Here is a 71,928-nt window from a genome sequence, read left to right on the forward strand (position 1 = left end):
CCTATGTGTACAGGTAAGAGGGGCTTCTTGTTTTCAAGTGGGTTTTGAGAACAGCAGCCATGAGACACACACAGTGCATTACAGTGTTTGGAATTGCAAAAATAGGGCACAAGAAAATTTAATCTAAAGGAGCAGACTGTCACCAGTAGCAGCAGTTTTATAGACAAGCCTTCTCCAGATAAGAGAGGCTCTCCAAAGGTTCCTTCCAGGCCAGTAATCTCAGTGTCTTCTTTTGGGACAGGATTGTTTCAGCTCTTGGGTTCTGTCCCCACAAAGCCACTTGAGAAGGTGTATATTGTTCCCAATAAAGAAGCCAGTATTAAAATCAAGAACCTACCCCACCCGTAGTGTGGCCATCCACAGGGGCTGGGGTTGCTGTAGGGACACCCAGTGGTTACTGCCATCTGGTTCTAGAGGCCTAGGTGGAAGGGTGCTCCAGGTGCTCCAGGTGCATGATGCAGAGGTGCTGCTCCAGCTGATGCCCAAAGGCCTCTGCTTTGCTCCCAACCAGCAGCAGGCTTGGGCTGGGCTCCCAGGTGACAGGTTACCTTCTAATGCAGATTCTGCAGGCTCTGCAGGTTGGGGGTAGAGCCTGAGTTGCCTGCATGTTGCCTACGGACCCAGAGACCTCGTGGGGGAGATTACTCTGCCGCGAGACTGTCCTGGGTGAGTCCCAAGCAATCCAGTGCACCTCGGCCGCACTGTAGCGCTCTTGGGGCCTGAGCATTAGCACCGACACAGTGCTCATTCTGCATCGAAGAAAGAAAAGAAAAAAGAATACTTAAAAATGGATTTAAGGACATGGATGTGTTTTTAAGAATAAAATAAGCTATTTTGAAGGAAGTTCTACTTCCAAAGCATCTTTAGAGGAGACCCATTCAAAAACTTAAAAAAATAAAAGCAAAAGCAAATCCCATCCAGAATCTTCTTTGTTATTCTTCTGGGGAGAAACAACTGGAAGACAAGAATCTTTGCCCCCTTTTCAAGTTCTCCTGTGGGGCCTCCGTCACACTGGACTCTGTGTGTGCATCTGGTACTTGGCTGACTTCAGACCTGCGTGCTCCCCTGGAGGAGGACTGCCTGCCTGCTAAGCCTGGTGGTCGTACCTTCTCTGAAACACTCCTTTGTTGATTAATTATTTTGAGAACATCAGATGTAATTCATATATATGTATATAAGTATGAATAATATACAAGGAAGATCCCACCCAATTATTAAAATAGATTAGTTAATTATAATTGAACTCCACCCTGGTTTTATTTTCAATTTGCTGTATTTTATTAGAGCAGTTTTAAGTTCACAGCAAAATTGAGTGGAAAGCACAGAGAGTTCCCGTATACCCGCTGCCCCCGTGGACCCACAGCCTTCCCCACCCCACATGCTGGACAGGGTGTTGCGTTTGTTACAATCCACAAACCTGTTATGTGGACACAACATTTTCCCCAAGAGTCCATAGTGTGCATTGGGGTTCACTCTTAGTGTTGCATGTTCTGTAAGTTTGGACAAACTTATGTACCCACCATTACAGTGTCCCTCAGAATAGTTTTACTGCTGTAAAAATCCTCTGTGCTCTGCCTGTTCATCCCTCCCTCCCTCCCGACTCCTGGTAACCAATGATCCTTTTCCTGTCTCCATGGTGTTGCCTTTTCCAGGATGTCGTATAGCCAGAATCAACTCCCTGCTACTTTGCAAACTAATTTTCCTTCCTAATGTAAGTCAGGGATTAAAAGGAAATAGGCAGATCCAAGCTGGTGTGACATTCTCCTCTTGCTTCGGTTTCCTCATCCATAAGCGTGGACAGCTGCACCCCAGCTGCCCTGGCATTCAGGTGGCACACGTCGGTTTGGCTCTGCAAGCCCCTTGAAGGCAGGGCCCGTGACAGTCTTCTGCACTGTACACCTAGCTGCTAAAACAGTGTTTGAAACATAGTGGGTGCTCAGGAGTTGAGTGTTGAATACATTTTATCTACAGTTTTGGTTTAATGGTTGAATTTATCTAAACACTAAAGAAATTGATATTAAAACATGATAATCCCTTCCAGAGCCAAACTGTAAATGTCATCATAACCCTTTTTATTCTCTTAATTTAGACTCAGTGCTAATTTCTCTTGTCTACCAAAAAGTACAAAAATTATCAAAAAAGGTACAAGTGCGTCACAAGAATAATTCATGTGATTAGATGTCAGAAAGAGCTATAAATTTTGTTTAGGGACTACTGAACTGTTACCATTTTACAAATAAAAAAACTGGATAAAACTCACCTAGCTCATCCCTTGGACTACAGACATAATTACATAAACAATTCCCACTGCATTAATGCTTCACAAAATAAAGATTCACTAAGGAAGTAATTTCTACAATCTTCATAATTTATTTTTATAAGTTTCTAATAGGCTGGGTGGGCAAAGTTCCTCCTTAGCCCTGCCCTGAAGTTCTCTATGTCCTCAACCATAAAATGGATTTGTCATAGATGAGTCACACACTTCAGGTTTGGGCATTTATTTGCATTGCCCTCAGAAACGGTTCTTACTTGGTCAGTGTTTCATCAACACAATGATCAACACAGAAGAGGACTTCTGTGACTCCACATGTGGGGGATTCTCCCCAGACACCAAGCAGTGGACACCAGCTGGGTGTCCTCCAATTCAATTCAATTCTGGTGATACCCACCTGGTAATAGCCTTAGATCCCGCAGGTTGAGGGCTCAGTCCCCAAGACTGTTCCCCCACTTCAGATACCAGTTGCAAGTCCAGGCCTCTGGAACTTCCAACCAACTAGCTTCAAGTTGGGGTCCCCATGAACCCCTCTTTGGGTTTGATTAATTTGCTAAAGCAGTTCACAGGACTCAGGGAAACACATTTACCAGTTTATTATAAAGGACATTACAAAGCATACAGATGAAGGGATGTGTAGGGAGAGGTATAGGGGAAGGGGTACAGAGCTTCCTTACATGTTCGGCTATCCAGAAACTCTCTGAACTCTGTCCTTTTGGGTTTTATGAAGGCTTCATTATATAGGCATGATTGACAACTGTATAGAAATGTGATTGGACAGAAAGTGCGTGATCTAAACCCAGCAAGGCCTGGGTGTCCAGACTTTTCTTGGCCTCTCTGTGTAGCATTCCTTCCTGTAGGGTATGGGGCAGGACCCTCCCTGGAGTGAGGGTGTTCGGATCCACAATCAGATTAGAGTGGGCAGGTGAAAGGGAGACAGGAGAAGTTCAGAGACGGAGATTCTGTTTCCTGAGGCCTGCCTGAAGTTCCCAACATTATAACAAAAGACAGTAATAAGGGCCATGGGAGTTATGAACCAGGAACTTGGCTGAAAACCAATACATATAATCCTAATATCACAGTCAGTTATTGGAACTGGGTTGCTGAGATAGACCATCACAGCCTTTGTCTGCATGGTTACAATTTTTACTCCTTTTTGCCAGCCCTTATGTGCATTTTGTATTTCGTCACTTAACATGAAGACATAATGCTCCTATGTTATATATAGTATTCATGTTTAGAACAAAAGGCTTCCTCACTGCCCTCCACTGAGCCAGCCACGCATGGTACCTGCTGCTCTCTGTGGCCTCTTCGGAGAGTCTTTTCTGATGTCCCCAGGCAGGGGCAGCCAAGGACCGGAGGCCGTGCTCTGGTGTACACCTGCACACATCTGCTCTCATCTGTCGGGCTGTCTTCAGACCAAAAATCTGTTGTGTTTGTCCCCAAATCTGTTCTTACCAATCATACTAGATATTATAATTACACAATTTAATTAAATATCACATAAAATGTGAGTGCAGAAAGATCCATAAGAACTAAGTTGCAAATCTCAATAAAAATGAGTCACTAAAAATAAAGGCTACTGAAATAGATGTAGCGAGATAAGCCTGGGGGGAGGGGAGTCTAGATGATTCTGCATTCATATGGCTTCCCAAGTGTCCTGCATTTCTCACGCCACAGTGGCGTGTAGATGTGATTATGCTCAAGACGGCGTGGAGGTCGAGGTGGCAGACTCACACTCATAGGCTTGGGTGCTACACAAAACATAGGCAATTGAATGTAGTAACTGTGTATTCTTTAAATAAAAGAAAGTATTTAAAATAAGTGTTTTTTATCACTAGTTTCAGTGAAGTTGCATAAGAGGGATTCTATTATATTATTTTTAAAAGCAGATTAACATTCCCATGTGTTGATGTATCATAATTTAGTAAACCTATAATTAATTTTTGCTCCATTAGATTGTTTGTAAGTCTTTTAAAAATAATACTACAATCAACACTTTTCATGCATATGGTTTGTTTTGCTTGTGGAATAATTTTTTAGGATAATATTAGAGAAGTTTGATTTCTGTTTCAAAGAGTATAAATAGTTTTCTAGATTTTGGTAAGTACTACCTTTTAATTTTTCAAAAGTGTGGCATTTCCATCTCCTTAGTAGTAGTCTAGTCATGCAGGGGTGGCCTCGGGGACACATGTGGCCCTCCAGATCCCCGAGTGTGGCCCCTTGACTGAATCCAAACTTCAAAATTTGGATTCAGTCAAAAGGCTTCACTCAAGGATTCAGAAGGCCACGTGTGGCCCCAAAGTTACGTTTTGGTTACTATTACTACATAACCAACCACCCCATAACTTTGTGGCTTAAAGCAACCACCAGGTCATTAATTCTCATGGTTCCAAGGGTTGATCAGGGCTCAACTCTGAGTGTGGATTCTTATGCTTATTCTTGTGCTGGGCTCACGGGGATTGCTCATTCGGATGCAGCCAGAGAGCACCTGGGCTTGTCCTGAGACCTTGGTATTAAATCTCTAGTCTCTTACGCTGCCTAGGAAGAACTGGGAGGGAGGCAGGGAACTCAGGAGAATGAAAGATTGCCTTTCAGACCAAACATTTCAACCGACATCTCCCCTCCCACATCCCTGCCACTCCCACCCCAGCTCCGTGTGAAGGACGAAGGATAAAAGCATCACAGTGTGAAAGTCAGAATATGGACCTGAAAACCCAAGATATGGATGGTTTACAAAGGCATGAAAGTCCTTATTTATTTCAAGAACCTTGCTTTAGCTAGACACGGAGAGGATTCCAGATTCCTCCTGAAGCCGTGGGAGTTGAATGTTTATCTGAAAGCTTTTGTTCTGCACTCATTCCCATCCCCTCATCTGGGTGTGCAGTGGATAATTACTACTTTCTTTTTTAAACACTACTTCAGCAAAGCTGGAGTGTCACCAGGATAGGAGGCAACAGTGAAACGAAGACCAAAATGTATAAATAGACCCTTTAAAATCACAACAAAGGCTGGGCTGTGACCCCACAGAGGAATCAATATTTCAAATGAGCCTCGGTGCTTCCTGGAACATGATTCTATCTAACCGCCCAGCCCCATCTCCACCCTCCTCCTCACCGCTTCCTCCCTCTTCCCACCTCCACACACAAGGGCCATGCAGGAAAGCTCAAATGGTGAATAAGGTCTCCAGCAGCAGTGCCCGGCCCTGGCTCTCAGCTGAGGTCTTCTGGAAGGAATTAGAGCCTTAGCAGAGGACTGTGGCATCAGTCCTACATTAAGAAAGTCACCAATGACTCAAGAATGCCATCGGAAGAGTTCCAAAGTGATCAACCCATTGAAAAACCATCTCCCCCCATACTGACCTGAAATTCTCCCCAAGTGTAGAGTGAAGGGAAGGTGGAAACAAGTTATGGGTGGGAAGACAGAACTAAGATGTGGGAGAGGAAGGATAGCCCTTTGTGGGGAGGCAATTTCAGGGACCATCAGACACAAACTTCACCCACTTCTCAGCCTGGTCCATTCTGGCCTCAGCTGTGGTCCTGCTGAAGGCTTTCCCACTGGTCAGATACAACGTTAGTGGTTCTTTTATAGCAGTTCCAACATCACCAGTTTAGAGAAACCCTGAAGCTGCCCACCCTACAGCACTTCATGTAATATCTTACCATAAAGCAATAACAATAACATTGTTGTATTTAATATTTGTGAGACATTCCAGCTATATATTAAAATCACTATCCTTGTTTTGCAAACCAATAGGAAAAGATAGAGAAGTTTGATAACCTGCCCAAGGTCACAGCTCTGCCCCACGTCACCAGGTGGCCTCTGTTTGGGGAACATGCCGACAGGAGCCCATCCAGGAGAACCCCCAGACCCGGAAGAACTGCTCACCATGCCCACTCCTCTAAAAATGCCACAAGCACACCTTCTTGTTGGCATTTGTATGTTTTCCCAGGTGAGAGCAGCACTGGCAGCAGCCACTTTGCAGTGCAAGTAGGTGTCACCTAGGGCATACTTCCAAACTGAGCTTTCTTGAAGCAGTGTTCCAAGAGGAATGTTGTGTATGTCATTTTCCCCATTCTGAGCCCCCGATTCTGGATAGCAATGATCAGAGTTGAAGATCAATTTCAGTTATCGATTTTTACCAATACTCAGCAGGCTCCTTAATCCTCAACCTTGTTAGGATAACAAAAGGGTTGGTGGAACATGATTGAACCTGCACTATAGATTGACAACTTTATACCATTTACTATTCATTCTGCCTAAATATAATTTTATACATCAAACAACAGTGATGAGAGTTGTGATATTCACTGGCATTTCCGTCCTCAGGAAGGCTGGGTGGAACCCTTTGCTTCCTGGACTGAGAGAACAAGCCCTCTTTTGGCTTGTCCTCAGCATCCCAGGTCTGGTGCCCCTCCCTGGGCCTGTGCTCACCTTGACCCTGCCTGTCTGCTGCACTGGGTTTCTTTGGTGTGTTACCACCCTGGTAGAGCAGTGGTCACCGTTTCCAATGCAGGAACTTGAAGCTGCGCCTTTCTGTCTGCTAAGGGCAAGGAGGAGGTCTCGTTCACTGTATCTAACCCAGTGCCTTAGGTGTGAAATAAATATTTACTGAGTTTAATTAACACTTGCAGATCATTTCAATAGCCACATTTGGAAGTCTCTTCCACCCAAAAAACAAAATCATCCTGTTTGCACCTTGTCTTAATCCATTTTGTGTTGCTGTCAAGGAATATCTGAGGCTGGGTAATTTATAAAGGAAAGAGGTTTATTTGGCTGATGGTTCTGCTCCTGCTGAGGGCATCAGGAGGGGAACAGGTGCGTCACATGGTGAGAGAAGAAGCAGAAGAGAGAGAGAGGAAGGGGTGCCAGGCTCTTTCAAACAACCAGGTCTCACGTGAACTAACAGAGTGAGAACTCACTCATTACCTCGAGGAGGGCACCAAGCCATTCATCAGCGCCTCTGCCCCAGAGCTTGTCTTGGAGTCGGGAAAAGCCCAGAGGCTCCTGTGGGGGCAGGTCTGGGGCAGCCCACACTCGGGTCAGGCGAGGCCGGGCAGTTGTCGCCGACTGAGCACCGCGGTTTGCTGCCCCTCACTTCCCTTCCCGACACGGACACATCCCTGGGTCATGGAAGGTCTGTGGCTGAGTTACAGTATCATTTCCAAGAAGGCACTGAGGCTGAAAATTAGACAGCTGGCGAGAGTGGCACAGAGTGCCCAGTGCCACCACCGAGAGCATTTGCTGGTCTGAGCCGCATGTGGCTCTAACAGGAGGCTGCTGGGCTGAGACAGTCGCTTCCCTGGGTGTATGTAACCCCTGTGTCCTCTGTCCTGGGGCCTTTTCCTGTTGCTACCGGCTGACGAGTCCTTTCTGCTGGCAGCTCCTCTCCTGCACAGATTTCTCCTTTGTAGCTTTCCTACTGCTGTGTGTGCTGCCCCCCTCAGGAATCTCACGGGTCATTTGTCAGGGAATTAGGGACAAAATTTACCAAAGCATTTAGCTCTTTCCTCAGAAGCCAGATTCCCATTCAGTACAATATCTTCTGGGCCATACAAGAATTATTCAAGAGCAGCACTGCCATGGAAACCCTTAAACTAGCAAGGCAAGACTTTCACTGGAGAGTCGAATGAAAGAACAGAAATTCTAGTGGAATCTATAGGACTAATTTCCATACCCAGCTTCTTCAGAGCACTCTAGACACCCACACACTTTGCTCAGGGGTAATTTGACTACAAAGAACCAGCTCTAGTTCAGCCCCTCTCATGGGAATATTTTTAGACAAACAAGAAGTCTGTATTCTTATTCAATATTAAGCATAGGTTAATTTATGAAATGAATTCCATTTGCACATAGGCTGAATTTATAAAATCTCTCTTACGGAAACTTATTCGTATGTGACCTAGTGCAGAATTTAGCTGTGCTTTAATTTTCATTTACCATAATATTCTATCAACAGTAACCAAAATACATTAAAGTGTTGACACCTTGTAAACACAAATGTCATGAAAGTTCTGCTATAACTGACTTTTAAATTGCAAAGGCCACAGTATAAAATCTGAGCCCCCTCAGTCCATAGGATATGGACTCATGGGGGAGGGGGGGACACAGCAGCCAAACCAGCTGCAGTCTGCTCCCCTGCGCATGCTAGCGAGCACCCCGCAGCCTGCCGGGTGGCTCTGCAGACCTCTCTGCATACTTAGAATTCTCCATTGTCCTGTGTTTTCTTTTCTCGTTCATATTCTGCATTCCTTCTACATTGTCCTGTGTTTTCTTTTCTTGTTCATATTCTGCATTCCTTCTACATTGTCCTGTGTTTTCTTGTTTGAGTTTGTTACATAACAGTATTAATGTGTTTCCCAGCTCAGTTTTGTCCTTTCAGCCACACCATTGCGTTTGCCTGGGAAAGCAGTTCTCATCTTCCGGGGCAGCCACACACACGCATGACCCAGCTCACGTGTGGGCTCTCAGGGTGTCCAGGAAGCAGCCAAAGGCCTTGCCCACCAGGTTTTGGGTAAGACGCAGCTCCTATGATGCCGCCTGTCACTCAGCAGTTCTCTCACCCATTCAAGAAGCAAGTGGGAGAGAGGCCAGCTATAAACAGAGTAACTTCAAATCCATTTGAATTTGTAAAAAACAAAATCAAATACATCAAATCGGTGGCAACTTCTATGACTTAAAATATTATTAACACAAATGACTTCTGCACGCCAGTGTGCCATGACATGATGGTTGAGCGTGAAAGGGGGTACAACGAATTGTCAGTGGCTACCGATTATAGCCTTTAAATGATGCATCCTAATGTGAGGCCACATGCCTTTTTTTTCATTAGCCCACATTAATCAGTGGCATGCTCACCCAGTAATAATTTAAAGTTGCAGTTATAATTACACATGGATCCATTTTATGATGTCTGGTTTTGACTGTGAATGTTAATACCAAAACATTTATCCGCATCAGTCATAAAATCCATCAATTATGTACAGAAAATGAAAGAAGTGGTTAGACTGGATTTTGTACTGCATTGTGAACCGGATCTGATCTTTCTGACGTGAGTGTAGCAAGGTCAATCCAATGTTACACATATGTGATCATTTAGGAGCCCTTTTGGCAATTATGATGATGATTATATTGAATGGAGGTTGCAGATCAGAGAGTCCATAATGCAGTAATTAGCGCAAAGAAATCTGAAGAACTTTTTGTTTGTACTTTACGAGACACAGACTTTCTCTCTGACTTTTTCAAAAATTGTTTAGACTTTCTGTGCTTCTAATTCCGTTATTGTACATTACTACAGTCATAAGTATGATACTTAGCATAGGAGTTTGTTTCAACAAAGAATCTCTATCTCAGCAGAGCTCCTCATGGTGGTTTAGAAAGTTTCCTTCCAAAACTGTAGCAAAATACCTAGTGGTTTCTTGTTAAGTACCATCAACTCAAAGCCAGAAAAGGAAGAGGAAGCATCTAGAAGACACAAAGGCTTGCACCAAATCTTGTACATTTTACTCAGCAGAGAACATGCTCTCTTTTATTTCAGAGATCATTCAAAAAGGCTTTGTTGTGCATTTTACAGCCCACAACTGTTCAATAAATAATTAATGTACACTAAGCTTATCAGACCAGTAGGCTGACTGCTATAGACAACTTGGTCACATAGCCACACTTTTCTGTAAGGGAGGCTGAACATACTGTCTTTATTCTGGGCAGCCATGTGCCCCCTAGAACCTGGAAAGAGGAGGACAGATATCCCATTAGTATCTCTGCCACAAGCACCCTTCCACACCTACTCAAACTCTTTGACAACCCTAATCCCCCAATGCAAAATTCGCAAGTTGTCACAGGCTGTGGACTGGTTTCCTGTAGGTCAGGCTTCTACTCTGGTCCTATCAGCTATGAACAGGAAGAGGGAGCAAGGACAATGCATTTGGGCACAAGGTGCCCCTTTCAGAGGCTGTGTGAAGGAGCAGAGACTTTGGGAAACGGGGCCTGGGCAGAGCAGGCAAGTTGACTGACTCACTCACTACAACAGGCTAGAGATATGTTGCAGATGGCCCTCAATGCTACAGTAGAAAATCACAATCCAGTTCAGCAGGCAGCCTGTGGAACCCCACCAAAGTATTTTTTGCAAGGAAATGGTGTGAGTGAAGCTTTATCAAGACAAGGTTATACTGGCAGCAGTGTGGGGACTGATTTGGAACAAGGTGAGATGGAGAGGTAGAAGCCCTCATAGGCAACAGCTGCATCATGCCAGGTTGAAGCTGAATTTGACTTTTTTCCCCAAAATATTAAGGGGGTACAAATGCTTTAGGTTACATGGATCACTTTTGTAATGCTTGAGTTCTAGCTATACGTGTGCCTATTGCCCAAATAGTGTTCATTGTACCCAAGCTACAGATGGGACAAAATATTCACAAGCTACACATCCAGTAAAGGGCTAATACCAGAATTTACAAAGAACTCAAGCAAATCAGCAAGAAAAAACCAAACAACCCTATTAAAAAGTGGGCAAAAGACAAGAACAGAAGTTTCTCAAAAGAAGAAAGACAAATGGCCAATAAACATATGAAAAAATGCTCAACATCACTAATGATCAGAGAAATGCAAATTAAAACCACGATGAGACATCACCTTGATCCAGTTAGAATGGCTTTTATTAAAAAGTCCCAAAACAATAGATGCTGGTGTGAATGCAGAGAGAAAGGAATACTTATACACTATTGGTGGGACTGCAAATTAGTATAACCCTTGTGGAAAACAGTATGGAGATTCCTCAAAGAACTAAAAGTAGACTTACCATTCAATCCAGCAATCTCACTATTGGTTACCTACCCAAAGGAAAAGAAGACTTTTCATCAAAAAGGCACCTGAATTTGACTTTGAACAGAACTGTAGAAGGCAGGAGAACTATTAAAACTAGGTAGGCAATTATAGTAATAAGAATAGGCAGCTGACATTATAATGGCAAGGGAAGAGTAGGAAAATCTATAAAAAGCAGAATTTCAAATTAAAAAACCACAGCAGCATGGGCCGTATAGTTGAGTGGCACTTAATACAAGTGTGATTGTATTATTTATATATGCCAGCTCAGCATAATGTACAGTCATGACGATACCCCAGTTCTTTAAAAAAATCATTATACCATACTTCAGAAAGCAAGAACATTTGTAATACATTGTATAAAATACTTTTATTACTAACGGTAAGAATAAAGTTTTGTGTTCATTTGAGAGGTAAGCTGAAGTATCTATAAGATACATCTTATTTCCCAAATAATAATTAAACGAGTCCTCACTATGCCTGGAACAAACATGTTTTCAAATGCACATTATAGTTCTGCATTTGGACGTGCAGATTACGTTTACCTTGCTGACCACCAAGTAGAAAGCATGGCCCTGGAAACCCAAGTTCAGCATTCAAAAACCTCAGCTAAATGAATGGATCAAACTCATTCAGAGAAGCCAAGCCTCTTGTTTATCAGAGAAATGCAGCTACGTAACACATGAGTTATGACACAGGACACTCACCATGAGACCTAGGTAAGCATACATGTCCAATTGAAGGGCTAGAGCTTACATGACTCTCCCTTGAAACACCAATTTCCATAACAGTTCAGTCCTTGAACAGAATAGGTAGAGTCACAGAATTATAAGAGACAGCATAAAGAAATAAATACAGAAATCGATGGCCATGTTTTTTGCTTACACAGAAATACAATAAACAGTTAGTTCTGTCCAGTATTATTCTCTAAATTTAAAGAAACACACCCATGTAAACTTAAAGAGAAGGACTCTAGTAATTTTGAATAACAACTGCGAAAACTATACTAGGATGGCTGAGAGAAAAATACAAAGAATCTTCTAGAAGTTTGAGCCTCTGCATCTGACTGCTGAAGCGTTCCTCCATTTCAAATGGGGATATTTTTTTTTAACATATCCTTCACAGATTATTTTTGACTTAGCCAAGCAGGGAGTCTATTTTAAAGCTCCCAATTTGAAAATCATGGAAGCTTTATAAAGTCCTCCACCTGCATCTCTTTTTAGGAACACAGTTCTTTATTCTCTAAAGGATGAAAACCTCTAGCATATAAAAACTTTGTTAAGCTGTCACTATCAATAGGGTAAAAAAAAAAAAAATAACAGTGGACAAAGAAGAAACAAATTGCATCTTCAAATAAGTTTTCTTGAAGCTCTTGTTAAAAGCTATAACCTCTGATGTTAACTAAATTTAACCCACTCTGACCCTCGTGGCGGCCCTTAACCTCTTCTTTCTTCTGTTTCCTGTGGCTGCTGGAGAAAACTGGCCCAGTCATTGGAAAAGCGTTCTCTGTAGCACACAAAGGCCCAGCCTTCCTGCTACCCCGTCAGGAGGCCCCGAGTCGACCGAGGGGTCAGCACCTGTGCTGAGAAGCAGGTGACAGTGGACGCCTGCATCCTTCTAGAGCAAGTTGTGAGAGTGTCTACCCTTCAAATATCACACTGCAGTTTCAGGCATTCAAGCCACTGAAGTTCAGGTTTTCTTTGTGAATGCAGCCTTTACACAAATTAATCTATTGCTGTTCAACTGACTGTAAAATTAGTAGATTTACTGTTGCAAAAAAAAAAAAGAAAGAAAGAAAGAAAGAAAAACTAAGAGCTTTCACTTCCACTTTGGTAAGGTCATGGATGCGTCCTAGGCTGCCAACAAAACAGCCTTTAAAATCTTTGCAGCAGAACCTAGCAACTTGTAGGGGGGAAAAAGCAGCAAAACAATGACTCCAATGTACAGTGGAAAGTCTTCCCTATACAGTAAACATGTAAAACTCTACATTTGAGGAACTTTCCAAAATAATAGGAATAAGGAATAATTTGCCTTTAAGATTTGCTTCATCACTAACATTCTATGTGCTGTCAGTCCCGCCTTCCTTAAATAGCCTTGTAACTAGAAGGTCTCATGTGGCTGTTTAAAATTATTATGGTAGTATAAGGTTGTATTTTAAATGTAAAATGCAAACTACTAACTTGGTCCCATTTTGCTTTGATTTACATAGTAGTAAACACTGTATGTTTTTTAAGGTTTCATGTACTTGCTCCTTGTTGTTCTGCATGATGTCCTATGATGGTAATATAAATTCTTTTCATTAAGTATTTCAAAATGACCAAAGTTAACTGAATCACCCCAAAACTCAATACCTTTGAAATGGAAACACATGGCTCTGTTGTTTTTCCAAAGGAGACTTTTGAACCTATTTTCTGCTTCATTCAGTTGCACAACAGACTTTTCACAGAAGATAAATTAACCTTCTGTATACAAATACTTTTATTTAGCAGACATGAAAGCTTTTTAAAAAAATTCATTACAATATGTCACTCAGTTTAGACACATTTATGTTGTTCATTCATAACCACCACCATGTTTTAATAATTGATGCCATCATTTTTGGACAAGAGAAATTATTAATTTGGAGTCCAATGTTAGGGGAAATCTTACACGTGGTAAAGAAATTTATTCTGTATCTAATAATAGTTCAAGAGCACATGAAGGGTTATGTAACACAGACGTGGTCACCAGATGTTCTCTAGCTCTACTGCAGAACCAGTCTAAGTAGCAACATGATGGATTTAGGTTATGTAAAGGAAAAGATTCCCGAGTCTTATAAAACATTGAAATGAGGAGCTAAATCTCCTTGCCTAGAGTTTTTTGTTTCATTTTGTTTTTTAAAATATAGGGATATTTACATGTTTGGAATGGATTAATCATAGTCCTGCCAGAGGGTAATGGTAAAGATTCCATAAGAAGGCTTTCAGCTTTAATAGTTTATGGTAATAGACACATAGCTTCGGGCTGAGAGTACAAGTTACCTACACTCAACCAAAGCCTCTTACATGCCCGGCTTTCCATGACCCTTTTGACAAGTCTGTAAACATAAATTAAGGGAAACATGGATCCTCTCAGTTATTTGACAGCCATTGTAATGACAGAGTTTCAGCCATTTAAGACAATTGCTTTCAGCTAGATTTACTTGTTGGTACTACGTAGGATCTCAAGTGTTACAGATTTCAATTTCCCTATTTTAGCAAAACCGCCTTGACAGGAGCTTATAATCTTATTGGGGGGGGATAATATAAACTAACTGTAATCCATGAACAACTATTTGTTGAAGAATATGCTGAATATGTGAACCCACACAGGCTTTGCAGTATCTACATAACTTCAAAATAAACCCAGGATTTTGATTAATATAAGATTAGCTTTTAAAATTAATTGTTACAGTCATTGTGGCATTATGTCTTCATGTTAACAACTTCTTAAAAAAATCACCCATAGAATAATTCTTTTGTGGATCAGATATATTGTACCTCAATGACCTTGGGCTAAGCAACTGCATCTCATACACCTCCCTGTTTTAGAAGGTTCCCTCTGCATCTGGGAAAATTGAGAGGACTTTGAAAGCTCACAGGCATGGAGAGGGACAGAATATATGCATTAATCCTTCACCAGAGCATTCAATACACATATGCATTGAATGAGAAACTTCACAGGCCTGCCATGGAAATTACAAAGTAGTGGAAAGTGTAGAAGTTTTAGAGTCACTAGGATTTGACTTTTTTATTTTGGTAAACTATATGTATAATAGAAATGATAAGAATTGGGAAAGCTCTATACATGTCTGAGAGTCCTCTTCTATGCACATAACAGATCAGACAGTTTACAGATCTATGGCATAGTAATATTACCTTATCAAACCACAAAGTCTTTATTCAAGGGTCTTCAAAATCTGCCACCAACAAGATGAGCCCAAGACTCTCAATGACTCTTTAAAAGCTGCCAACACCCATTTTGGCTGGAGGTAAAAGTAGAGTTCAAGGGAAAAGATGTATGGAGACATCTGACAATGGCAGTCTAGAAAGCTTCTCAAACCACCTACTCTGAACACATCTGCCTTCAAAAAGGGCTGGAAATGGATGATAGCAGGTAGCTTTGATTACCAGTGACTACTTGGTGTGAATTTATTCATATCATAATCTCACCAACTTTAAGTCCTTAGTTTGGGTACTAAATGCTTTGATCACTTTTACACATTTCACATCATTTAATGTTTTTGAAGACTTGTAACTTCACTGCTTCACTCACTACTTTAGCAGTGTAAGGAACAGTTAGGATTAAGAGCACCTACTCTGGCAGCAGGCTACCTAGGGTTCTTATTTTTTAATCTTGATTCGACTACTAGTTGTGTGACCTCAGACAAATTCAATTCTTCAGGCTCCAGTTCCTTCATCTGTAAAATGGGTAATAATAGCAATTAGCTCTTAAGGTTGTCCTAAAGATTAACAACTTGATTTATGTTAAGTACTTAGAACAGTGTCAGGCATATAAGTAAAAGCAATAACAGATGTAGGCAATTATAATTACTGAGCACCTAACATTTCCGAAAGTATTGTGCTACTCACTCTACCCTGGTATCTATATCAAACAAAACGTGTATCTTGGTACTGAGAAATAATTTGGTAGAATAAAATGCATCTTTAATCCGTCGTTTAACTTGGAAATGGCCAACAAGCAGATCTGAACTTTGGGTCACACACAGAGTTGTTTCAGGGTTTACCACCCTACTATTTTAACAGTGATGAGGAAACCGAGACTTGGTCTTTGCTCTCAAGGAGATATTTAAGGCTGAACTGGTTTCATCATCTGTAATAAAAGCGGTAATAACTGATTCAAGGAGTTATTTAATGAGAACTAAATAAGACAACGTGTTAAGAGTTTCTCTTCATACAAGGAATCAAACTATTCCCCGATTAGGTGGCTTCACCAAGCCAGGATTGCAGATTCTCACTCTGCATTGAGGAATTTCCTATTTAAGAAAAGGAGGGACAGGTGGTTAACCCCAATCCAAAAGAAACAGCGGCCAGCAGCCCGCTGGCCCAGGAGTAGGCCCCAACAGCCGGTAGGCGAGAAGCCAAAGGCACCGGACTGCACCGAGGTTTAGAAGTGGCTCTACTGGGACTCTGGGGAAGCCTGCTGATCATTCCGGGTCCGTTTTCCCTTTGGTCAAATTGATGACCTGTTAGAACCTCTCCCAATTGCAAGGTGCCCTGAACCTGACCGGGAACCGAGTGCTTGCAGGTCGGAAGTCCAGCCCGCTGCGAGCCACCTGGAAACCGAGGGAAGCCTTTTACACCTGAGTTTGTCTGCTCACCCGTAAATCGGGCACAGAGCTCTTTAATTCACAATGATTATAAAAGACATTTATGAAATATTTGGTTAAATATAAAATATTTTATTAAATAAAAAACACGTTTATGAAAACTCTGTATAAGCCCTTGTGGTAGACGTAGCCATGCCGAGACTGGCGTTATTGTAATTGGAGGAAGGGATACTCTAATTGCTGCACAAAGTCGACATCTTCATCTCACCTCTGCAGAGGCGGGAGCCAGGTGAGCAGCGATTTCCCTACAGGAACCTCCCCCATGCGCTCCACATTTTTTGTCGGAGGAATTTAATCTCACCAGCCGAAAAGCAATGCTCCCCATGTCACCTTTCCTTTAAAGGACGCGGGACCCGCCCACTACGGAAAGCGAAGGGGCATCGCCAGGGAGCATTTATTGGCTCCTTCTGCCTGACCTTATAAATGGCCGACCCCAGGACGCGTAATGCTGAAGGTGAGGGGCGCCGAGCGATGAGGGGCTCTGCGGCGGGAGGACACGGTCTTAGGGGACGTGCCTGCGGAGGAGGTGGCACTGCGCTCAGCCGCGTCCGTGTAAGGTCATGGCTACTCCGTCCCGCACGGGCGCGGGGCGGGGAGTTCCCGCATTCCGTGCGGCGGCGTCGGGGGTTTGGCCGGGCCCTGGGGCCTTCTTCGGGCCCAGGCCGCTGCCTGAGCCTCCCAGGGTCGCTGTCCTGCGATATCGCACGTTCCGCCCACCATTGCGGCCCACCTGCGCGCGTGCCTTCTCTGGCCAAGGCCTGTCGCGGGTCGCGTTCCCCGGGTGGGCGTGGCCGCCGCTGCCACACGTGACCGGGTCAGCTCCGCCCGGAAGTGCCCCAGCCCCTCCGTGCGTGGGCCCCGCTCGGGCCGGGCGAGCTGGGCGAGGGCACCTGCGCTAGAGTGTGCGCAGGAAAGGCCGGACAAACGCTTCCCTTGCTGCTTGCTGCCACCGGAGGAGGCCTTATTGGGGAAGGTCGCGAAGTGATTTGGAATTTCTTTTCCTGGTTATCATTTAGTAGGCTCCATGGGCTAAGATTCCTGAAGGAAGTAAAATAAGTTTTCGTACTAAGAAGCTTCAGTTCCAAGTACATGTTATGAAAGGTGTTAATCTAAGAGAAGAACACAAGGTAGAGGGGAGAATCTGGAAAATCAACTACTGTTTATTGTGCCGGGCACAAGGGAGTAAGGAATAAATGGGTCTTGTTTCCTACAATTTGCCGTCTAGTGAGGAAGAGTTTGTAGTAATGAGATAGTTACAAAATTAAAATTGTGATAATTGCTTTAAGGGAAAGATAAATGGGGCTATGAAGCATTTAAAGCTCAACAAAGTGAAGAGAGGGGTAGGAGATCTGGCTTAGTTTGGGAGGTAGAAGAATGCCTGAGAAAGATAGCACTTGGCGTTGTTCTGGCGTTTCCCAAACCAAGGGAGAATACTGAATTTCAAGAAACAGTAGCTTAGGCAGAAAGGAGAGGCTGGAGAAGTGGAGGGGCTTTTTGGCCTGGTGAAGGTGGAAATCTTTAATATTGGGGCAGTTTTAAGGTGGGGAGGGCCCTGGGTGTGGGGACAGCAGTGCAATGGGGAGAACCAGTTGCAGGGCTCAAGCGGTTTGTAAAAGCTGAGTTGGGAGACTGGCAGGAATCCCAGCAAGAGGTGGTCTGTGTCTTAAAAGAGAGTGGTGACTGTGGATATAGACAGAACTGGATGGATTTGAGTGCGGTTTAGGAAGTAAAGTTAATGAGACTTGGCTGTGAAGTGAGGGAGAGGAATTGTCAAAGGTGACTCAAGGCTGGATGGACAGTGATGTGGAAGAGGACATGACCACGACCATTTAGAAAATTAACATACAGAAATAAGTTCAACTTTGTTTTTTTTTTTTTTTTGAGAGACAGGGTCTTGGTCTTTTTGCTGGGACTAGAGTGCAGTGATGTTTTCAGAGCTCACTGCAACGTCGAACTCCTGGGCTCAAGCGCTCCTTCCGCCCCTTGAGTTGCTGGGACTACAGGCACACACCCCCACACCGGCGTATTTTTCTATTTTTAGTAGAGACGGGTCTTGCTGTTGCTCAGGCTAGTCTGGAACTCCTGGCTTCAAGCAGTCGTCCTGCCCTGGCCTCCCAGAGTGCCGGGTTTGTAGGCATGAGCCACTGCCCCTGGCCAAGTTCAACTTTTAATACTGAGTCTTTAGCTCTGGGTTTAAAAGCTTTTTAAAATTGTTCTGGATAGTCATTAAGTTGTTTGAATTTAACAGCTAAAGAAATGTGGTTAAGTAATTGGCCAAAGATATATGTTGGTTTTTTCCCCATTGTTCTAAATCGGAGTTCTAGTACATAAATGGCTCAGTCTCATAGTAGAAAATACTTTGTGCTTCATTTGGAAGAGTAAAACCAGCAACAAGGGAGGGTAGCATGGGGGTTCAGTAACCGTAGTGCAGTCCTCTGGGTTTAAGGCTGCTCAACCCAGGCTAGAATGGAGGAAGGTGGGGCAGTTTGCAGGCAGAAGCAAGGATTTTGTTAAACTCCTTTGGAAGGTGTGAAAGAGAATTCTTAGAATCATAGGAATTGGCAAAATTAATTTCACAAATATCTAATCCACTAGAATCTATTTAACTTTGATCCAACCTCCCTGGAAAGAATAGATATCAATATGAATTTGTGACTCTCAGCCATATGAGAAAGAAGATCAGTGAGTGAACAATAGAAGTTATATTCATCTCTTCAGTCCATATGGGTTTATTAATAAAATGCATGCAAGCAATTTAATTTCTTATAGGACAAGACTCCCCCCCCACCCCCAGCCCTGGTGATTCTATCTGCTAAACCACATATTTAAATCATGTTCCAGGAAGTTTCCTTATAAGTATGTAAATAGTAGCTTCTGGGAGAATGCAAAACAATGTATCATACGGGGAATGCAACTGACCTTTGAAACAGTAATCATTGCTGCTTTTTTTTGGTACAAGAATGTTCACAGCAACTATTCATAATAGCCAAAAACTGGGAACAGCCTAGGTGTTCATTAACAGAAAACTAGATTTAAAAACTAGTATATTCATGTACTGGGAGGACACTTCTCAGAAGTAAAAAGGAACAAACTAATGATACAATACATACAACAACATGGATGAGTCTTGAAAACATTATGCTGGGATGCCTTACAACAAAGAATACATACTGTTCGATTCCATTTCTATGAAGTCTTAGAACAGACTATGATGGAAAAAAATTAGAACAATGGTTGCTTCTGGGTGGGGCTGGGAATTGACTTGGAGGAGACATGAGGGAACTTTCTGGGATGATAGTCATGTTCTACATGTTGATAGGGGTTTTGGTTACAAAGGTGTATGTACTTGTCAAAACTAATCAAATGTTTAAAATTTGTGCATTTCATTATGTATAAATTTTGCATCAAGAGAAAATTTAAATATTGAACTCTAGTTAATGATATGCATGCAGAAGTATTTGAGGATGAAGTGCAGTAGTGTCTACAATTTAGTTTAAAATGTATCAAAATGTAAATAAAATGAATGGAAAGAGGAATAAATAGATGGATAGACGAAGCAAAAGTAAAAGCACTAAGTGTAGAATCTAGGTAATAGATATTGGGATATTCACTGTAAAGTCTCAACTTTTCTGTGTGTTTAAACATTTTCATAACAAAATGTTGGGGAATATAGTCCTTTAGAGAATATTGTTTATTTTAGACAACGGAAGACAATAGGAAAATAAATGAACACAACTCTAGGCTCACCTGGAATACATAGTGTATGGAGATAGCCAGATATTTATTTCATAATTTCCCACTTCATGGCTTATTATTTAAATCATTTCAGTTTCTTATGGAGTAGGTGGATCAAACATTAAAATAACTATTGCGTACATTTGGAGTGATGCAATTGACATTTTTTCTCACTTACATCATCCTAGGAAAGTCAGTGATGATGCCAAAGAGGCATCCTCATTTCTCTTGGAGTTTTTCAGTGATCCAGTCTCAAGTAAATAAGGAATAAATAAAAAGAAATTATGTGTTTCTTTCTACAATGTGGAGTCAGCTACTGAATTTAAAGCTACAGATAGATGTAGATTCATGCAGTGCAGCCTGATTTTGATAAGATCTGAGTAATCATCAAATCAGAAATGGGTATCTCATGCCATAAAATTATGTATTTTAAGTAAACTGACATTAAGATAATTGGCTTTTAGGATATTATGGATGTCTCAGAGTATAGTCGTGGGAGTAAGAGTACAGCAAATGCACCGATATTGTCATAAGAACATAAGCATTTTTGTTTTGATTTAGACTACTGGTTTGTCTATTCAGCCTAATATTACTTATCTGACAGAAGTATCTTTTCAGAGAACATGGCTTCCTATTTTACGTCAACCTTGAAAGGTTAAGGTTAATCTCAGACATCCTGCCTTAAATTACCTTTGAACTACTTACATTATAATGTTTTATTACTCATTTTCTTAAATTTCTCTCTTTTTTTCTTTGTCCTAACCCAGTGGTTTTTAACAGGAGAGGGGAGAGGAAATACCTGTGCTTTGAGAAGCATCGTCAGATGCTGCTGACAGGCCTCCAGTTCTGAGAAACACTGCCCTGATACAGTCATGTTAACTTTTAACTATTTATTAGCAAAAAATGGTACAAGTTCAATCTCAAACTGAAACCATCAGCATTTATGTTGATGAGACACTTTTAGACTCGGATGTGATAAAAACTAGATGGAAAACTAATGGTAATATGCGTCACAAAACAATTCAGAATTTTAAGTTTTTAAAGTTCCTATTTATAGGTCACTTAGACATAGGCTTGAAACTAAAAAAGGGATTTTTTTTTTGTAAAGCTGTGCAAAGCCAGAATGCCAATGTATTAAGTTACAATGAAATTTAGAACTTATGCAGACTAAGTAGTCCTATAGATCTGACTAATAAAGTGAACTTTTTCCTCCCTCTAGACCAGCAGTGCCCCATCCTTTTTGGCACCAGGGTCTGGTTTCGTGGAAGACAATTTTTCCACAGACCCAGCGGGGTTGGGGGATAGGAGGGTGTGTGGGGAGAATGGTTTCGGGATGATTCAAGCACATTACATTTATTGCATTTGCAGCTGCTCCCCGGCACTGATCTGACAGGAGGCAGAACTCAGGCGGTGATGCCAGCAATGGGGAGCAGCTGTAAATACAGATTAAGCTTCACTTTCTAGCCCACCACTCACCTTCTGCTGTGCGGCCTGGTTTCTAACAGGCCACGGACTGGGACTGGTACTGGGACTGGTCTGTGGCCCGGGGGTTGGGAACTGAAGCTCTAGCCTAATAATTTATTTTTTATTTTTATTTTAGAGACAGGGTCTAGCTCTGTCACCTGGAGTGTAGTGGCAAGATCATATGGCGGGATCATAGCACTCCTGGGCTCAAGTGATCCTCCCACCCAGGCCTCCCAAAGTGCTGAGATTACAGGGTGAGCCATGGTGCCTGGCCTGATTGTTTTTTAAAAACTTTTTAATTATGAAAACATTTAAACATTCAAAAATGTTGAAAGACTAGTAATTACATATGTATACAACCATAATCTAGGTTCAGTGGATGTTGCCATAATTGCATTGTCTAACTTTATATTTCCTGCTGAACCATTTCAAAGTAATCGACAGATGTCATGGCACTACCCTAATACTTCAGCATTCTTTCCCTCAGAATTCCATCTTCGCACCTAAGAAAATTAGCAATACTTCTCTAATAGTGTCTAATACTAGTGCCTTTGCAGGTCCTCCCCTCTGCCCCCGCCCGCGTCCCCAACATACCCTTTCAGCATTTTATAACTATGTTTCCTTGATCATTTTATTCAGGAGTAGCCTCCCACTTGTTTTTTCTTTCCCAATTACATTGACTTTTTTAGATATCAAGCCAGTTTTCCCACAATCTTGATCTGTCAGATTATTCCCTTGCAGTATCCTCTAATTTGTTTCTCTCAGAGTCTGGCCCTTGTACCCTCTGAAAACTGGAAGCCAGGTCCTGACGCTGCATCGGGTTCAGGGAAGCCTTTTGGCAAGGCTGCCTCAGAGAAGGTCTGGTGTACTGTGGGTGGCTTCACAGCAGGTGTACGCTGGGATGGCAGGTTGTCCCATGGTTGAATATGCTGAGTGTGATCTTTGATTAAGATGGTGACAGACAGCTGTCTCCTTGGCAGAGTATGTTCTTTTCTTTTTTCAGTCTGTAAGTAATCTGTGGGTGACCGTTTGGCATCAGCTTTCTACGTAATGATTTTTTGCATCTATCCTTGCCTGAGTCAGTGATTTCATTGGGGATGGCAAAATGGTAATTTTCTAATTGCATTTACTTTTCTTTTCCATTTATTAGCTGTCATTCTCGTCTAAAGAAGAGCTTTTCCTCATCAAGTGGGGATGATTATAGTTCTTCCTAAAAAGGTAGGATAAATGCTCAGTTCTTTTTTGTTTAATTACCAATTCACCAATTTGCAAAGTAAGGAATTGGGGTAATAGTCACATACAGTTGTGGCAAATTATCATTTTCATAGATTTTTGCATATTCAGTGTGTTGAAATGAATTACAGTCATTAGTCCTTAATGTTTAAATTATACCAAATTTGACCAGTGGGAGTCTCTTCATGCTGCCAAACTGTAAATGAAATGTAAACAAACAAAATTGTAATACTCTCAGGGAAATCTGAAAACTAGATATTTGATGATATAAAGGAACGATTATTAATTGGGGTAATGCTGTGATTATTAAAAAGATAAAAGAGTGCCTCTTAGAGATACATGATGAAGTATTTACTGATAGAATAGGATTGATTTTGAAATAGTTCCTGGATGGTTAGGGGGGAGTGTTAAGGGGGTAGAGATGAAACAGGTTTGGCGTGTGCTGTTTATTATGCTATTCTTCCTGTACCAGTTTGAAAAATTTCCTAATAAAAAGGTTTATAATTATGAATTTATGTTGACATTTGCAATTCCAATTTAATATTACAGTTTTTTTAATCTATAAGGGTGTATTTTGAAGAAACATGTATATTTTCAACTTTGCTGATGTAAAGCCAAAATTTAGCTAGTATTAAAGTTTAATTGCTTTGAACTACTTTGCCTACTGTATAAATCATGAAAATTTGAAGTTTTTTTAAATTTAAAATTAAATTTGAATAATGGTAAAGGACTTTGAATTAAAAAACATAGTTTCGGTGTTTTTCTACTCTCTTTTCTTTTTTTCTCTTCTTGGAAATTGTTTTTAAAGCTTAAAAACAATCCTGCAACATTTTTCTGAAATAGTGTTTATTTTGTAAATAAATAGGATTTATTTACAAGTATAAAAATAATACTCATAAAAAAATTGAGAAATAATGATTAGGAAAGATAAGGGGAAAATCACTTTTGTCTTAAACCTCAAATAACCAGGGTTTTTATAAATTTCTCTTGACCTTTTTCTTGTGGGTAGTATTTTTGTTTATTTGCTTACTTGTTTGGAAAAAAAACCCACATTTTGAGCCAGCTGTGGGGGCAAGTGCCTGTATTCCCAGCTACTCGGAAGATTGAGACGGGAAGATGGCTTGAGCCCAGGAGTTCGAGGCTGTGATGAGCTATGATGATGCCACTGCGGTCTAACCTGTGACAGGGAAGACTCAGGGAGGAGCACTGGGAAGATTAAAAAGTGAATTTTGGACTGGTTAACTCTGGGATGACTATTACATATCTATGTGGAGTTGCTGGGTATGCAGTTAACACTATAAGTGTGGAACTCGGGAGAGATTGGAGCTAGAGTTGTCAATTTGGGTGTTGAGTATTATCAAGCTAGGTAAGGATGGAAATGAGACTGTGCATTTCCATCACTTTCTATTTAATTTACCATATGCTTTTTCATATCACTCTTCAACATGAGGGGTGAGGAGTCAGTGGGTCATACAGCCTGGTGGGGTCAAAGCCAGGGACCAGAGGAAATTTCCGGTTTTAGACACCCAGGTGATGCTCATGCAGGTGGCACAGGGACCATTCTTTGAAAAGCACTACTGAAGACACCTCCTTTTTTCCTCTTTCATCTTTGGCAAGTCACACCTTTGTGAGTTCTTGATTCTCTAATGTTTCTTAGCATACCCTAGATGCGATTAGATGAGATGACAGGTCCTCTTATCACTCCTTCAGCCTGCGCCTCTAAGATTTACTAAACACGTGAATGGAAGGAGAGAGATGCAATTAAAAAATCAAAGTACAATTTATAAGTGCTTCAAATTCAGTCTTCTAGCCATGAAGTAAAGCTGCTATCATCATATATGCTGCAGTTACCATTTGGTAGTAATGCCTGAAAGATCTTTATAGTTTACGTGGTTGGTGCTTGGACTTATGTCCGGGTATTTCCTTTTTGACAGTCTCGGTTCTTCCAGTGGGTCAGCTTCCTTCCTAGAGAGTCCCCGTTCCCATGATAGTATTCTTATCTTTTGTATATCATCAGATATGTTGATAAATTGTTAACAGTTAATTATACTAAAATTTTATGAATTGGTATTTATGAGTCACCAATCATTTTATGTACTACATTCTCATAAATAAATCCTCAAGATGATATTTGCTTTTCTAGTTAGTGCTACAAGATCCATGGGAAATAGAGTCAGATGAGATCATGTATACAGAAGAAAAAAATGGAAAACCAAAGCACGGTGCCAATCTGACTTATTCTAATAAACCACTTGTGCTGGGGACAGTGCCATCATGAGTTAGCCTGGCCAAGGTGACCCGGTAGTCCACCTTGTTGGTGTAGCTTTCCTATGCATGGATCTGGTAGTCCAGGGAACAGCATCTCCTTAACACGTAAGAGAGAACGTGGTCTCTGCAGCCTCTCATATGCCCTGCCACATGCCACAGTATCAGACCACGGGATAAGTGATTGAATTTTAATGAACTTTTCTTACTACTTTTTTAGGATGGCTGCTCTTTTTCTAAATAGGTTAACTCTACAAACCATAAAGACTGAAAGTAATTGCATTAGAAGATGTTTTGGTAAACACATTGTGCAAAAGACAGCACCAGCACAGTTGATCCCTGCTGCTTCTGCCCCAAGACTGTCCTTCCTAAATCATACAAAGGCTTTTAGCACCATCCAAGACATCCAGGATGAGAGAAAAAAGAAAAAAAAGGATGGAACCACTTTCAGTAACACTGGAAGAAAAATTAGTGAGCGAATTATTCACGTGCTTGATGAGAAGGGCAATGATTTGGGAAACATGCACCGAGCAGACGTGATTAGACTCATGGATGAGCGAGACCTGAGACTGGTGCAAAGGAATCCCAGCGCGGAGCCCCCGGAGTACCAGCTCATGACAGGAGTGCAGATTCACGAAGAGCGACTGCGGCTGAGAGAGAGGGAGAAGGCTAGACCGAAAACTGGTAGGTATTTTGCCATTTGCTCCCTGAATCCTTTAGGACTTCAAATTAGCAGTTTAAATTCTGGTATTTACCAAGGTGCCTGCGACAATGGGGAAATGAGAAACTGGCGAGTTCATAATTCTACCATCATCCCCGGTGGCTCTTTGTCTTCCATCCCTTGTTTCTATTCCTTTTTTCCTTGATACCGTGTCCATTGTCTCTTCCTTTAAACCTGTGTAAAAGGAGGGAGAAACAAGGTGAACAAACTGAAATGATGGAAACTCTTTTCCGTGTCTGGCCTGTAGCCTTGTCCCTGAAGCAGAGTAGCTAATGGGTGGAACGGAATGAGATTTCAAGGGATGGATTCGAGTTCCTTGCCCTTTCCTGGGCCACTCATTTAACCTCTGTCCTTTGGGGTTTTTTTTTTCCCCTCATCTCCAAAGTGGAGATGTTTGGTTAATTATCTGGAAGCACCTTTTAAACTCTGAAGTGATTCATAGAGTATCTCTTATGCCGAAATATTTTGTTACAGTATCAGTAGTAAAACTCGTTTCTGTATTTGGCCAATCAGCTCATGAGGCACTTGTTATTGAAGCCTCACAGAAGCCATGAATTGTATATTAAGTGAAGATGTTTGTTTTTCATGGTTCCAAAAAAGTTCTGATCGTTATGAAAGATTGTTCAATGGGCAGCACACCGGGACAGGAGTCAGTAAATGGTCCCAGTGCTGCCGTCATGAGGTTGTGCACCTTGAGAAAACCACACGTTATCTGTGACTTAGTTTGTAAAGCCACATTTAACAACAGGGAGGTTGACTGGAAAACAAAAAAATATTCAGAAGAGACCAACTGTGGGGAAATAAAAAAACTTTTTAAAAAATGATGTTTTTTTTGGAAATGTAAAAAGCATACAGGAAAAGATAATGATGGGTAACATTTATCACCCATCATCCAAAATGAGTAAGTGTTAACATTGTCACACTTTCAATTTTTTAAACAAAACCTTCCAGAAAAGTTGAGTCTTCTGTACTCCCTTCTCCTGTTCTGTCCTCCCTCTCAGAGGTGCCCCTGCCCACTCATGCTTTCAGCGTGTTAAACTCCAGCCCATGTTGTTAAACTCCAGTTACACACAGTTGTATTTGTAGACAGTATATATTATTTTGTGTGTGTAAAAAAAAAATGGTGTACTATTGTTTTTAAGATCTATCCTTGTTTATGTAATAGGTGTAGCTAATGTATTATATTAATACCTGTGACATTTCATCTTAAGAATATATCATAAATTTAATGCATTTCCATGAACACTGGGCTTGTTCTCAGGTTTATTATGAACACTGGTGCATACTCTAGGGTCTCTGAACCTAAGTGGGTCAAACTGCTGTCCTCAGCAGTGTATGACATTTCTTTCTCTACATCCTCACCCACACCTGGTACTCTAGTTTTTGTCATGCTAATGAAGGAGAAACCATATTTTATTGTTTTAATTTGTATTTCCTTTTACCATCTGAATTTTTCTTCTGAGTTGCCTATTCATATTCCTTTATTTTTCTTAGATGGTTTATTTTTCTTCCTGATTTATATATAGGGTTCTCTACTGTGTGTGATACAACAACCTATCCCAGTTATATTTTGACTTTGCCTTTTATTACACAGTCCCATTTTTGAGATGGGAAAATTGCCAGTCTTTTTCTTAATGAACTCCTTCCCTTATCCTGAAGTCATAAACTATTCTTTTCTTCTGTTTGTTTTAAAGTTGCATTTTTCACCTGTAGATCATGAGATAGGGAGATCTAACTTTTTCCCATCAGAATACTCTCAATTGTCCCAACACCTTTATGGGGTAGTCTGATCCTTCCCTGTAAAATAATTTTCTAGTGGGTAGGACTTCCAGAGAGACAGTGCATGGACACAGGGCACAGGGAGCTTGCCCAGCTGACACAGTCTGGCTGAGCCCTTCATAGCAGGGAGAGTGTCAGAAAAGGAGTGGATGAGAAGCGTACTCCCCAGACACTGACCCCCATCAGAAAGAAAAGTAAGAGAAATTAAGTTTATCATAAAGCTAAACTTTATTCTTTTAAACAACCATTCTTTTGGTGTTCTTTCATCCAATGACGATTAACAATAAATGGAAGCATTTTAGATTTTTAAATACCCTTATCTCTCCCATTTAAAAAAGTGTTTACTGGTCTGTGAAACTGAAAGTCATACGAGAGGACCGTTAGGTGGTAACCAGCTGTGCTGTGGAGTGCATGTGAGAACGTTCGGGTTTCGTAGCAGACTAGTCAGTAGCCCTGGCACCAAATCGTCCTGTTTCAAACTAGGACCAACCCTGACGAAGGAGCTAACTTTTTCTTCAAACATTGGACAACATGATTTGGACACAAAGAGTAAACATATTCGGCAGTGGATTGAGAAAAAATACAAAGTTCAAATTACTATAAAGAAAGGGAAAAATGCAGATGAGCCAGAAAATAAAATGGTAAGTAAAAGCAGGTATGAGTGACTGCTTGTTTTGTTTTTTGATCTAAAAATATAGTTGTAGAAAATCTGAAAACTTTAAAGGCGAAGAAAAGTGACTGGTAAATCTGCCCTGTGATATCAGCCTTTCAGTTTGTATTTCAAAACATAAGCATGCTGTATATACGTTTTCTAACATAGCGTATTTTGCCATATGAAAACAATGTATTTTATAATGTAAAAGCTATATACTATTCTTTTTTACAAAGTGTGGACTAACCTTTAAATAGGAAAGCTAGAAACTTTATAGATTCATCTTTTGTTTCCTCTTTGTACTTATGAGAAGCATTGTATAGTCAAACTGTCTTCTAGAAAGTATGTATCAGTTTACAATCCCAGGATAAGTTTATGGAATTTCTGTTTCACTTTTAAAGTTAGGTAACTTTATTACCTGCTAACGGCAGCATTAGTCCAGTGGTTTTGAACCTTAGCTCCACGGTAGAATCACTCAGGCCTGTGGTCCCCAACCCCTGGGCTGTGGACTGGTACCAGTCCGTGGCCTGTTAGGAACCAGGCCACACAGCAGGAGGTGAGCGGTGGATGAGCAAGCGAAGCTTCATCTGTATTTACAGCTGCTCCCCATCATTTTGCATCACTGCCTGAGCTCCATCTCCTCTCAGATCAGCGGTGGCATTAGATTCTCATAGGAACTCGAACCCTACTGTAAACTGCGCGTGCGAGGGATCTAGGTTGCCTGCTCCTTATGAGAATCTAATGCCTGATGATCTGAGTTGGAGCCAAGCAGTGATGCTAGCACTGGGGAGCGGCTACAAATACAGATTACCATTAGCAGAGAGGTTTGACTGCACAAAAACCATAATAATTGCTTGCAGACTTATATCAAAACCTTATCAGGGCCGGGCGTGGTGGCTCACGCCTGTAATCCTAGCACTCTGGGAGGCCGAGGTGGGCGGATCGTTTGAGCTCAGGAGTTCGAAACCAGCCTGAGCAAGAGCGAGACCCCATCTCTACTAAAAATAGAAAGAAATTATATAGACAGCTAAAAATATACATAGAAAAAATTAGCCGGGCATGGTGGCACATGCCTATAGTCCCAGCTACTCGGGAGGCTGAGACAGGAGGATCCCTTGAGCTCAGGAGTTTGAGGTTGCTGTGAGCTAGGCTGACGCCACGGCACTCACTCTAGCCTGGGCAACAGAGTGAGACTCTGTCTCAAAAAAAAAAAAAAAAAAACCTTATCAGTAAGTGGCAAGTGACAATTAAGCTGCATCTGGTGGTAGGCTATATAGTGGCAAGTGAGCATCCAGTTGTAAAGCTGCATCTGGTGGCAAGCTGTAAGTTAAAGTCTGACACTTATTTCAGTCTTCGTGTGGCCCGCCCATTATTTTATTTGCCGCTTCTGTCCATGCATCTTTCCTACACTGTGGACTTGTCTCAGTCACAGTTTTGGAAAACCCACAAGCTGACCCTAGCAAAAATGAATAAAAAGCAAACATCACAGGAGAGCTTCTTTGAAAAAGGGGAAAGACCCAATGATGAGACAACAGAAGACTCCAAGACTGGCAACAAAACGAAAGCTACATTTAATAGAAAATACGAAGAGTCCTACTTAAATTACAGCTACATTGCAACAGGTGATTCGCTTTCTTCATGCCCGCTTTGTATAGTATGTGGCGACCGGCTATTCAAAGAAGCCATGAAACCTTCAAAACTCATTTGCCACATGGAGACCAAACACCCTGTGTTAAAAGACAAGCCTTGGGAGTTTTTCAAAAGAAAATAAGGTGAACACAAATAACAGAAGCAATGATTGAAGGCCACTCCATCATCAAATGTGTCTGCACTGAGAGCATCATGCTTAGCGGCTAACCGCATTGCCAAAGCTAAGGAGCCCTTTACTATTGGTGAAGAGTTGATCCTGCCTGCTGCTAAGGACGTTTGCCGTGAACTTTTAGGAGAGGCTGCAGTTCAAAAGGTGGCATGTGTTCCTCTTTCGGATAGCACCATAACTAGATGAATTGATGAAATAGCAGAGGATATTGAGGCACAATTGTTAGGATTAATGAGTTACATGGTATGTAATCCAGGTTGATGAGTCTATTGATGTTGACAAGGCAACAATTCTTGTTTCCGTGCGATATATTTTTTAGGAGGATGTGCATGAGGATATGTTATGTGCACTTTTGTTGCCAACCAACACCACAGCTGCACAACTATTCAAGTCTTTGAATGATTCCATATCAGAAAAACTGAATTGGTCATTTTGTGTCAGTATATGCACAGACGGAGTGGCTGCCATGACTGGACGGCTTTCTGATGTCACTACTGGGGTCAAGGAGGTCACTGCTGAATGTGAGTCTATGCACTGTGTCATCTATAGAGAAATGCTGGCTAGCCAAAAATGTCATGTAAACAGTGTTTTGCAGGATGTGATTAAAATTATCAACCACATTAAAGAACACGCCCTTAACTCACGTCTGTTTGCACAGCTCTGTGAGGAGATGGATGCAGAGCACACACGTCGTCTTTTATACACAGAAGTGACATGGCTTTCTAAAGGTAGGTCACCAGCCAGAGTTTTTGAGTTAACAAGAGCCACTCCAGAGATTTCTTTTAGAAAAACAGTCACCACTGGCAGCACATTTCAGAGACACAGAATGAGTCGCAAAATTTGTTTACTTGTGTGACATATTCAACCTGCTCAACTAACTCAATCTGTCACTTCAGGGGAGAATGACAACTCTGTTCAAGTTGGCAGATAAAGTGCCTGCCTTCAAAGCCAAACTAGAATTATGGGGGTGACAAGTGAACATGGGGATTTTTATGTTTTAAACATTAGCGGAGATTTTGAAAGAGACTCACCCAGGGCCTTCCTTCTCCCAGCTGGCGCATGATCACCTATCTCAGCTTTCAGAGGAGTTCGAGCATTACTTCCCAACCACTAAAGACCCCTGAACTGGGAAGGGATGGATCCGTGACCCATTTATGAATACGCCAGGTGAATTGACTTTGTCTATGCTAGAAGAGGATCAATTGCTTGAGATCACAAATGACAGTGGCTTTAAAAGTATGTTTGAGATGACTTCAAATCTCCATACGTTCTGGATTAAAATCAAGGTGGAATATCCTGAGATTGCCACAAAAGCACTGAAAAGCCTCCTTCCATTTCCATCATCTTATTTGTGAAGCCGGGTTTTCTGCAGTGACAGCCACCAAAACAAGATTGTAGAGTAGATGGACATAAGCAACACACTTCGGGTGTCACTGTCTCCCATCACCCCCAGATGGGACTGTCTAGTTGCAGGAAAACAAGTTTAGGGCTCCCACCACTATTGCATTATGATGAGTTGTATAATTATTTTATTATATATGACAGTATAATAAAGTGCACAGTAAATATAATGTGCTTTAATAATCGCGAAACCATTCCCCCCTCCCACCGCCCCCGGTCATGGAAAAAATTCTTATGAAACCAGTCCCTGGTGCCAAAAAGGTTGGGGACCACTGACTTAGTCCCAGCCAATCCAGAATTTCTTGAGCCCAGGTCTCTTTTTTTCTTAATCATTTCAAGTGATTCTGTGTTAGTAGTAGAGTATTGGGAACTGTACTTGGCCAACAATTTTTGGGATAAGGAGTATTTTTGCTGATGCCTAAACCTAGTGCTTTGTACTTGTTTTGGGAAGAGGGTAGTCTGGGGCCAAATGTAGTCCCTTTGTGCCATGACAGTGGACATTTAAAACTATTAAGCCTTCAGTGCATCAGTACAGATTTCAATCAACAACTTAACCAGATATGTATGAACTGATTTGCTAATCACTGAAACAGCAATTCAAGAATGCTGGGGTTTTTATGAGTATTAGAGCATTAGTACTAGAAAGCATCAAAGACACTGATTTTAAATTAATCTTTGGCTGTTTTCCTTTTTTAGGAGGAGATATTTAATCAAATACTCCAGGCTATGCCTGGAATGGCTACCTTCTCATCCAAGCCACAACTGATCAGAGGAGGAAAAGCGTTAATGTGTGTTCTTCGTCCTTTAACCACAAAGGAAGAGAACGAATATACAGAAACTCAAGAAACCCAGAAAAAAGACACTTTGAACAAAGGAAATGGAAATGATAAAGAATCAAATGTTCTACAACTGTGATTTTAATAAAGAAAAATATGCTTCTGAGAGAAAATAGCTGAGCTCATTGGTCTGTGGTCCTCCAAAGAACGCAGCTGGTATCTAGTTGCGGGTAAGTATTGCAACTGTCGAGAGCACCTGGTCTTTCACACAGTTCAGTAACTCTCCGTTTTTAGAAAAAGATAAGCCTTGTTCTTCTTGTTTCCTTTTAGGAGGGATATATCCACTGAGATGAGAGGCCAAACTTCGTTTTTCACGAGGTTTTTTTACCTTTGGGAATAAGGAAGATAGACAATTAGAAATAAAAATCAAAATTATCTGAATTAATTTTGCAATAGTTGTATGTACCACCAGGTATAGGTATACAACAGTCCTTTATAAGACGGACAAGTCTTCAGTAGTAGTTGAAAATATTCCCAACAGACTCCGTCTGGCTTTATTTAATTATTTTTTTGAGACAAGAGTCTCGTTCTGTCACCCAAGCTAGAGAGTAGAGGTATCATCACAGCTCACTGTAACCTCCAACTCCTGGGTCCAAGCGATCCTCTTGCCTCAGCCTCCTAAGCAGCTGGGACTACAGATGCGCATCACCATGCCCAGCTATTTTTCCTATTTTTTGTAGCGAGGGGGTCTCACTTTTGCTCTGGCTGGTCTCCAGCTCCTGCGCTCAAGAGATCCTCCCACCTCAGCCTCCTTGAGTGCTAGGATTACAGGTGTGAGCCACCACAGCCAGGCCCTAAATAATTTCTGTTTTAAAGAAATAGCTTGCCTAAGAAGTTCCAACTTACCTTAAACTTCATTTTCTTCTTGTCGGGATCATGTACAATGGCATGCCTAGTGAGACTTTGCTACAATGAAAGAAAAAGTGACGTTTTAAAAACATTGACATTTGGTGTCTATTAATATGAAAACTCCGTAAGTTATTTAAAATGTCAATCTTCTTTCTGTTATGCTCTGTTTAGGGATATGACCACCTAATGCCCACCAGTGCTAAGGAAGGATTTCTCCTCAAATCCTGGACTTAAATCATTACCTTTTCTAAGGATCCAGGTTAGGAATTTATATAATCCCAACCACCAGTGGCATCTTAGTTCTTTTATAAGGGGAGGGGGAACCTGTTGTAAGTGAACTATTCCAAGCCGAAGGAGGTTCTTTATAACTGTGTCTGTTTAAGCAGTGTTCATAAACACCAGCAGGAAATCTGACCAACGTCTTGTCTTTGATGATAAAGCTGACCACCATCAGCTCCCCATTGTCTTCTAATGATTTGGACCTCTGCTGAGTGAGTCTTCTCTTTCTCCAGTCTTCATTAAGATTCACGGTAAGAACCTCCCAGAGCGAGTCTGCAGAACTGCACAGGCCCCTCCACTGCGTGCCATGTCCTTACCCGGCTGGCTGCCGAAACCTGAAGCAGATCCCACAGTTCTGTGTTCCCTGGTCTCCCTGCCACCCGTTCTCATTCTCAGTCCCTAGATAGTGGGGGTCTAAAAGGACACCTGAAGCATCAGCATGCTCTTATGAATAGTCAGTGTACGATACCAAGGCCACTGGTTCTCATCTTTAGAACGCATAAGAATCCCCTAAACGGGTTGTTAAAACAGATTCTGGTCACAACCTGAGTTTCTGACTCAGCAGGTCTAGGGTGGGCCATGAGCCTGCATTTCCAAGTTCCCAACTGACGCTCCTGGTGTAGGGCCATACTTTGAGAACCACTGGCCTTGGCAAAGCTGGTTGTTCTGTAGCCTTTAGTTAAAAACCACCCAGCTGAAGCAAGAGTGGAAGGTGTGTCTGGAGCCCACCCTGGGATCCAGGGCTCCCAGTGTGACGGCCACAGACTACGGACTGTGTATGAGAGTGAGCACTTACTTTCATTGCAAATGTTTTGCCACAGCCAGCATGTTCACACACGAAAGGACGCTTTTCCTCATGAAAAGAGAGGATATGGCTTTGGAGATTAAACACAGTCGTGTAGGTTCTTCCACAGCCTTCTCTTGGACATCGACATACAGCCCTTTCTGGGGCATGAGTTTTCATATGTTGCTTGAGATACTCTTTGCGTTTAAATGTTTTCTGGCATACTTCACATGTTATTTTCTCTGTTGGAATAGACAAATTTAACCAATTTCCCCAGATGTTACCACATAGAAAAAAATACTGAACACGTAAGTAACATGCAATGCCCAAAACCTTGTCACTATACACAAATCAGAAATTTCTAAGGAGCCTAACCCCAGTTTTTATCACCTAGAAAGTCTGTGTCAATTCTCCTAAGTCCCTACGTTACATATAGTCACTGTTCACTTACCAGGGGGCAGAGGCTCTGAGCACGGTGGCTGTTTGAGAAAATGAAATAGATGTTTGGTTTCCTTACTCGTCCTCCAGTATGTAGGACACAGTTTCCCAAACTGCCCTGCAGAACGCTAGTGCCTCCCGAGATTCCACACTGCAGCTGCCGCAGCCATGAAGCGTGCTACGTGTGCATGGCAGTAGTAGCTCTGAGAGACCCGGCCCAGCCCTGCTCCTCTGGCCTACAGTCTGAGCACCCAGCACTTCAGAAAGCATCGCACTGAAACCCTTTTACTTTAAAAGCACGTGTTAACGTTTCACTCTGGAAAAGCACCAATCAGTTCTGTAGGAGCAGGTATTTGTCACTTCATTCATGCCTGCCTTACCTCTATGGGTTTCTCTCACATGTTTCAGAAGTTCTGTCCATGTTTTTGCCACAAAAGAACATCCTTTTTGACAAATATAGCCTGTTTAAAAAAAAAAAAAAAAAGGTTGGTGAGTGCATTGCTTATCATGAATACCCAGTGTAAGCACTGACCATAACTAGAAGGCAAACTTTCCTGCCTATGTAATTTTTCTTCCACCTCCCAATAGTATTCTGTTAGTCTCTAGAGGTAGGAGTAAACATTAAGAAAGGTTTGCGTTACAGTAAAACTAAACAATTGCATAGCAAGGTACTTCACATCAGGGTTTTACCTTAGCAGACTTCACAAGGTGGATGCCTTTCCCTCTCCTATTCTCGGGAAGTTGGGTGTGCGGTATATGGACTCCAGCTGCTTCAGTCCCCTGTGTCTCTAAGTCCGAATCCCTTTCCCCTACCTGCTCTGTGCTTGTCTATTTTTTTGCAAAAGTGTTCTAGGGTGCTTTGTTCTTGGCAGAACACCAAAGTCTCAGCAGTTACAGTGCCCACCCTCTGGTTTCCTCTAGTCTTGCCATCTTGTAAGTTTCCTACTACATAAAAGAAATTGAGTCCAGCTAAGGAAGAAAATAAACTATAAGAACCCAGAGAAAAATATGAACTCTGCACATGCACAAAGCACTAAAATTGGATTAATCAATGTAACAGCCAGGCTGAGTTTCACCCACTAGAAACTAAAAAGAATGAGGCTGCCTCTCACGCTCAGCTACTAATCTCTTAAAAAACATACAAAAACCATAAATTCTAGGACCTGGGATATTAAAATATCAAAAATCCTTGTGGAAACAGATAATAGATTCAAGTAGTTAATATAATCAAGTCTTTTTGAAAAAATAACAACCAATGGCTCTGAAAACATATCAAACTATTATCCAAGCCTTTTGAGTAGCCAACAAGGACAAGAATGGCATGGGTGGTACATAGAAGAGATTAAAGTAAAGAAGCAAAGCCTTGTCTGGAGGACTAACACGTTCATACATATGAAGTGTAACCAGGCCCCTGTGAGCAACAGTAAGTTTGAATGGCAGTGCAGCAATGACAGAGCAGGGGAAGGACACACGCAGTGCCTCCTGGGACAAGACTGTAAGACCTGAATAAGCAGAATGGTGTCGTCCCCCCCCCCGCCCCCCCGCCGCAGAGTCCCATCTTCTCAACATGACCACAGAATAGACTGGAAGGCACCGAGTATTCAGCATGCCCCTCAGAGTTGGTACACCCAGGGCTGCCCACACGTACCCTCGTGGATCTTGCTGTGTTGTTTCAGCTTGCTGCGTGTGGCAAAGTGCTTCCCACATCCTTCCTGGGGACACCTGCGTTAGCAACATAAGAGTATTAGCCGATCCCTTTTCAGAGAGAACTCCACTTAGGGTAAGTGGTATTTTCTCGTATTTCTCCCACCAAAGTCTCACCTCTTCCCACAACCAAACTCATCCTATAAAAAAAAGATTTAGAATGCAGACCTAATCACAAGTGAAGTTAAAGTTATTTGACCAGCCGTGGACCAAAATATAGTTTCAGAGGGACAGTCATGTTACTTGTTTTGCTTATGTGACCAAATTAAACATTATTTTCACTTTTATACCTCTGAAAATATACTCTGCTTCCATGGCTACAGAAAAGATACTTCAGGAGGTTATCTGACTGGGCGTAGGTCAACACCACTGCCATTCTGAATTGCTTGTATCTAGTTTTCCCAATGATGCTGCACAGGGGTTGTGTGATCTGAGAACACAACAGCAGATGCATCAACCCTGGGTGCACAGTAAAAAGCACGTGCCACTTCTGTGCTGAAGCCATCAGAACAAGAATAAGTGGCAGAGCCACAAGCAAGGACAGGCACCAGGCGTGGTCACTGCAGCAACTCAGAGGCACAGGACAGCCTGTGTGAGCCTGGAGGAAGGCACTGGCCAGCCACAGCTGTGCAGCCAGCCACCAGCCCATTCCCGGTCTCGTCTAATGCGTTCAGCCTGCAGCTGGTTCCTCTCTAACTGCAGGCCGAGTCCAATTACTTTTGTTTTGTTCTGCAAGAATAATGCGTGTATCTTCGTAATGACATTTCATATACCTGAATATGCTCTCTTTGAATAGGTAAGTCATTTCTTAGCCTTCCCTGCAAGTTTAACCACAACTGTGATAATCTTACAAAATATTTTGAAATATTTTAGAGAAACAAAAGCAAAATTAAACTTTTAAAATGCCCCTAAATATAAATATGCACATATAGTACACATTAACAGAAAAACATTGATTAGGAAACTGTTTCAGAACTCTTGTTTCCAACCTTTGCATTTCAGTCTCATTCACACCTAGAATTTAAGAGCTTTTCAACCACATGAGTACTTACTTGAATAGTGGTTCATTGGTATGCTGGCACTGATGGGTTTTCAGCTGCTGATGTTTCTTAAAGGTCTTCTTACAACCTTCAAAATTGCACTGTTTCGTAAAGGTTTGTTAGTCTTGAGAAAAATATTAAAAAAATCAACAGTTCATAACAGAATCCTCTCAAGATAAAACTATTTTGGAGACTATATAACTGCTACTTTCAACCCATTTAGTTACTGTAAAATTCTACTTTATCTCAAGAAGCTTTAAAAGTAATGACATTTTAAAAAGCAAAAATGTTTCAGTTGAGGTAGTCTCTCAGTAATACACTTTAATCCACACAATGTTTGCTTCCAAAATAAAACCTGTATGATTATGATAGTGCAGACTAAATTCAGATATTTGATGGGAAAGTTTGGTTGATGAAAACTTTAGAAACATAGGAAGTGTAAAAAAATTTTCAAAAACCTTAAGCATTTAAGGCTGGGCGAGGTGGCTCATGCCTGTAATCCTAGCACTCTGGGAGGCCGAGGCAGGAGGATCGCTCGAGGTCAGGAATTCAAGACCAGCCTGAGCAAGAGCGAGACCCCATCTCTACTAAAAAAAAAAAAGAAATTATCTGGACAACTAAAAATATATAGAAAAAATTAGCCGGGCATGGTGGCACATGCCTGTAGTCCCAGCTACTCGGGAGGCTGAGGCAGAAGGGTTGCTTGAGCCCAGGAGTTTGAGGTTGCTGTGAGCTAGGCTGACGCCACAGCACTCCAGCCAGGGCAAAAGAGCGAGACTCTGTCTCCAAAAAAAAAATTTAAGCATTTAAGTCATACTTACTATATAATGTTTTTGCTGATTTTCATGTTTGCGTTCAAAATGTTTCTTCAAGTTTGATTTTGTGTTGAATTTTTGGTCACAGCCAACAGCTGCACAACTGCAAAAAGTTGTATAAACCAAAATATTAACAAACCAAGGCAAGAGAAGTTTTAAGATGCATATATCCTCCTACTTTATAAAAGCTAATTATTCCAAATAGTATAACATAGCCTTTAGCAAATTCCAGAGTGTTAAGCCATACCAGGTAGGCCTCTCCAAACCTATCGTGACCATCATGGAACAAGATGCTTTTTCATGTTAGCTTTTTGAAATCATGCACACTGCACCAGACACCCCTTAGACACTGGGCAGAAGGGAAGGTGAAAATACCAGTCCCAAAGACCTAAAACCCTGCTCTGGCTTATGCTTAAGTTATTCTCAGTTTAGAATCTGATAATCTTAACACTCCTTGAAATGTCACTATAAATTTCATTTCCAAAAAGACTTAAAAAAAGAAATCTGGTCTCAGCTTATAATTAGAAGTAAAATAGATACTTAGAGCAAAACCATAAGCCATTTTGCCTCCTGGCATATCACCAAGCCACTCCAGTTCCCCTTGTCTTGGCATCTTGACCTTGAATGATCTAAAGCCTTTGTGAATTTTTTTTTTTTTTAAAGAAAATATGTGCTTTTTGTGATGAGTCTTCCTCAGCCTGAGGGATGAAGCAAGGGGAGCCTCGATCTTAGGTATCGCTCAATGATAACACTAAACAACATTCACGTCAGGCACGTGTTCGCCCCAGAGCCAGGCAGAGAAAGACCAGACAGTGGGAGGCACAGTGTGGAGGCCCACACGTGGGAGGGGCACTGGGGCAGGGTTCACCAGAAGCCCCCACCACCACAGGGACAAAGCGTTGAGTGCTAACTGGGCAGGTAACCAACATAAAGCGTCCTCCAGTCTCCCTTGCAACTAGGGGTGGCCACATAGGTAGGTCCAGCCCATCTTGCTCAATGCCCACAAAGTGTCTAAAAACGGGGCACACCTCTGCCCTCTCTTCCTTCCTGCCAGCTGGAATGCTTATGCAACAACCGGGCACCAACAGGCTTCTTGGGCCATAAGGGTGAAGCCTCAAGATGAGGATGGCAGAGAGACCAGTTACAAGGAGCCCCTGGCTCCTAACCTTCTGCATTTCAGTCCACTGCACAGCTTTACGAAGGGAAGCATCCCGGAGGGTGCCATGGGAGGGACCCGTCTGCAGGCAGAGAATACTCAGTCGTTCAAGTCAGGAGCAGGGGCCTGAGATGACAGCGGGGCCACTGGAGCAGGGAAGGGTCTGAGGGATGAGTTACCGGACCCGATAACCTACTTGTCGCAGGGGATGGGAGGGAAGGATGGGTCCAGGGAGCCACCTTATCTTTGCTGTGCGTCACAAGACAGACAAGTCGGCCATCTCCCCAGACAATGGGGAGAAAACCAAAGAGAAAGGTGAGCTTAGTTTGGACTGTGGGGAATTTTGGCCACAGGAAATTTAAGAAGCCACAGAGACAGCCAAGTAGCACTGTTGAGCAAGCAGCCAGATACGGAGACGCGGACTGTGAGTGTCACCATGGAGCTGTTCCTGGCTGCAGCGTTTTCCTCCATCCTGCCCTACCCAACCGGTACCCACCCCCCCCCCGCCCCGCCCCCTGCTACTCCCCACACAGCTGACAAGGTTTTTAGTTTTGTTACATGACGTCTGGGGTTTCTTTATACAAACAGTAACAAATTCAGTTTCTTCCTGCCCATCCAACATGCCCCCCCAGTGCTTTTTTAACACACAAAAAGGTATCCCACTATAGAGGACTCTTCTGCACCCTGGTTTTTCGATTGGCGTGCCCTGGCAGTTTTCTCCTGGTTTCACAGAGAGCATCTTCTAGCTGTACAGTGTTCCGCTGTGTTCATGTACTTTAACTTGTCCCTACTGATGAGTATTTGGGTCGATTCCAGCATTTTGCTACTATTAACAGTGTTGCACATAACCTTGGACATACATTTAATGCAGGTGCAGTGTATCTGTAAATCCCCCAAAGTGAAACTTCCCGGTCAAAGACTATGTCCCAGCACTATTTTGAAGAACACTTTGGTTACTCTTTGCTAGTCTGGGTGAACTATATTTTGAAATAAAATAAGCTTCACTTAGGGTCACTGATTTTGATGACACACTGTTCACTTGAGCAGGGACTGAAATAAAGACATCTGCCAACTGTGGCACTTTGCTCCACTCCCGCTGGCCAGCACGCTCGCAAGACAGAGCCTCTCCACATGGAAAAGTGACAGTGATGTCTGTCCTATGTCAAGAATCAGACGCTTCACATTCATTATCATCTTTAAACTAAAAGAAATTCACCTTAGGGCATTAGAAAACCTTACTGCTCTAAGAATTGTTTCACACAACAAAATTATGATACTAAAGCCTAACATCTGAAAAAACTGCTATGCAGCTATTTCCTGATACGGTACCCTACAGGAAGCTCTGGACATCTGTTACAGTTATTTTGATTTTTCAGTGAAAACTAAATGTTTTCATGGAACATTTCGGTTAGTGGTTCTCAATGCATGTAAACCAGACCAGCAACATCAGCATCACCTGGAAACTTGCTAGAAATGCAGATTCTCTGGCCCCATCCCACACCTACCGAATCAGAAACTCAGAGGTGTGTTTTACAAGCTCTTCAGGTGATGCTGATGCACCCTAAATTTGCAATCCACTGTCTTAAAGACGTAGCTGATAGGAAAGCAGTATCTCTACCCTTTCAGAAATAATCAGCAACTCCTGGAAGAATAAATTAAAACTTGTATGGCAGTGGTGCAAAGGCCTAATTCAAAGAAATACAAGGTAAACTATTAAAAGCTTCATTTCATGCTTCTCTCTCTTATCCCAGTAGCTTATAAAGAATGGGCTGTTGATAAAGACCCTGACAACACAGGGAACCATTTTTCCATCCAGTCAGAACTGTGGGTTTCCAAGCTTGATTTCTTGTTTTCTATGTATCTTAAGGGGAGATAAGAGGACACAAACTCAAGAGAACTTTTAACTCACTCCTGAATTTATTACACACAAATGACTCACAAACCCCTATTCTCTTCCACACATTCAAAATCTATTCTGCTCTTATATACAAGAATGAATGAAGCTTCACATTCTTGATCTTAGGAGTTAACAATCAATCTTCTTACCAGGTCTATGTGCCAAACACCCGCTTCAAAGGCCTAAAAATAGTTCTCTACTTACACAAACGGCTTTTCTCCAGTATGAATCAGGATGTGGCGACTCAGATGGTAGTCCCTGACAAAGGCTTTGCCACACCCTTCATGGTCACAAACAAATGGTCTCTAGCAGGAAGAAAGAAAAAAACACGTCAATCTTTCCCTAGTTAGTTATTAATCGTGGTTATTATTTAAAAGGTTAAAGTGTCAGGTAGGCAAAGCCACAGACTCCCTCTCCAGAGATGGTTTCCACTCAGAAAGTGTGTTGGGCATCTGGCTACACCAAAGCAAGACAAGGTTTTCCTGCATGAAGTTACACAATATAAATGCCACAACTTCTCACAATGTCACTGCAGATAACAGTGACATCTGCTCTATGAACAGCATTTGAAATAAGCAGGCAGCCTTCACAGTCACGATACAGCATTGTTAACCTGCTCCTAACCTGCCGCCAGACTTCCACAGCAACCCCCTCTAGAAGACTACTTGCTGTTGGCGTAGCCGTCTGCACAGATCCCTCCACAGCATAATTTAACCCATCTGAAGAAAGCCTAGGGTTTAGAAGTGGACCCCAAGATGAGACAAGAAAAAAAAAAAGTCTAGGGCAGAGAAAAGAACAGGTTCTGCCTCATCCTGGACAAGCCCGGTGCCTGTGCCAAAACACAGCTACAGGAAAATGTGTCACACACCTGAAAAAGCTTACAGGTGCCAGGGCGAAGCAAAGAAAACAGCTCACAGCTCTAACTGCAACCATCATTTGAGACCCAGGAGTTGGGAGGTGGGGCTCCATTCCAAACCTATAGGAAAAGCCAAAACATAGCCCCCAAATAACCAGTTTTGTGTATCTAAGAAAAGCACATCACCAAGGCCCCCAGGAGGGAGGTGCAAGGCCTCAGCAAGAGTACTCAGAGCAAAGTAAGTGAACAGGAAGACACGAGTGAGCTGTACTACAAGGGGCGGAGCCACAGAGCCTTGCACAGCTCCAGCCGTGGAGTAGGCTCAGTAAGTGTTTAGTCAAATTAGTGTGTAAGATTAGGGACAACAAAGATGACTCCACATTATCCAACCTCATAACCCCGGTACATGTAGGTTATCCTCCGTACCAGCTCCGGGGCCGGTGCTTAGGCAGGTGACAGGTGGTAGCAGGCCGTCAAACCGTGCACTTATTTACAGATTAAGAGGAGGGGCCTGACTGGCCAAGACTCGAGAGAGCAAAGGGGAAAGAGTTGCTTGGTAGGCCTCGAGCCTATGGCAAAGACACCGGGGTCCCAGAACGAAGGTCCTAGAACTTCTTATCCACATCCTCAGCTCCTTCCCTAAGTCCAGGACACCAGAGCTGAGCACAGGCACAAGCCGGGCCTGCGGCCCTGCGCCTGCGGCGGGACTGCGGTGGCTGCTCTGAGACCACCTGGTGAGCCACCGCGCTCCCTAGTCCCAGGGCTGGCCGCCGCGTCTCGTTACCTCCCCCGTGTGCTTGCACAGGTGCGCGTCAAGCTTCCAGGCCTTGTTGTAACTGGCGCTGCAGTCGGGGAAGGAGCAGATGAACCTCCTGGGAAGCGCGGGGGGCGGCGGGGGCGGGCTCGGGCTCTCGCCGGCCTCGACGAACGCGTCGGCGATGGTCAGGGACGACACCGCCTCAGCGACCGAGACCGGCGGCTCCAGGGCGCCCGGCCTCCGCGCCCCAGGCCAGGCGCGCAGTCACGTGCCGAGCCACCCGTAGCGACCCTGCGCGCGCGCGGCCCGGGGAGCAGGGCCTGGAGCGCCGCCTCGTCCTACGCCGGCGCCGTGGCCGCGCATGCGCCTGAAGCCTCCGCGGCGGCCCGCGCCCCGCGCCCCGCCTGCTCTGAGAGGCGGGGCCAGCTGGGTCCCCACCTAATGGTGCTTGCACTCCGCAGGCAGGCAACGCAAACCTCGAGGCACTGCTTAGGTGTGACTTGTTTCCCATCAGCTACCACCCTCTAGAAAGCATTAGCCTTACGTAATTTAAGCTGGCCTGTTCTTGCCACATTATCGGTTTGCGCTCCGTGTGGATTCGCTTCCGCAGGAAGCCCCAGACAGTGGTTCCTCAACTTGTCTGCTAGCTAGTATCACGTGGAGATCTTTTCAGAATTCCAAAGCCCACAGCATACCTGAGCCAATTAAACCATAATTTCTGGGGGTGGAAAACAAGCATAGTAGTTTTAGAAATTCCCCAGGTGATTAAAATGTGCAGAAAAGTTTGGGAACCACTGCCCTGGGGCCTTGCTGCTCAAAGCAGTCTGTGGACCATCAGCATCATTAGAAATCGAGTCTCAGACCTAATTCAATCAGCGAGATCTCCAGGTGATTCTGTGTATATTAAAATTTGAGAAGCACTGTTGAGAGGCCTGAATGAATACTGGTAGCTTGGTTTATGAGGACCCCGTGCCTGAAGAATGTCCTTGGGTAACAGTGGCGGGATGGATTGTCTGATGTTCACCAGGTACTTATTTTTCACACCCTCCATCATTCCAAATCATTAAGTCCCATCTCAATCTGATGAACAGGTCCCTGCACAGAAGTGCAGCTTTGAAAACAATAAGCCAGGGGTTACTGTCCTGAACTGGAACGGTCAACTTTATACCCACTCCTGATCCTCAGCCTCCTCATCTTGAAAGTGGGAAAGATGGTGAAAAGACCTGTCTCATCCGGTCTTAAAAGAACAGGACTGTGAGAGGGCGTCTGTGATGCGGGTCCACCTGTTGCTTTCCTCATTTGCTGCTGCTGCCTGTCTCCAAGGGAGAAGTCCACACACATCCCCCCCTACAACTCTGGAAGTCTGAAATGGTTTGCCTTGTGCTGGTTCTGGTTTTCTCCTCCCCCTGCCCCATGAACAGGGCCAGGGTGGTGAATCTCTGAGCGCCACCTTTCTCTTGGCCTCCTGCCCTGGTGCAGTGCAGCACACCCCTGGCTTCTCTCCTGCCTTCTTGTGAATTTTAAATCATAACTAGCCTCAGACACATCTTCATTAATCAAAATAGGAACCATTACAATCAACACATTTTTGCCAATGAGAAATAAATTTATCCCTGTAGCATAAAAATCTGTGCTTTGGGATTCAACGACCTCTTGGAAAGCATTTTCTGCATCCTGCTGGTTGTGAAAAGCATTTTCTTTGCAAAAAGTTGCTGAGATGCTTGTAGAACTGGTAGTTGGTTGGCAAGAAGTCAGGTGAGCATGGTGAATGAGGCAAAAGGTCGTAGCCCAATTTATTCAACTTTTGAAGAGTTGGTTGTACAACGTGCAGTCGGGCATTGTTGTGAAGAATGGGGCCCTTTCTGTTGACCAGTGCTGGCTCTAGGTGTTGTAGTTTTTGGTGCATCTCATTGATTTGCGGAGCAGACTTCTCAGATGTAATGGTTTTGCCGGGATTCTGAAAGCTGTAGTGGATCAGACCAGCAGCAGACCACCAAACAGTGACCATGACCTTTTTTTGGTGCAAATTTGGCTTTGAGAAGTGCTTTGGAGCTTCTCCTCAGTCCAACCACTGAGCTTGTTGTCATATAAAATCCACTTTTTGTTGCAACGTCATTCACAATCCGATCAAGAAATGGTCCGTTGTTGCATACAGGAAGAGAAGACAACACTTCAAAATGACCATTTTTTGATTTTCGGTCAGCTCATGAGGCAACCACTTATGGAGGTTTCTCACCTTTACAATTTGTTTCAAATGCCGAACTGTAGAATGGTAGACCCTGAGTTCTTCAGCAACTTCTCGTGTAGTTTTGTAAGAAGATCAGCTTCTATGATTGCTCTCAATTGGTCTTTGTCAACTTCTGATGGCCAGCCACTGCACTCGTCATCTTCAAGGCTCTTGTCTCCTTTGCAAAACTTCCTTTTTTTTTTTTTTTTGAGACAGAGTCTCACTCTGTTGCTCAGGCTAGAGTGCTGTGGCATCAGCCTAGCTCACAACAACCTCAAACTCCTGGGCTCAAACAATCCTCCTGCCCCAGCCTCCCGAGTAGCTGGGACTACAGGCATGTACTACCATGCCCAGCTAATTTTTTCTATATATTTTTAGTTGTCTGGTTAATTTCTTTCTGTTTCTTAGTAGAGACGGGGGGGGGGGGGGGTCTCGCTCTTGCTCAGGCTGGTCTCGAACTCCTGACCTCGAGTGATCCTCCCACCTCGGCCTCTCAGAGTGCTAGGATTACAGGTGTGAGCCACTGTGCCCGGCCTGCAAAACTTCTTGAACCACCACTACACTCACTGTATGTTCGTTAGCAGTTCCGGGGCCAAATGTGTTGTTGGCATTGTGCAAGTTGTCTCCGCTGCTTTATGACCAATTTTGAACACAAATAAGAAAATCGTTCAAATTTGCTTTTTTTCTAACATCCTTTCCATACTCTAAAATAAATATAAAATAAACAGCAAGTAATAAGTCATTAGCAAAAAAAAAAATAAAGTGAGAAATGTGCATTAAAATGATGTATAACATAACCACATTTAAGAATGTATTTCAGTATCAAATGGCAAATGTCAACAATGCTAAAACCACAATTACTTTTGCACCAACCTAATATTTTGTGCCACCCCTTGTGCTAGAAACATTTACCACCAGCCTGCAGTTTTCCTAACAGCTCTTCGTGCAAGGCAGCTAATGGCACCCAAGTCATACCCTACACTCAATGAATGTTGACCTTTTTTCTTTCCCACACACTGATCCATGGTGCCACCTCTTTCCTCTCTGCAATTTTCTCCCCAGTGTTTTCCCAGTGTCCCACATTTCTAAATGACAAGTGGGTTTTTTTTTCTTTACTTGATCGTCAAGCAGTCATCTCAAATGCAGCATTATTTATAAGTCAAACAATCTCACCACCTCTGGCCACACCTCCTTCTGCCCTTGTCCTGTCAACAGTGGCATAATTCTGTATCCAGCCATGAAACTTACAACAGTGGTTCTCAACCCTGGTTGCATATGAGAGGCACCTGGGAGCTTTTGAAAATGCTATTGTCTGGCCTCACCCACAGCAGAGAATTAAGTCCTTGATTCAGAGTAAAAACCATTGACAGGATTACCTGTTCCTACCTCTGCCCTTCCCTAGCTGGCTTCTGCACCTGTCCTGTCCACTCTCCTCCCTCTCACCCTCTGTCAGCCTTTTCTTTGCTCTGGGCTTTGACACTTGTAACAGCCTCTCAACAGGTTTCCCTGCATGTGGCTGCCAGCATCATCTCCCTAAAATATCTGAGACATTGTAGGTTTAAGCTTGCAAGACTGGTATCTGCAAAGCATGTTTATTTCTGTTCGCTGTTTTCTTGGAATTCAGGTAACAGTACTTAGGTGGGAAATGGGGACCATGGGCTCAAGCCCAGTTCAAATCCTACTTCCTCTAGATAAGCCTCACCTGATGCCTGCAGCCCCGACCCACCTTTTCTGACTTTGAACTTTTTTGGCCCTTTCTTTCTGTAGTACTGAATAGACAGTCCTAGAATGTGTTGGGCTATTTTTAACTATTCAGGGACATAATGTCTTATTTCCCTGATCTTGACTTAATCTGTATAAAGGCAGGGACTGGGAGATACTCTTTTTGAATCCTTAGTAGCAAGATAACATGTATGCACACGGGCTAACATTATTATTTGTTAGTTGAATGAACATAACCATGAACCCATTGTGTGAAATTTTAAAGATTTTATGTGAATGTCTTCATCAAGGAATCTTTCATTGCAAGAAACATAATTGCACTCAAACTAATCTAATGAAAAGGGATTTTGTTGTAAGGATGCAAAGGGATCCCACTGAACTGACTGCAAAGGCCTCAGGATTGGGGAGTTGTCTGCAGATGGTCTGTTTTTCAGTCTGTCACATGTCGATCTGCTTTCCTCTGTACCCTCGCTCCGCCTTTGCTCTCCGTTCATGTCCTTTGTGCGTGTGCTGCTCGCTCTCTCTCTCCTCTCCCTTCCCTCCCCTTCCCTCTCCTTCCCCTCTGTCTCCCCCATCCCCTGCCCTCCCAGGTTTCAAATCCTCACAGTCTCAGGTCTCGCTGCTCTTTTCTATGCAGATCAGCTTCTGTACAACTGAGTTTCTGCCCTGCACCGCCTGTGGCTTTCCAAGGGCTTTGGCTCCACTCAAGCAGCCCAAACCTTACATCATCGGGTCCCTTAACTTCCAGTGGCTAATGGCCCCTGAAAGAGCATCTGTGGCCCAACTGAGGTTCAAGCTCTAACCCAGGCCCCAATAGCTTCAGCCTGGAGAGGATAAGACTGTGGGTCACAAAGGTCAGGCTCAAAGGCTCTCATGGACAGAATTATGGTATGCCTGTTCTAGCTGGTAAGTTGCATTTGCTAGCTGCCCTCGGCCCCTGTGACTTTGTTCCTCCCACAAAGGGGCTGGAGATATTTCCCACCGTGGACCCTGAGCCCATCTGCATGACTTGCCTTGGTGTAGGTTGGTTCCTAGCTCAGGCCTCGAGAAAGCTTGTGTGTCACTCTCTGCTCTGCCATTGCCACAGGCTCTGTGCATGAGCCTGTCCCAGGGAGAAGAGGGGCGTGAGGGGCAAAGCGAAGCCGTCCCAGCTGAGCCCAGCACAGACCCGCCTGCCAGAAGCTGCCTGACCCACAGATATGTGACTGCAAATGATTATAAGCCATCGCAGGGGTGGTTTGTTATGCAGCAATTTTGTGACAATGGCAGCTGATACACCCTCTTTGCTGGTACTTTCCCTCAGCCAGTAAACATGCTCAAGTCTCTCTCTCACTCATCTTTTAAACAACTCCCTTTAATGTCCCTGTAGTTCTGATATTCATTGCCTGGTCTCACTCCTTCCTTTCACAGCCAAGTTCGCTGCAAAAATTCGTCTGTGCTCTTCTTCCTTTTGCCTATTCACACGTTTATCATCATAGAAATTTGAAGTATGCACAAAAATGGAGTGAGTAGTACAAAGAGCCCCTTTAGGCTCATCACCCAGCTTCAACAACCCATTTTTTTTCATCTTGCTTCATCTAACGGCCTCTGTTCCCAGTCTAAGACCCACCGCCCTCAAATGCTGCACATTCAGAACTGCCCTCCTCTCCTCTCCCAGGGTCTTCCTGTCACCAGGGGTGGTGCCACCATCTGCCCAGCTGATGGGAGCCAAGGCTGCTTCCCTTCTGTCACCCCCTGCATATGTTAAATGGTCCCCTAGATCCCCTGCTCAGCCGTGATCCCAAAAGAAAATGGGATCAAACAAGCCACCCCAAGTGTGTGGAGGGAATTCTGCTCAGGGACTGTTCTCCCTCAAACAGTTCCAGATCACCCCGGTTCTCCCATTATCCGTCCAGCCTGCACCTTCTGACACCCCCTGAGCTGCTGGGATTTTATTACGAGCTTGGGATGTGGAAATCCAGCTCAGTCTCCCCTCTCACCACTCCCCACCCAATCATTTAGGAAAAATTGTCTTCAAAAGGAAGTTGTGCAAAATAGAAAGGCAAAATCTCTTCCAGCTCCAACATTTTTGATTCTTTGATAGGAAAGAAGGAGACAGTGAGCCACTTTTTGAATTAGAGCTTGGCAACATAAATGTGATAATTCCAGCTCTAACATTCTATGAGTCTGTGATAAGAAAGAGGGAGAGAGTGATAATTTTCCAAGTTAGAGCTTGACAGGATAAATAGGGTACTACAGAGAAAGAGGGCATACATTAGCATGAGACAGGAGAGCCCTGGAACAGGAAGGCACACTAAAAGGCCACCATTGGCAGCAGAGTGGGAGGTCTGGACTCAAAGGGGTGACTCTGGAACCAGAAAGAAGGGGGCAGGTAGAGGCATTTGAGTGTTCCGGTAAAATGGCAACTCAATGATGGTGGTGGGTAGAGGCATGGGCTTTGAAGTTTGGCAGACCTGACTTTGAGTCCTGGTGCTACCATTTACTATTTGACCTTGGGCCAGTTATTTAATCCCTCTGAAGTTAGCATTTTCTGAACAATAAAGATAATAATATCTATGCCACATGGTTGTGAGAATTATAAGAGCTAATTAATTCGTGTAAGGTGTTTAACATAGACCCCAGCATAGTAAATAATAAAAAAATAGTAGCCTATTTTTGTGATTAGATTACACAAGGTTGGGACATGCATCTTGCTGGCAGACTCTCCTCCTTGCTCCTTGACCATCTTGGCTTGCATACTTTGGAAACAAGCTACCCTGCTGGAGAAGTCTACAAGGCAAAGACTTGACAGTGGCTTCTGGCCAACAGCCAGCTAGGAACAGAAGCCCCCAGTCAGCAGCTCTGGAGGAACTGGATTCTGCCAACAACCACGTGAGCTTAGAAGTGGATATTGCCCCCGTCAAACCTTCAGATGTGACGCTAACCCTGGCTGACTTCTTCATTACAGCCTGGAATGAAGAAGCCTGAAAGAAAAGCCACTTAAGCTGTGTCCAGATTCCTGACCCAAGCAAACTGTGAGATAATAAATGTGTGCTGGTTTAAGCCACTATGTTTTGGGGGCGAGTTATCTTATGCAACATAATACACAGAGTCAAAGCCTTGCACACCACAAAATAACTGTAGGTCTGGTGGTTCTGAACTCACATGAAGGAGAGAGCATTTGAACAGAAGGGCATTCTGGCAGAGGGGGGACTCTGACACAGAATCCAGCCATTTTACAAGTTTCCTCCTAACCAAAATTCAAAAGTCCTCACCTAACATTGTCAGTAGATTCTCAGAAACTGTAACTTTAAGCAAAATGACTTTGAGCAGAAGTTTTTTTTTTTTTCTCATCAACATTATAATGAAATGATGTTGAACAAAGGTACTTCATTTCACTTAAAGTCAGTTTCCAAGAACCTATTAACATTAAGTGAGGACTTACTGTACGTAGTGTGAGAAGAATGAGTGTATTTATGGTGATAATTGCAGAAAATATCTCAAATGTGAACTGTTGTGAAAAAATCTTCAATTCCAATTTTACTCTTTATTTTCCAATGTTAACTTCTCCCAGATGGTTCCAGCATAGCCAACATGGTTAGTGAGGGCCATTGTCCTTGCAGGTCAGGCAAGGAACCAGGACATAATCCCTGAAACACACCTTTAGCTTAAGGAATAAGAACCATATGCTGTCTTCCTTTTTTTAAAAATTTTTTGTAGAGACAGGGTTTTGCTATGTTGCCCAGGATGGTCTCAAACTCCTGGCCTCAAGCGATCCTCCTGCCTCAGCCTCCCAAAGTGCTGGGATTACAGGTGTGAGCCACCATGCCTGGCCTGTTTCTTCTTTTATAGGCAACATGGTGTACTTAGAAGAAAGACCTTTGGATTGGACCCCAGTAGCCACTAGCTACTTGAGTATGACTTTGGGCAACTCTGCCCAACCTGCGTTGCCTCACCTACAAAATCAAGGAGACTGGCTGTGCGTCTCTCACAGAGTTGTTGGGAGCATCACGTGAGATTTTGGCACATTAACCTCTCTCTACCTCCTCAGTCAATCCAGGGTAATAGTGCCTACCCCACAGGTTGTGAGGATTAAACAAGAAAATACATGCAAAGCACATAGCAAAATGCACAGCCAAGGAGAATTGCTCAGTAAATGTTAGCGATCATCGCCGTCGTCAGTATGATCTGCGTGAACACCTTTGCCGTGATGAAGTGCCATCCATCTGTGAGCTGTTTCCGACAACAGCTTCTCAGCTATGGGCCCAGACAGAAAGTGGATGTGTGGATGAGCACTACGACGTCGGCCAGGGTGAGCTGGAAGACCAGGGTTACAAAAAGTATTCTCCACTTTGCATCTGGATTGAGTAAGACAGAGTCTCATCCCAGGCCACGGTCTTGCTGGACCCTTAGTCTCTGAGGACACCTCAAGGAGTCGTGGATTGTCAAATTGCCCAGGTAGGTAGGACAGGTCCCCATGCTGTCACCTGTGCTTTGTTTTTGCTCCGAGCTTCACCATCAGCTGAGTTTGCATCCTCTCTCGGCATCTGTTCTTTGAATGTTCCCACCACCCTCCTTGGACGTTTGCTTATCCGGAATCCTCTGGTGGACAGAGTTTAGACATGGTACCGTTTTGCCTTCTTATCAGCTCATCACGCGATTCCAGCCTGGCCTCTCTAATTAGCCCTCCTCTCTCTTGGTGGGACCGTCGCATTTTCCTGCAGCTGCCTGTAATTGCCCCACCAGGGTACTGCCACAGGCCTGTGCTTAATCACTGCCATCCACTTCAAATCCATTTTAGCCCACGGTAGCCAGACTCCATCTAGCTCGCGAAGCGTAATTGCTCTCTGATTACCCACAGGGTCAGGTGCTTGAATGTGCACAGACTTTCCACCCGCAGCACAGGCAAGATTTTTGTGTTTGCTAATTTCCTCTGACAGCTTTTTTCCACTGAGCCACCAGAGATGCCCGTGGCAGAGGTGAGCAGCCCTTGCACCATTTCTGGATGGCTCCTCGGCTTACATCAGGGGGAGAATCCACCCATCTCTCCTCCCCTCTGCCGCCACTAGCCTGGTCCAGTTTGCCATGGTCGCAGCTGATCTCCAGGTGCAACTGGCCTCACCCTCTCCGATCCTTTCTCCACACCACTGCTAAGGGATCCTGCCCAAATGCCGGGGATTTCAGAGGCATCCCGCAGTCCCTAGGATAAAGCGCCAACTCCTTTCTAGCATGCGTGCAAGGCCTAGGAGGATCCACCCTTATCTCCCGGCTTCATTTCTCACCACTCCCAGGCTGAGCTGAGCTTCCTTTCTGACTCACACCCGCCCATCCCTCACTCCCCTTCAGAGCCTCCCATATACAGTTGTCCCTCGGTATTCACAGGGGCTCGGTCCCCGCATCCCCGAGGATACCACAATCCGAGGATGCTCAAGTCCCTGAGATAAAATGCCATCGTATTTGCGTATAGCTTGTGTAAGCCTCCCGTGTACTTTAAATTGTCTCTAGATTGCTTAATACATAATACAATGCAAATGCTCTGTAAATATTGGGTATGCTGTGTTGTTGAAAGGATAATGACAAGAAAAAGTTCGTACATGTTCAGTACATATGCCGTCTTTTTCTCTAAGTGTTTTCGATCCACAGTTGGTTGAATCCATGGATGTGGAACCCACAGATATGAGGGCCAACTGTGCTGTCTCTTGGTTTCTTTTACACTCTCGTTTTTGTCCCCTGCTGTCTCTCAAAACTTGCAAACACCTACTCATCCATCACCTGGCAGCAAAAGGGTCAATTCCTCCTAAGAGCTCGCCAGACCTCCTCCAGCTGGCCCGTCCGCACCCCACAATACTCTGCTCTTCCCTCCTCATAGCACTTAATGAGCCTTTCCGCACTTATTTACTTAACTTTTTACTGTGCTGTGTTTCTTTAATTAATCTTTCGATTTACTGCATTTGTTTGATTAATCTTCCCTGACCACACGCAGACTCTGTAGGGCAGCGTCTGTGCACCTTACTCACCAACGTGTCAGCAGCTGGCACAGGGCCTCGCACGTGGTAGGTGCCGGCACATGTTTCTTCACTGAATAGGCAAACTTCCCGTGAGGCAAACTTCCCAAGCTGCTGTGAAGCAAGACAGATAAACAAAACCACATGATTTTGTGGCATTTCCCTTGGTCAAATATTTATTGGTCCAGACAACATTTCATATGAAACATCAATTTTTGGCTTGAACAGAAGACTTGATTACTTTCTAGCATGCCAATGATGTTTTTATTTACTTTCTCTATTTCTCTTGCATACTTCACAAGTTCCCTGTATCCTATGAATTGGCTTTGAAATACCACTTCCCGTCTTTTCTTCTCAATCATATTAGGTCAATTGTGGGCTAATGTCCATACGAAGCATTTTAAATACACCATGTCATATAATTCTACCCCAAGGTTTGTGAGGCAGACATTATTATTTGTGCTTACAGATGAGGGAACCCATGTCCTTGGGCAGGAAGTGCCACATCAACTGACTGTCTAACTGGCCACACACCTGCTCATTCATCCCTAAGGTTCCTACCCTCAGTGACCTCTTCTTGTCCCCGTGTGTGTGGGCTCCAGTCATCCTGTTGGGTATCCCAGCACTAATGCAAGTGCAGGTGTTTGTTTATCGGCTCCATCATCCCGTTTGAGAGTAAAGGGGACCCTTCTTGAGGCTAGAAAATCATCTGTCCTGCTTAACTTACAACACAGAGCAGGAGCATTTCAAATGTTTAAAATTTTCTTTGAGACATTCATTTACTTTAAAAATTTTTATTAAACCTCCTTAGGAAGTGAGGGCCCAGAGGCTGGAGCGACCTCATTGTCGAGTTGGGGTGACAGCTGTCTCGCCCTCACGAGGCAAGTGAGCACACCTGCGGGCAGGGCGCTGTTGGGGCCAGTGCTTCTGAACTCGGGATTTTATGCTTTTGTTTCCTCCACTGTGTGGTCATGACTGTGACCTTCCTTGGACTCACTGGGGCACATGAACAGTGACCCCAAGCCTGTCTCACTATTCACAGATGCCACCACCTTTTCCCCCAGAAATGCCAGTCATATACACTTTTGACAGCTGCTCTTCTCTCTTAACTGTGGACATCACCAAGTTCTTTAGCAGCTGGCAAAGGGAAGTTCTGTAATCCAGTTGCTAAAATCGCCAGGCCGGGCCTGGTACGCAGCCCTTTATAAACAGCTGCTAAATGACTGGGTTAATTAATGGTGGGGTGGGGCTTGGGGAACAGGTGGACAAAGGCAGTCGGCTGACTGCATGCAGGTGCTTTACCTGGACGTGCCCTAGGTCGTTAAGCCCTAAATTCTGCAGACACAAGACATCCGCAGGATTTCCTCGGGAACAGAATGATGATATGACAAGAATGTCTTTTCAAATCAGTCCTCCTAGAGAGGATGGGGAAGCTTGGGCTCTCAGCCCAGACCACCAGGGCCTGGGGGCCTGCAGCCCCCCAGGGGACAGGCTTTAAACTGGAGGCAGGTCCCCTCCCTCTTGGAACATTCATACTGTTGGGTTTGTCCATATTTGCCCGACAAAGCCCATGTTCACGAGACTCCCAGCCTCTGCCTTCATCTGACGAGCAGTGTAGACCAAAGCAGGTGACGAAAGTACAGGCTGGTCCAGTCTTTCCTCGCTGTTCTCTGGGGCCAGCTTCGGAGACAGGAGCCACCTCTCTCGAGGTGGAGGGTTGCGTGGAGGAGCGATGGGAGGGGAAGGGCCTCTGTGCTCGCCTGGGGCCGTGTATGAGAACTTACAGGATGTGCCTTGAAAAACCAATGCTCTAATTCAGGCGACGATACAAACTTGCCCCAGCATCTCAAAAGAACTTCTATTAATATGCACTTACCTGTGGAGAAGAGAAAATAGCTGGTCTCAAGTGTTCCGTCTTCTCAAAATGGGGATTTGGGCAGATATAGGGAGGGTTGCCCCGCCCCGCCCCACCCGCTTCCGGAGGGAGAAGCGAATCCAAGCAGAGACATTGCTTCCTGTTTGTAGCGTGGAATGGGACATGGTTCTGTTCAGTTTTTCTTTTTTCCGGGCCTTTTGTCATTGTTTTTCCCAGTGGTGACAGGGTTAAAGAAACCGAATTATATAGGCATTTCCTTTTGCAAATGCACTGAAAAAAAAAAATACTCGGCCACAACGAAAAGCTCTTCCTTTGTCATCCTTACACTACAATTGTGTCCCCAGGGGTCTCTCCCCAGAATGTACTCACTCATATGTAAGCAAAAGACTATGGCACATGGCTTCACGGACTGTGGGCCCCAGGTTGAGAGTCCCTGCTCCTGAGGTGAGTAGAGAAGGATTTTTCAACAGTAACTTAAGGCAGCTGAGATGAAATGGAACTTGGTTTGGAATCTTAGTCTTACATCAGAGAGTTGTTAAGCTATGTGGTGATCCGCTGGGGCTCAGGACACATCACCCAAAAGTATGACTATAGGAGATCAGAATATGCCACCCCAAAATACACCTCTTTGGTATATTTTGGGCTGGTTATTCTGAGAAACTGTAGGCACAGGAGTAAGCTATGAAAAGCTGTCTTTTTTGTAAAAGAAACTTACATCTATAAAGAAAATCTGCATTAGTAAAATCATCTGTATCAGAAAGAGAGCTGCTCTAAGACAGCTTTTTTTCACCTGAGAGACTTTTAATCTGCTTAACAAGACCCCCTCCATTCACCATGCATTTCCTGCCCTCCCCGTCCCCCCTGACCCCCCAGAAGCCCCAAGCCCCTCTTCCCTTCGGTAGCTCAGGATGCTATATAAGCTTCAGTCATCTGGTCTTTCTTCGAGTCTCATATTTTATGGGATTCCTGTGCATGTATACGTAAGTCAACATGGTTTTTCTCCTATTAATCTGTCCTAATGGCAACTTAATTCATAGCCCAGCCAAAGAACCTAGAAGGGTAGAAGGAAGCCCTTTTCCCTCCTCCTACAGATCCCTGGCTGCTTTCTCATATTTAATTAAAAAACGACTGGAGCCCTGTACTCATGGGCGGTGACTGGGAGCTGGGCCGTTTCACTGGGAACCCCAGAGTTTTAGAGCTTTTCTCCTGGGCTGGCCACAGCCCCCAGTTTCCTGCAGACAGTGCGCCTCTGGCTGCTGGACTCCTGGAAGCTTCGCGGAGGAAGAGGGTGGGGGCGGCCCTGTTCAATAAACTTCCCCTCAACTGTACCAGCTTCTCATCAGCCCAGAGGCCCTGTGCTTTAACATCTTCATTGGGTATAACTCCAGCTTCTGCTGGGAAGACCAAACGGGAAATTCCCCCGAGAAGGAATGCGTGTGCGTTTGTGTGTACATATATTGTGAGACCTCAAACCTCATGTGCTGCAGTCTTAGAGCCTCACAGAGCCCCCAAAACCTACACATGAGCTATGCCCCACCACCCCCAAGCAGCAAAGGCTCCCCACCCGGCCGTTCCCCTCTCCTCCAGCCCAGCTCCACCCTATCTTGTCCTCAACCTAATAGGGTTCACCTGCTTGCCAGCTGTGGCATTAGTCAAACAAACCAATCCCATCCTCCCCTGGGAACCTGGGGACCTCATCCTCTTGTTACTACAAAGCCCGCCTCCCTCAGCACCCCTGGTTCACTCTGCTCCCAAGTGCATCCCCTGCGTGGCCCTGCATGGTGTGTGGCGTCCTCCTCCCCTACTGAGAATGCATGTGGCTGAGAAACTGTTGTCATCTCATCAGTCCGGTGCTGAGTGTTGGGTGTTCAGCCATGCCATACGGTCAGGGCAGAGGCTCCCCTGTCGCCAACACGGTGAATAGCGGGCAATGAGGACAGAGCGTGTGTCTGTGTGTCGGCATGCACGCGTGTATGCCTAGGGGTCTAACAGCTCCTTAAACAGCCTTCAATTGTTTCTCTCTTGCTAGCACCGCCCTTTTCTGGAGGAAAGACACAACAACTGCTGAGTCAACTGCCAGGGGCTGGGTTCTGGCTCCACCCCACTTCCTGGCCCAAGTACCTTTTCCATACTTAGGTTTCTTCATCTGAAAAATGAGGACAGTAACAGTAGAGGGTTATCGCGGTGAGTAAATGAGAAACTACACGCAAAAGGCTCATTCTGGTGTCTTGTTAAAGATGTTGGATTGAACATGAGCATTTCTGCTTCCTTCTGAACCCCCAATAAAATGATAGTAAGGGCCTTTTTCACAAAAGCTTATTATCCCAGAAGGACAAAAGAACAAGAGACAAGAGATTGTAGCAACAAAATTTTGGATGCTGGAAAGCGGAAAATCAGATGGTAACTGACTCAGCCATAAGGAGAGTTCTTCTCGCCAAGAAGCCGTGGGGAGAATTAAATATGGTAAACCTCAGAGACACTGCAGGCTCAGTTCCAGACAACCGCCTTAAATCAATATTGCAATAAAGTAAGTCACACTAGTTTTTTTTGGTTTCCCAGTGCATACAAAATTATGTTTATGCTATGCTGTCGTCTGTTGAGTGTGTAATAGCATTGTCTGAAAAACAATGTACATACCTTAATAAAAAAATACTTTATTGCTAAAAAAGGCTAATGATCATCTGACCCTTCAATGAGTCATAATCTTTTTGCTGGTGGAGGGTCTTTCCTCGATGTGGATGGGTGCTGACTGATGAGGGTGGTGGTTGCTGAACATTGGGATGGCTGGGGCAGTTTCTTAAAATAAGACAATGATGCTTGCTGCATCGATTGACTCTCCCATTCAGGAAAGATTTCTCTATAGCATGCCGTGTGTGCTGTTTGATAGCATTTTACCCACAGTAGAACTTCTTTCAGAATTGGAGGCAACCCTCTCACACCCTGCGGCTGCTTTATCAGCTAAGATCATGTGATACTCTACATCCTTTGTTGTCGTTTCAACAATGTTCACCGCAACTTCACCAGGAGTGGGTTCCATCTCACTCATTGAAATTTTATCATGAGATTGCAGCAATTCAGTCCCATCTTCAGGCTCACTTCTAATTTAGTTCTATTGGTATTTCCACCACATCTGCAGTGACTTCCTTCACATAAAGGTTGGAATCAACTTCTTCCAAACTCCTGTGAATATTGATATTTTTGACCTCTTCCCATGAATCACAGATCTTTTTAATGGCGTCTAGGATGGTAAATCCTTTCCAGAAGGTTTTCAGTTTACTTTGCCCAGATCCATCAGAGGAATCCCTATTTCATATCCTTATTAAATGTATTTCTTAAATAATAAGACTTGAATGTCAAAATTACTCCTTGATCTATGTATGAGCTGCAGAATGGGTGCTATGTTAGCTGGTATGAAAACAACATAAGTCTCCTTGTACGTCTCCGTCAGAGCTCTTAGGTGACTGTGCATTGTCAATGAGTAGTGATATTTTGAAAGGAATCTTTTTCTGGCCAGTAGGTCTCCACGGTGGGCTTAAAATATTCAGTAAACCATGCTGTAAACAGCATGCTCTCATCCAGGCTTTGTTTTTCCACTTATAAAGCACAGGCAGAGTAGACTCAGCATAATTCTTAAGGACCCAGGACTTTCGGAATGGTCAATGAGCACCGGTTTCAACTTAAAGTTACCAGCTGCATTAGTCCCTCCAAAAGAGTCAGTCTGTCTTTGAAGCTTTGAAGCCGGGCATTGACTTCTCCTCTCTAGCTGTGAAAGTCTTGGATGGCGTTTTCTCCCAATATAAGGCTGTTTTGTCTATATTGGGGTGTTGACACACCCCAAATTTCCAAGCACAATCTCAGGCACTGCTCTAAGCGCTGGGAAGATAGCGATGAACAAAAGTTCCTGCGGAGGGTGCAGGATCCACATGCTGTTTTAACCTTGGATGGGAGGGAACCAAGGGTGCCGGGGGCTGAGGGAGAGAGTAGGAAGGGAAGGGTTTCACTCAGCAAGGAAGGGAGGCTGCAGGCACTGGTTCAAACTGTCCAGTTTGGGCAATACCCTTGCTCAGAGCTCGTGCTGCCTCTCAAACAGGAATTTGCCCTGGAGCCCATGCTGTTTCTGAGAAGAAACCATACAGAGCCATCTTGTGGTGGAAGCAAGACACACAGGTTTCACCCTGAAGACTTTATTGGATTTTATATGACATGAGCAGGTGTAAATACATCTGCATGCTATTGTACCCTTGAGTCCTCCCATATGGTCCAGCAGCATTTTAAAGTGGTCAGCAAATGTTTACAGCAATCTATACTTGTCCCACTAACACGTTTACCACAGGTAATTAACTTAACTACCTGATAAAAATGTAATTGGCGTGTTGTAACGCCGGCTATTGTCTGAAAAGACTTTGACTGACAGTTACTTATGTACCCTTCTTAGTTATCTTTATGGGCATAAAATCCAATCCAAATTTGATCATTATTTTGTGATTTGATTAAAGTAAATGGCCAAATTGGGTAATCATGATCCAGAAAGCTTTATTATTTGCCTCAATTATGTGGCTTGGATTTTTATATTGTTAGGACATAATAAGAAATTAGTCTGATTGCTCTGGGATACTGCCAAATGCTGCACAGCCACCCCTACGTGTCAAGGATAAACCTAATTCATCAGAGACGATTCCACAGGGCCGTGGAATATCAATTTGTATGTTTCAAGGATTCACGTTGCCTCTCCTGGAAGCATCTGTCATTTCATCCCAGCCTTTTATCAAGTTGCAAACAGCAACAGCACATGCTGAGTTCCATGAAAACATGGACAGCATCCCCACCCAGCACAGGGGAGAGACTTGCAGAACATGGATTGCAAAGCAGCTGCTGGCCAAGCACGGATCGCCTGCTACTCCAAGCACCAGTGTCACCTGCAAATACAGTGTCACCTGCAAATGCAGGGCTGTTATAAACAGCTTGAACAACAGTGAAAAGCTTCCTCGAGTTGCTTCAGCTAGGACTGGGATGCACACGTGATTTTGCTGCGCACAAACTTCAGCCTCCTGCACAACTCAGCAGATGCTCCCATCCTGAACACTCATTTTAAGAGACACTTTTCAAAATTGTGACTTTTAAGCATTCTTCTCCCTTTGCCTAGAGAGTGGTCAGGATCCGCCAGGTACTTCCACTGATTTAGGTGACTTCTCAGCAGCCTGCCCAAGAGTGAGTCCTGGCTGAGCTGTGCTTATGAAGGCTGAGTCTCAAGGCCACAGACAGAGGAACCATAAGAGCCTCCGTGTGGTGTTGACATATCCAGGCACTAAGTCACAGCCCCACACCCAGTCCAGGGGGATACTCTGCTACAAATGGCTTTGGCCATGCCCTTGAAGTCAGCTAAGACAGAATTCAGTATAATTTTTTAAACAACTAGTTTCTCCCATGTCCTAGGGCAATCCAAAATGTGTTTCCTGCTCCTCCACGCCTGTCCAGCCCCCACTGCAGCGCCAACCTGATCTTTGCTCAGCAGACACAGGCACCTGCTCAACCCCAGCCTGCGCCCACCAGGGCCAACTTCCTGCCCGGGCCTGCGGGCCTTGCCCACATTTTAGCTCCTGGCTCTGCTGGTCTTTTCCCACTGTCTCTCGGTTTCACATGTGCCACGAGACATCCCTGTCACTCTGGTGAGGCAGTAAGAGGAACAGAGGCTGCAGGCAGCAAGTGCAGAGCCAGTCTTGCCATCCGGGTGTTCACTCAGCAAATGCTTACTGAGGGCTGCTCTAAGCCCAGGGAAGACAACGATGAACAAATAAACCCATCGCATCCTAGATGTGCAATCTGACGTGTGGTCCCAGGTCACCCAGGAGTCTGGGGGCCAGAGACGGGAATAAAATCAGAGTCCTCAGCAGCGCACAGCAGTCAGACCCCCCGGCTTCCAGCTGGACAGCGTGTCCCTGCGGAGTGAAGTGCAGACTGCTGAGGTGCAGGCTCTGGGAAGTCGGGGGGCTCCTGACATCTTAGCAACCCAGGGATTCTCATCAAATATGCAGCTTTTGTCCCACTGGGAGGCTTGCCGAGGCTGTCCCAGGTTGCCTGCTACGCCCTGCACCTCGCTCAGCCCGGCACCCATCAGGAGGAAGTTGAGGGGGTCGTTGTGCTGCCAATTTCGAATTACCCTTAGCAAATACAGTTCACTGTATAGAGCAAACAGGATCTCCGGAGCAAGGGAGAAAGAACGTTACCCGTCATTAATGGTTTACTACCTTTCTCAAAAAGTGTAACCTTTAACCCCCAGATCAACTCCAATCCGAGGGGAAGGAGGGACAGCTCCCCCGGGGCAGTTCCGGTGCCGGCTCTGTGACGGTGCCAATGCTGTTTCAATCTGGAGAAACAAATAAACAGAAAGATAAGCTCTTTAAAGCACACGATGAAGCAGACCCAGAATTTCCAAACCAGAGACGGCCGGCCGCTGGGCCGTCTTTGGGAATGATAGATGGCTGTCTGCCGGAGCGCCGCCCGCCCGGACGGAGCTGGGCCTCAGCAGTGACCGGCGGTAAGGGAAGCCCTTGCGTGTGCCGGGGATCAGCAGGGCACTGAGTAGGCCTGCCTGGAGCTGCCCCACCTGGAGGAGGTGATGCTTCCAAAAATAGGCCAGACTCATTGCCAGTACCCACCTGCAAGGAACTTATTTAGCACAAGGACTGCATTGACTCCAAAGTCTAAGTCAAACTTGGTGATGATTAGAAATGGCTTTAATGAAGCCTGAGCCAGGAGGAGAGAGTTTCCGTGTGCGACATCAGTTACCTGGCAGCCGCCTGCCTCCTGCTAAGCAGGGCACCGATGCAAACACTCAGGTCCTTCCTTGGCGTCTCATGTGTAATTGACAGGTAGCGCCAGACACTTTCGTTTTTATAGATGACTAAGGCCTAATTATTTGTGAACTAAGAAGTGAGTCATTAGGAGTCAGTACAATTTATTATTCACACACTACAACTAGCACAGGACTAGAATGTATGGAGCGAGCACTTGACTTCAGTTCCTTCCCAGAGGTCTAGCTGTCATGTGGCATAGTTGTGGCACAGTTGGAATTCCTGCAATTTAGAGGAGGAACACTTTGTTATTCGTGCTGTCTTGAGTTGGCTTTGCTTTACAGTTGCTGCTTTTTTTGCTTTTAAATTATAACTTTCTGTTGGGTTCGTGTCTTTCCTGCCAGCTCAGTTCATTGTGGGTTGTTTGGTTAGTGTGTGGTGGTATATTTTAGCATCTGCCTGTACTGTTCCGATACTACACTTTAGCATATAAATGTCCTGGGATTCAAATGTGAACCACCCATGCCCCTATTGATAAATCAAAAAAATACATAATTCTGCCAGGTGGATGTGAGAATCTCTTTTTCTATGTCGTATGGAAACTGACCAACGTAGGCCGGCAGTGAGGTTTTTGGCTTGTCAAAGTTGGATGCTGTCAAAAAAGTTTTGCATGCCACTGGAAGTCTGGAATTACAAGGCACCAGTGCATGGTGTGGTATGCTAATAGGTATTTAGCAACCAACTTATAGGGGTAAAATATGTGTGTGTATGTTCAGTATAATATGTTTATTATAAATTTTATTGATATAGATTGTGACACACAATTCACAAATATACAATACTCTTGATCTTGAATCCTATATAGTCAACTGATTGCCACAGAATGCTTTCAGTTGATTTTCGTTGAACTCTTGTATTCATAGCCAAACTAAATTAAAGAACGAGTGTAGTTCCAACATAAATGTTACTTGTGATTTTGTTTAAGAGGAAGGCAAAAGTGAAACAGCACAGACTGTCAAAACTTCAGTCATTTATTAATGATGTGAGTGACTCCTTTGCTAAATCAGAAGAGTGTTTTCAAAAATTAAAAGAAAGTATTTTCAATTTTTAGCTATTCACAAATAATGATTATGCAGATGATACACTTTTAAGTTTAATCTGCGTTATTAACGTTTTCTCCATCACTTTCTTAAGTCTAGGCAATCAACAAAATAATCCAGCCCTGATTTGTAGCACTTGCCCATTTTTCTGGTGTAAACACTCTCACGGTGGCTGACCTCAAAGCACTGAGGTGACGTCGCTGAGCACGGAGCTGGGAGGAGGGTCACGGTAGTGCCCCAGTATGCAGTAGTCCCGCCATACCGCAGTGGCCCGAATAACTGCAAGAACATAGATTATCGTGAAATGTAAAAAACAAATTAGGAAGTGATGAGTTTTTAGTATTATTATCTTTTTTTGATATGATTTATTTAACTGTAACGTTATATGATTTAATTCTTAGTAATGGCTGTTTAACAAATGGCTCAAAAGGTTCCTGAAGATTCTCGCCAGCCTGTACCAGCAGCCTCGGTGCCCCCTGAGTGTGGCTGTGATTTAAGAAAAGCCAGTTGTCCTTTGTGTTTCCCATTCCAGCTTCTCTCAGCGTATACTGTGACCAACATCTAAGCCTGGGCTCAACTCCCCAGTGTCAGCCTCCGCCCTCTGTGACAGTCCCGCAGGGGCCCAGCTGTGGCCCTGCAGTGTGTCTGCTGGGCTGGGGGCAGCCTGCCCCTCTGGCAGCGCCGGAAGCTCAGCCCCGCCATAAAGAGGAAGTGCTGGGAGCAGTTTGGGAGTTAGGAAGACAGTGCCAGCCAGGGACTAAAAGCCTAGTGCAGCCATAAAAATCTGCCCCCGGTCAAGTCCTGAGACACAAGGTGTTGGCTTTAAAAGTGTTTCATTTTCTCTCCCTTAAAAACGTAACCTAAAACTGTAATTATAGGCAGATCATAAAACTCAAATTCCAGCATCAAAGGACATTTCCGAGGACATGTACACATGATAAGGCATTTTGCAATGCTTTATCCAATGACTAAAAAGTGCTTTTTTCCCCCGTGTAACTGCATTAGTCCTTTTATTGGTCAAGTACAGGTTTTTCAAGTTTTCTTTTTCAGGGCATCTGATTTTTAATGATAACAGATCTCAATGTCTTTGAAAATGGATCCATTTGCTTAAAAATATAACAAGACAAACCATTTCCTCCATCTTTCACTTCCACTTTTTTGTGGCAATGAGCTAGGGTCCTGCAGGTGAGTGGGCACCATCTCTTCGCCCTGCTCCCATTCGGCTGTCCCAGACCTGTCCCCAGCCTCCGTTGCCTGTAAGGAAATGTCACAGACTTTGAAACTATTCTCTTTTTGGAGGAACTCTCACCTGGGATCTCCTTGGGAAAGAAAGGTGGGGTTCTATGTGGGTTTTTTTGTTTTTTAATTATTAATTTGGAAGCCATCCTGAAGTTTTGAACACTCAGATCTGCTCTTTGTAAAACACTACCGGGAACATATATATAAATAAGCGCCTTCTATTTATGGTAAATATTTAATCATATTAATAATGAGCAAAAGAACAAGGAAACAAACAAACAAACAAACAATTCTTCTAGACTTAAGAAGCCTACAAAATGCGCAGACCCCTAACTTCCTTTCTTTCAGTCAGGGAAACGGCAACCCTGAGACCCGACAATATGGTTTTCCAGAGGGCCCTAGAGAAGAAAGAATGCAGATGGCATTGGCTGAAAAGGAACTGTCACCTACAGTTTGAGTAACTTCAATACGAATAGCATTTGCGGACATTCAAGTGGGTTCATTTCTTTGTGCCCAGATGGTGCGCTGACATAACTGCTTTCATGGAAAAGTCTTTCGACAGGAAATGTATTTTGGTTATTGAAGGTGGCAGCACTTCTTGCTGTGCTTAATTGATGAGTTTTAATTGTCCCCTTGTTTCTAGTAACCCTAGCTCTCAACTTGCCTCATGCTGGTAGTGACCAGGGCACAGGAAGCGATGGACCGAGCGCCTGGCTTTGCAGTTTGCCCACGTCTCCCGCTAGCTCACTGGATCCTCCTGCCCGGGTCTACTCCTGCCGCACCTCCACCTCCACGTGTGTTTTATGGGCCTCCTGACATAGTGGTCACTGCTCTCCTGTCTCTGGGGAGGCTGTCAGCCCAGTAAGACAAGGCGTGTGAACAGGCTTTATCTGCAACATGCTTCAGTCCTTGCCCCGATTTCTCCCAGCACCAATGTAGGGCAAGGGGGCTGTGAGTTCTACCACCGGCCAGGAATATAGATCTGGTCGTTTGAACCAGACACCCTTTTATGAGCTTACGCAGGTATCTAGTGACCACAGTGAGTACGTTTGCCTTTACACACTAGAAGTCCAAGTTCCTGCCTGAGGCTACTAGATGAGGAGAAAGAGAGGTGACCCTCACCTGGATCCCTGTCCTGGAATGAGGTCCTGAGTAAAACGATGAGTCTATTCGCAGCATTTGGGGGAGACTCACTATGAATCAAGAATATCGCTCATTCAACAAGTTATTGACTAAATAACACTTAACCCAAAGCAGAAAACAATCCTCAGAATGTATGCCAAAAATACCTGTATGACAAATGAAGAAAGTAGTTGAAATAAAATTCTAATTTAAATAGTCTCATCTATATTTTGGCCAGATTTTATCTCTGAGAATAAAATTAGGTGTTATAGCAACAACAGCCTAAACTAATAAAAGCACAGGAAAAACCTTGACAGGAACTGGAAATTTCTGCAATTTTGCCCAATCCAGAAATTTTGAGAGATGGAGCCAAAATAGCACCTACAAGATCTAGAATTGAGAGCATTTCCTAGGATATTAGTAACAGATTTAGCCAAATATGATTATGATCCCTGGTCACATGGCTCCTCACTATTTTCAAAGACAAATAATCACCCTGACTACGGGGTCCAGCGCACAGCAAAAATGGAACTTTAATCTCTAGTAAACCTTTGTGATGCTAATGAGAAGTGTTTTACATATTTGGATCAGTGTGGTAAAATACCTACAAGTTTGTATCAGCCATAAGATCTGGTCTGAAGTCCATAGAAAAATAATACTTCATTTCAATGTGTTTACAGTGTTTAATATAAGGCTTTCACACTCTCTGGGTCTGTGGGTCTCTACTCTGTTTCATGCTTTTTAAAGTACAACCTCATGTATTTGAACTTGGCAAAAAATTCTATAAGAAAATGTATTGTTATTCCCAGGTGTTAGGTAAAAAAAAAAAATAGAACGTGGAAGTTTTTAAAATGTTGACTGAATATAGGGGAAATGATTCACCTAAAGTTCTGTGATTCTGTGGCTGAGCTGAAATGACCAACCATGTCTCTGGGCTCCTGGGTCACGGCCCCCTTCAGAGAACCTTCACCGGCTGGCAAAGGCCCGAAAGAAATGGGATCCTGCCAGCCCCGCTTTCTGTCTCACCCTTGTCCAGCCTGCTGGGGCTCCAAGACCAGGAGTGATTTGAGAAGATATTTGGATTCCCCTTACTCTTTATGGAGACACACAAAAGATGTGTTTTTGCAAGGATATGACTTTGATAATTGCAGGTGAAACAGGGAAGAATTTTCTCCCTTCAATGATTCAAAATTATTTGCAAATATTTGCGCATACACGTAAATAACAGGGGAGAGGAGGACCAGCACGGGAAGAGGGGAGGGAAGGGGGCCGGGCAGTGATGCGCTGCAGAGTGGGGAAGAGCAGGGGGAGCCGAGATGAGAAAATACACAGCCACTGCTGCTTTCCAGGCTTCGAATGAGTCCAACTCTGACAGCAATTCTTTCATTCTTTCCACAATTATATAAGTTCTCTCTAATACACTCATGTTCGCCATCGCCAAATGAGACTTTACAAGGGAACCCTCCTAAGAGTACATTTTAATTCAGTCAATATTAACTAACAATAACAACAACTGCAACAATAAAACCAGTGCGATGATGCAAACCGGTGACCATTTACAGGGGATTTTCCATTGTGGGGCACTGTGCCTGGCACTGTGAATGAAGCAAGAGCTCTAGGGCACTCCCGCTGCCTCCGTCACACTTACATCCTCCCTGCAGAGACAAGCCTGTGGGCATCTGACTTGTCATCTCAGCAGAGAGAAGCAGAGGCACACGCACAGATGTCCCGTCTCTCCCCAGCGCCAGGTGCAGCGACGTCAGGACGGTGGCTTGAGATCAGCCAAGGTGGGACAAATCGGGGCTGGCGTTTTTCCCAGAGGAGCTGGTGGCGAAACATCTCCCCTTGCTGCTCAGAGGTGAGAAGGCGCCACAGGTGAAGAGTGAGCTGGGCGCTTCGGAAGCATCTGCGCGTGTGCCCTGCCCTCGGCCGCCAGTTTCTGTCGGTCGTGGATGTGCTTCTGGGCTACAGGCTCTGAGGGAGAGAAGTGGCGGTGGGAGCAGGTCTGTGGAGCCCCCAGTACCGGCCACACGTCCCTCCCGAGTCCAGGCAGAAGTGCTGGACGCTGGCCCCGAGTGCCAGGGCCGCACCGAGTGAGAGAAATACAAGCAGAACGTCTCTACAGCGAGAGCAGCCCGGCCAAAAGCTGATGGAAATACAGCACTGCGGAAAGGAAAACCCTCACAGTCAACTTCACCTAAATCATCAAAATCGCTAAAATAAAATTTGTCCTTCAGAGATCACTGGATGCGTTGATTCGCATTAAAATAAAAGAAGTGGGGGGTCCACAATCTCCATTACTTTCATTTTCTTTTTGCTGTAATTATACTTGTAGAAATTGCCTTTAAAATAATTATTGAACCATTAAGAATTTATGGAAAGACATTCATTGTCCAACTAAGACACCATTGCTTTCTGTAGGTCCGTGCATGGTCTTAAATAGAAAGAGGAGGAGACCACGGCGACAGCCGGGAAATGGGAAAGGGATCCATGTTATTGTATGTCCTGTGACGGAAGATTTCAAGCCAGCTAGAGCGTCCGGCGAGATTACTAAAACATTCTCAGTAACTACCTATATTTGACTTTGGCACCTTTTCAAAAGGCCGAAGAGGCATTTGCAAGGAGCCATAAAAAGTCATTACATAAGCAGGACAATGGGTTCTCCCCCGCATCTGGGGAAGGCAACACATCTGTCTTCTGTCTATTTCTTCCCTAAATGTCTCCCTGAATCAACTTTTATGGGGGTGGGGGAGGTCAGAGGGTGTCGTAAATATCCCATTCTATTTGAATCCGAGAGTTAACAATACCCCCTGTGACTATAAACACAAGATGTCGCATTCAGGGGAGAGGTGCACTCAAGTAAGCAGAGATCTTTGTGACAGTGGTCTCGGTGTGGGCCACAGGCCAGCTAATCACATTACCATGAGAGCCAAGAGGTGGCCCGCAGACAGCGAAAGAAAGAGGAGGGGAAAGCACGACTAATCTCGTTAAAAGGAAAGCCGCGCTAGACGCTGCTTTTACACAGCTGCTTACGGCGCCCGGTTTTCCCAGGACTGGATCACCTGGGCGTCCGCGAGGCTCGGCTGGTTTCAGAGCATTGTTCATCCAAATGCCAGAGCCTCCCGGGAAAGCGCAGGCAGACCTTGTCCTCAGAATCTTCTTTTTAAGAAAAAGCACACATCACCCCTCACCCCCTCCCCAGGGCCTTCTGGAGACACTGTTTTCCTATATTATTCCCATTTTCAGTCCACTATTCCCTAATTTTCTAAAAAGACCAAGTCCTCAAGACTTGAGTAAAAAATGTCCAGCTTTGCCTGTCTCCTGCAACCTTGAGGAAAGATTAAGCTACATCTGAAGAAGTTCCCTAGCCAGCAGTTCTCAAAGTGTGGTCCAAGGACCCTCGGGAGGCCCAAGACACTTGCAGGGAGAGCCCAAGTTTCCCCTTTTCCAACAGCATTTCTGAGTAATGCTGGGTGTTCTTACATATTAATATTTCAGCCCAGCAATATATTACAATAAATCGAAACAAATGTGGGAACCCAGCCATTAAAGGGATTTGCAAAAATGAAAAGCAATGCTATTCTTTTTACTAAATGTTTTGTTGTTTCAGAAACCATATTTTTGACAAAAATATGTATGTTATCCTATAAGGGATTTATTACTGTTATTTTAAAGTGAATGTATAAATCAGTATTTTCAAACTCCTCTGTTTTTGTTTCTAATTCAGTAAACATAGGTAGATGTAACCCACACATGCAAAAAGCTCTTCAGCGTGGAAAGAGGTCCTAGACCAAAACATTTCAGAAGTCCTGCATTAGAAAGATGTGAAAATGTTCAACTGTAAACCTTGTTCATTGCTCTAGACCTTAATTTTGAAGCCCGTGGCTGACCTGAACCTTTGAACCACAGTAAGGACTTTCCTCAGTCTGCTCATCAGAACTTCTAAGGCCAAAGCCTTAAATTCGCCTTTGATTGAAGACATGTGACGTTCAAAGAATAAACTGTAGAAATGCAGCAAAGCCAGGAAAATGACAATAGGCAAGTCATTTACCGAAGAAGAAGGCTCTTCCCAGCAGTCACAGCCACTTCCCTCCCGTCCTCACCCTGCTTAAGCCCTGGGAACCACTGGTCTGTTCTTCCTTCTGTTATTCCTTCTCCAATTTGGGCATTTCAGGAAGGCAAAGCGAATGGAATCCTGTAGTGCGTAGCCTTTAGGGACTGGCTTCTTTCACTTAGCACAATTCTCTGGGGACTCATGCAAGCTGTAGCATGTGTCAGTGGTTCATTTCTTTTTATTGCCAAGTAGTGTTCCATGATACAATGTACCACAGCCTCACATTTGCCCACTGAAGGACATCGACGTTGGTCGCAATTTTTTGCTATTACAGATAAAGCTGCTATAAACATATTCATGTACCAGTTTTTGCGTGAACATAAATCTTCATTGCTCTGGGATAAATGTCCAGGACCCAACTGCTGGATCATGCGCGTGTTGAGTATTTTAAGAAATTGCCAAAATGTCTTGCATGGTGATGGTGCCATTTCACATTCCGCCAGCAGTGTGAGTGACCAGGCTTCACTGTATCCTTGCCAGCATTTGGTGTTGCCACTGTTTTTTATTTTAGCCATTCTAAAAACTTTGTAGTTCTTCATTTTATATTTAAGTACACGATCCTTTTAAAATTAATTTTTGTATTAAGGTGTGAGAATCAGGTCAAGGTTTTTTGTTTTGTTTTGTTTTATTTTTGCTTGAACACTGTTTCTAGAACCATTTTGGGTTCTCTATTTTGTTCCATTGATCTAGATGTCTGTTCCTCCACCAACACCACCCACTTTTGATCACCTTAACTATGTAAGTCTTGAAATCAGGTAGACTGCAACAGATCACACGTCAAATATTTATTTACTTAAGCTACATGCTTAGTCTTGATTTATAATAAATATATTCATTAAAGCATCTGCATTTTCTTGCCATAGTGTCTATTATCACGATTTACTTTTTTTTATTTTTACTTTGTATGTGCAATTCATATTTTTCCCCTGATTCTGCTACTTACTCTGTGCAGGTTACTTTACCACCCTGAATCCCAGTTTCTTCATCTGGAAAACAGGGGAGAACTGCCCATCCTTGGACATCTGTACGTACTTTGCAGGAGGTAGTAAGATCGTATGAGGCTACATATAAGTAGCAACCAGCACAGTGCCAGGCATGCAATAAAGTATAGGTAGTTCCATCCTAGTTTCTCTCTCCTCAGAGTCATCCTGTTACTTATGCAGATAATATGTGGAATTGTTTGTTGTATTTCTGCAACTTGCTCTCATTTCTCAAAGCCAGCATCACGTACACGATACACAGCTCTTTTGTGATAATGTCTCATGCTGAGGCTGCGTACTGTATTAATAAATGTAAAAATCTAGAAACGCATCCTCAATGAGTTATTGACTGGCTGCCAGCTGACTCTTGAAAGGGCTCCTCTGGCTGCCGAGAGCAGGGCAGATTGAGGCCCCTAGAGGACGGCCTGCAACACGAGTCATGTCATTTCCTAGAATCACTCAAAAAAGCGCCTTTGTCTTGCCCTACACACACACCCCCAAGGACAAAAGAGGAATTTTATTCTAACTACAAAAAAGGAAGAGCAATACACTTTTGGGTGTGTTTTATTTTAACAGTTTCAATCTCCCCCCCATAAACACTACTTTTTCCATTGTATGTTTCCCTTTACAATTATTTAACCTGCATGCACAGATGTGTATTTCCAAACAGGTAATTCAGCGAAAAACACAGCCATGAACACCTTTAGGTGTCTGTCTTGCCTCATCTATCTCTCGTTTCTCCAGCATCCCTTGCGTAAGTATGGGCTGCATGATCCAGCAGTTTAGTGACACTTTGCAATTATGTCCACAGTGGCTGTTGTACAGTGATATATTTTCATGTATAGACAATACAAAGGAAAATGTTTCCCATAAATTTTTCAAAGCCACTTGATTAACTTTTAAACTTTAACCTTTTGAATCGAGAAATGTAAAACATATCCAGAAAAGTACAGGTAAACAAACATTTGGTTTAATAAATAATTGGCCCAACCAGGCCAATAAATAGGACATTTCCAGACTCCAGATGTTTCTATGTGTCCTTTCCCATTTAGTGCCCCCCCATGGTAACCACCATCCTGTCCTCTGTGACGATCACATCCTTTATAGTTGATTGTGGAGTTTAACACATTTCTATTCTTCACTATTCTGTTTGTGGTTTTATTTTAATATCTATGTATATATCCTCTAGCAGCACAGTTTATAAATTATATACACATATATATATTCTTGCTTGTCTTGCTTTTCTTAACCAACATTACTTTTATAATATTCATTCATGTTACTGGATGTAGCTATGGTTTATTCATCTTCATGGCTGTGTGATTGTCCAATACATCAATATGCAACAACATATGTATCTGTTTAGCCGCCACTGACCACTTGTATCGTTTCCAGTGTCTGGCTGTTGGGAACAACCTTATTAGCTGGCTCTTTCGTACCTGTGTCCAGGTGGACATTGCACACATTTCTCTGAAGTCTATTTCAGGGGCTGGATTTCTGGGTTGTGGCATCAGTATCTATATCTTTAACTTTGGTCAATGCAGAGTTGTTTTTCAAAATAGTTATATCTATTCATGTTTTGCAGGTAACATATGTACCTCAAATTGAACTTCGAAGGAACCAAAGGGTGTATACTTCTTTTCCTCCTTCCCTAACTCCAACTGCCCAGTTCTATCTGTTTTTCTTTTTTCCACACAGTCTTTTAAGTTTTGGAAAGGACTGGAAAAGCGCCAACTCCTGGTGAGCAAAGACCTCAACCTCCCCGTCCTAGACTGGCAAGTCAGCCGTGGGTGTCAAGCGGTGGCGCTGAGCACCCGTTTCAAGCACTGAACAAAA

The 71,928-nt window shown here is 43.7% G+C and overlaps 2 protein-coding genes across 6 annotated transcripts; one reads left to right on the forward strand and one right to left on the reverse strand.

Moving 5' to 3' along the window:
* The first annotated feature begins 16,765 nt into the window (after positions 1-16,765).
* On the forward strand, positions 16,766-32,601 carry MTIF3 (mitochondrial translational initiation factor 3). 5 transcript variants are annotated; one of them, XM_069467746.1, is made up of 5 exons: positions 16,766-16,911; positions 22,807-22,874; positions 25,375-25,838; positions 28,138-28,295; positions 32,223-32,601. In XM_069467746.1, the coding sequence occupies exons 3-5, from the start codon at positions 25,376-25,378 to the stop codon at positions 32,439-32,441; spliced, it is 840 nt and encodes a 279-aa protein (XP_069323847.1). In that variant the 5' UTR covers positions 16,766-16,911; positions 22,807-22,874; position 25,375; the 3' UTR covers positions 32,442-32,601. The 5 variants fall into 5 exon arrangements, with proteins under 5 accessions (XP_069323847.1, XP_069323849.1, XP_069323848.1 ...); XM_069467748.1 differs by lacking the exon at positions 16,766-16,911 and adding an exon at positions 16,936-17,009; XM_069467747.1 differs by lacking the exon at positions 16,766-16,911 and adding an exon at positions 17,336-17,430.
* GTF3A (general transcription factor IIIA) lies at positions 32,508-43,201 on the reverse strand (the record flags this gene model as incomplete). The annotated part of the gene is made up of 9 exons (XM_069466958.1): positions 32,508-32,690; positions 33,209-33,268; positions 34,287-34,516; positions 35,093-35,173; positions 36,361-36,434; positions 37,469-37,557; positions 38,278-38,374; positions 41,529-41,629; positions 42,965-43,201. Coding segments are annotated over 9 exons (1,137 nt in total), but the record flags the coding sequence as incomplete, so codon positions are not given.
* Between the last annotated feature and the right edge of the window lie 28,727 nt (positions 43,202-71,928).

The sequence above is a fragment of the Eulemur rufifrons genome, chromosome 4, assembly GCF_041146395.1.
Source record: "Eulemur rufifrons isolate Redbay chromosome 4, OSU_ERuf_1, whole genome shotgun sequence".
In the NCBI taxonomy this organism is placed as follows: Eukaryota; Metazoa; Chordata; class Mammalia; order Primates; family Lemuridae; genus Eulemur; species Eulemur rufifrons.

Bases quoted from the DNA above. Each gene is read 5' to 3' on its own strand.
- MTIF3 (XM_069467746.1), top strand. From the start codon at position 25,376: ATGGCTGCTCTTTTTCTAAATAGGTTAACTCTACAAACCATAAAGACT. The intron at 25,839-28,137 runs GTAGGTATTTTG...GTTTCAAACTAG, and splicing joins GAAGGCTAGACCGAAAACTG to GACCAACCCTGACGAAGGAG. The intron at 28,296-32,222 runs GTAAGTAAAAGC...TTCCTTTTTTAG, and splicing joins ATGAGCCAGAAAATAAAATG to GAGGAGATATTTAATCAAAT.